Source organism: Pieris brassicae, chromosome 2, assembly GCF_905147105.1.
Source record: "Pieris brassicae chromosome 2, ilPieBrab1.1, whole genome shotgun sequence".
In the NCBI taxonomy this organism is placed as follows: Eukaryota; Metazoa; Arthropoda; class Insecta; order Lepidoptera; family Pieridae; genus Pieris; species Pieris brassicae.
Window position 1 is genome coordinate 11,356,573 of NC_059666.1, and position 67,360 is coordinate 11,423,932.

The 67,360-nt window shown below is 38.0% G+C and overlaps 6 protein-coding genes and 2 long non-coding RNA genes across 10 annotated transcripts; 4 read left to right on the forward strand and 4 right to left on the reverse strand.

Moving 5' to 3' along the window:
* Positions 1 to 12,758: 12,758 nt before the first annotated feature.
* LOC123720798 (probable galactose-1-phosphate uridylyltransferase) lies at positions 12,759 to 16,169 on the reverse strand. The gene is made up of 8 exons (XM_045677559.1): positions 16,008 to 16,169; positions 14,863 to 15,029; positions 14,653 to 14,780; positions 14,396 to 14,473; positions 13,961 to 14,113; positions 13,777 to 13,852; positions 13,488 to 13,707; positions 12,759 to 13,417 (listed from the first exon to the last, which is right to left on the reverse strand). Exons 1-8 carry the CDS (start codon positions 16,024 to 16,026, stop codon positions 13,173 to 13,175), a joined length of 1,086 nt encoding a protein of 361 aa, XP_045533515.1. The 5' UTR covers positions 16,027 to 16,169; the 3' UTR covers positions 12,759 to 13,172.
* A 127-nt stretch (positions 16,170 to 16,296) lies between these two features.
* On the reverse strand, positions 16,297 to 20,022 carry LOC123720400 (protein IWS1 homolog). The gene is made up of 6 exons (XM_045676992.1): positions 19,683 to 20,022; positions 19,079 to 19,110; positions 18,484 to 18,970; positions 18,346 to 18,405; positions 17,771 to 18,230; positions 16,297 to 17,578 (listed from the first exon to the last, which is right to left on the reverse strand). Exons 1-6 carry the CDS (start codon positions 19,696 to 19,698, stop codon positions 16,468 to 16,470), a joined length of 2,166 nt encoding a protein of 721 aa, XP_045532948.1. The 5' UTR covers positions 19,699 to 20,022; the 3' UTR covers positions 16,297 to 16,467.
* A 2,156-nt stretch (positions 20,023 to 22,178) lies between these two features.
* LOC123720575 lies at positions 22,179 to 25,541 on the forward strand. Of its 3 annotated transcripts, none has more exons than XM_045677246.1 (4): positions 22,179 to 22,515; positions 23,313 to 23,508; positions 24,078 to 24,140; positions 24,397 to 25,541. In XM_045677246.1, the coding sequence occupies exons 1-4, from the start codon at positions 22,396 to 22,398 to the stop codon at positions 24,930 to 24,932; spliced, it is 915 nt and encodes a 304-aa protein (XP_045533202.1). In that variant the 5' UTR covers positions 22,179 to 22,395; the 3' UTR covers positions 24,933 to 25,541. The 3 variants fall into 3 exon arrangements, with proteins under 3 accessions (XP_045533202.1, XP_045533203.1, XP_045533204.1); XM_045677248.1 differs by having other exon boundaries at positions 22,378 to 22,515; positions 23,326 to 23,508; XM_045677247.1 differs by lacking the exon at positions 24,078 to 24,140 and having other exon boundaries at positions 22,182 to 22,515.
* A 2,759-nt stretch (positions 25,542 to 28,300) lies between these two features.
* Positions 28,301 to 39,120, forward strand: LOC123720822 (RNA-binding protein 25). The gene is made up of 15 exons (XM_045677597.1): positions 28,301 to 28,632; positions 31,976 to 32,513; positions 32,585 to 32,691; positions 34,534 to 34,778; positions 34,861 to 34,953; positions 35,126 to 35,197; positions 35,756 to 35,953; positions 36,021 to 36,182; positions 36,269 to 36,649; positions 36,719 to 36,935; positions 37,123 to 37,185; positions 37,263 to 38,145; positions 38,451 to 38,617; positions 38,828 to 38,854; positions 39,047 to 39,120. Exons 1-12 carry the CDS (start codon positions 28,555 to 28,557, stop codon positions 37,890 to 37,892), a joined length of 2,784 nt encoding a protein of 927 aa, XP_045533553.1. The 5' UTR covers positions 28,301 to 28,554; the 3' UTR covers positions 37,893 to 38,145; positions 38,451 to 38,617; positions 38,828 to 38,854; positions 39,047 to 39,120.
* An 87-nt stretch (positions 39,121 to 39,207) lies between these two features.
* LOC123720823 lies at positions 39,208 to 40,719 on the reverse strand. The gene is made up of 4 exons (XM_045677598.1): positions 40,701 to 40,719; positions 40,480 to 40,568; positions 39,568 to 40,214; positions 39,208 to 39,476 (listed from the first exon to the last, which is right to left on the reverse strand). The coding sequence occupies exons 2-4, from the start codon at positions 40,562 to 40,564 to the stop codon at positions 39,294 to 39,296; spliced, it is 915 nt and encodes a 304-aa protein (XP_045533554.1). The 5' UTR covers positions 40,565 to 40,568; positions 40,701 to 40,719; the 3' UTR covers positions 39,208 to 39,293.
* A 379-nt stretch (positions 40,720 to 41,098) lies between these two features.
* Positions 41,099 to 54,424, reverse strand: LOC123720824. The gene is made up of 5 exons (XM_045677599.1): positions 54,317 to 54,424; positions 42,187 to 42,338; positions 41,950 to 42,122; positions 41,727 to 41,867; positions 41,099 to 41,399 (listed from the first exon to the last, which is right to left on the reverse strand). Exons 2-5 carry the CDS (start codon positions 42,260 to 42,262, stop codon positions 41,148 to 41,150), a joined length of 642 nt encoding a protein of 213 aa, XP_045533555.1. The 5' UTR covers positions 42,263 to 42,338; positions 54,317 to 54,424; the 3' UTR covers positions 41,099 to 41,147.
* LOC123720825 lies at positions 53,118 to 53,945 on the forward strand. Its single transcript, XR_006756094.1, has 3 exons — positions 53,118 to 53,281; positions 53,546 to 53,617; positions 53,707 to 53,945. It is a non-coding gene; the product is annotated as an uncharacterized LOC123720825 (long non-coding RNA).
* Positions 54,425 to 60,996: 6,572 nt separating the features above from the next.
* On the forward strand, positions 60,997 to 63,071 carry LOC123720783. Its single transcript, XR_006756085.1, has 2 exons — positions 60,997 to 62,598; positions 62,810 to 63,071. It is a non-coding gene; the product is annotated as an uncharacterized LOC123720783 (long non-coding RNA).
* Positions 63,072 to 67,360: the final 4,289 nt, after the last annotated feature.

The following is a 67,360-nucleotide window of genomic DNA, read 5'->3' on the forward strand; positions in this document are numbered from 1 at the left end:
TGTTATATTTTACGACATTTTTTTATTTGCTCTGGTGTAAATTATCTTATAAAAAACAAATGTAATTATAGAAATATTTGCTTCAATAGGACCTGAGGCCTGCCTAATATTTTCTCGAACAATAATCTTGCACTCAAAGGAAAATGTACGTTACATTACCTTCAAATATTCTCCGAACGCATTATTCCATTACGATACATCGCAAATGCCTTCCAGCCATTCAGTGATTAGGAGAATATTATCAGATCACGTGTGGGTTAGGCTAGAGCTTCAATGGTACATTCAAATTATAGGTTTTAAACTTAAGCGATTGCAATACAATTAAGGACTGACTTTGTAAGGCATAACAGTCGTGCCCAATCCTAATTAGTTCATAATTTTACTTTACTGGACGTAGCTGATCAAAATATGTATAATATTATTTATATAGTAAATTGTAGCTTCGTAACATATGTGTCGTTACATATGTCATTTATATTGAACATCGTAATATCAACATTTGAAGAACACTCGACGCTTTAATTAAAAATATTAATATAGTTTCGCTGGATGAGTTTATTAAAAATGAGAAAAGTGGTTTGTTTTTATGGAATGCACTGAAGTAGGTATGTTGTCATCACTAGCTCTTTCCTAGTAAAAATAATTTGGCTCTAAGGGAACCCTTTCGATAATTCTAGTGTCTTTCCTTTAAAGGGTTCAAAAGTTTTCGATTGAGTCTAGTACATAAGTATTCTTTTGAATTTAAGTAAAATAATACAAAATAATAAAAAAAACAAATGTATGGTGAGGCCATATTTAAAATATTTCATGTAAGCAAATATATTTTTATCAAAAGCTTTATCGGTGATTTGGTTAATATTATTCAACGACGCTTGAAGATAAGTGAAAGTGTACCTCAATAACTAAATATTTGTAGGGTTATTATAAACAGTGAAGCATACGTAGTCAATTTACGGAATGAGTAGACGAGAGGAAAAATCTTGTTTTAATAGGAAATAGGTAAAAGCGCTAAATCACGTCTAAACAATTTATTAGTAAATAAGTATAATATATGAAATATATTGGTATGTATTGTACTATGTGCAATCCTAAATACTGTGGGAATTATTGTTATAAAACTCTTTAAACTTCTTGTAAAGATTGTATTACTCTTTGTATGACCTTTCACTGGTCAAGTACAATTAAAAGTGGTGGCACCTTACAATAATATTTGCGCCTGGTATAAAACTTTCGCAATGTCGCAACAATTCCCTTATATAATTATTTATAAGATAAAACTGTAAGTTAATTATTTCATGACATGTAGTATAGTGATATATCTGCTGTTGTTCGTCGTCGATTCATCTCAACAGTAACTCAATTGAGTTACTGTTGATATGAGTTGCGATAATTATCGCCGAGATATGGGGAAGGTTCAGTGACAAACTTGGATAAGATGACTCGATTCACTTATAGATAGGGATAGATCCACTTAGCTCTACTACCGTGCTACTATTTCATAATAACCGCACTAAATTTAATAAGGAGAAAAAGTGAGTCATGTGCCCTTTCCATGACTGAATATGTTATAATTGCTTTGTTTTTTCCATTCTTTATAGCTTAAGTAATTGCTCTCACCTTAAATAATAATTATATTAATCCTTACGGTGGTTGCCTGGAAGTGATCGCTCGAATCAGGCCGCCAGTTGCCCTCTTATTTATTAAATTGTATTAATAGTACAGTATGTCTTGCAACTACAATTCAATAAATAATATTTACAGATTGTATATAAACTCTATAACGTAGTTTCCACTTTTTTAAGCTTTGACTCGTTCTACGTTTCACTCGATAGCTGACGTCAATATTTTGTGTGTATTTTAAATATAATGTGCATAAATATAATAAAATAACAATATTATAACAAAGAGTGTATATATAGATATTCAGTCTATATGTATACAGATCCCGATGTTTTTGCACACAAAAAATCTAATCTAATATTATGTTTAAAATATTGGACATTTTTACATTCAGAAAAAGTTACTCATCTACTAATGTGATTGGCCGAAAGTTACTTTAGCACTAAAGTGTTTTTGTTGTCTAACAAAACTCAATTTAACTTCAGAGGTCATATGCATATAATATAAAGAATAGCCAATAGTATTACCATACGCACAGCACCGACACAACGCGGAGGGTCACACGTCATCAGGTAAACTGCCGATACTTGGGGTAGAATAATCTGCCATTATAAGCTCTAGGTATGTTTGGTCAATAATGTTTTATTAACCGTTTACTTAAATAATCAAAGGCATAAAATTAAAAAAAAAACAATTAAGTAAGGTTGGCGAAAATGTTTCTTCGCATTTTTTAAGTAAATTCACTACATTTTTCAATATAGTTTATTGACATTTAACTAAAGTATGTAAATACCATTTTGTTCGATAACTTTTTGCCATCTTCTAGGTAGGAAGATGATTTTGCCATAGATGATGATGCCTTTCCAATCCCACCATACACACAGCATCACCTTGTGGCGAGTTAACCCGGGTTTCGCCACAGTCTGTGAAGCCTGACCAGTCTTTGACCACCTTTTTTGCAAGTACTTGTCGTACATGAATTATGTATTTCATCACCAGTTATCAGCTTCTTCAAAAATGGTTCGGTTTCATTACGTCGTATCTTCTCTTCTTATTCGAATTTCTTCATTAGATTCACTCATCTTGACAGTACGAAAAATACCAGCCAGATAGTATAGTAGTATACGAATAGTATAGCCAAAGAAATTTTATTACGGGTTCATACATACTATAATGCAAAAACACTTATTCGCACAAATGTGCGATAATATTGTATAGGTTTGTGCAAGCTTTCCTAAATCCATAATTACTCTACATCCCGTAGTAAACCGTATACGTATAATATATAGAAACATTTCAAATTAAAAAATATAAATCAGCTGAAGAATTTCAAACGGTCGTCAAAGCTTCTTACTCTCAATTGCAATACTAACGAGAAATATACAAATAAATTGAGACGAGAAAACCTACACAGCTTTCCAAAGAAAATTGTTTTGAATATAAACGTTTTGAAACCTAATAATACCTGTAGGTTTACAATATTGTCTATTATATTTTTAATGTTGCTATTGATTCCTACTTTATTACATTAATTAAATTTATTACCTATTTATGAGAGAAAAACAAATAATTATTGTCTTACCAAGATAACCTTATGATATTGTATACTTGCGTTATAAGTATTATTATAAATAACGTTTCATAATATTTTAAATACACTTTTATTGGATCTACAATCTTAAACAAAAATGCAGTTTCGTTGATACATTCTTAGGGTTCGACGATCTTGAAAGATCTGTAAAATTTTATTTGTTATTTTAATTTAAAATTTTCAAGCCATTTATTTTGTAATAAACTATCTTCTTAGTCTGGCCATAAATACTGTTACAATTAAAAAAAAATTTTTACATTTGAATTTAGAATTTGTCATTTTTATATTATTGTTCATTGGGTTTTCTTATTTTGGCGCCAATATATTGTACAATATTTTGCGATGTTAAAATGGAGTGTGGTGATAAAGAGAACCGAATCGCTGTGATTGTATTACATTAAGTAGGTATGGAGCCAAATGCAATTGTTAAAACTCTCCATACTATTATTATTTATTACTTCGTATTAGTAAAATGTTTGCGTACCGGGCTATGAACAGGTCAAAGCAGTAAGGGAAAGAATTCGATGAAATCCTGTCCGAAAGCAAAACATTTTATCTCGGGAGATGAAGTTAACACCTAGAACCATGTCGCGTATTTTAAAAGATCACTTAGGACTTGTAGCCAATAAGAGACATACTATTCATTTCTTAACTGATATTTTATAAAGGAATAGGGTGGTAAAAGCGAAACAACTACTGAAGTGGTACGCAAAGGGAGGCCACAGAAAATATTACCGTATTTATGCTCTAAGCTCGAAGGAAGCTTTCCAATTAGTCGACAGAGTGCAACGTGGGCACTATCCGACTTCAGTGATGGTTTGTTGGGGTATTAGCTATGAAGGAGTGACTGGACCATACTTTTATGACAAAGGTATCAAAACCTCGGCACAAGTAAGAATATTCCCATGGAAAGAGTGCGTGCTTCCATTGATATCTGGCCTCAAAGTTAAAAGAACTGTATTGCAGCCAATGGAGACCACTTCGAATAAGCTTTTTATATTTTAAATAGTTTTATATTTATGTATTAAACTAATATACTGTAAAAGTAATAAATGTTATTTAATAAATAATTAATAAATAATAATAAAGTAATAAAATATATATTTTTTTTCAGTGAAAAATATTAAAAGTAATATAAAATATGTTTATTATGGACTTTAGGATACAGGTATCACTTATCATTAAATTTTAATAGGTAGGTATCCCTACTCATCGGCAAAGAAGACGAAGAGGGTGTAGGCCGAGAGAAAAAGCCAGCGTGAAAAACTCTCGGTACTCTTTAAAAATAGAAAATAATCAAACAACACTTATTTTATAACAAATATCGCAAATTAATTAAAAATAGCCTGTCTAGCACTAGCCCCAGGCCCTTTTATCAACTAGATAATTGTTAACTTTGTAGGGAGCCTTTTTACACAGCTTTTCTTTAATACATTTCTTAAATTTATTAAAAGGCAGAGATAAAAGAGCCTCTGGGATTTTATTAAAGAAGAGTATCCCTTTTTCCAAAAAAAGAATTACTTTACTTCTTATAGAAACTTTAGATAATCTAGTACGGGGAAGTCGCAGCCTGCGTTTGTTCCGAGTATTAATATTATGCGTATGTTCTATTCTAGTAAACTTATCGCTATTTTGTACACATACATAATATTTTTATAAATATTTTGCGAGGGACAGGTAAGTAAGTATATTAATTTCCTTGAATATCTCTCCCTACATTTTAAATTTTAGATTTCACGAATAGCCTTCTTCTGCAGGATGAAAATAGTTTCGACATAAAAGTAACTAAAATAAACATGTCTAGCTGTATCGACATCCGTTAGTGAGCGTTTTTTTAACCACGTAAGCTGTATAATTAAGTCTCTTCGCCAATCCATTAATATCAGGGGATCACTGAAGTTTTCCATTGTGATTTCAAGAAATTCAGGTGTATCATCCAGATTCAATTCCTCATCATTTGTAATTGGTCTAGTACCCATAACCTTGCATTTTTTTGCAAAATTCCATGCATTTCGTTATTTTTTGCATTAAGTAGAAGATTATTCATACTAACCCAATTGACAATCGAAGAGAGAGCATTGTTCAAATCGTCAAAATTTGTTATTTGTCGTTTGATTTAAAAAATCGAAGACGTATCATCAGCCAACAAAACTATCTGATTCTTTTTCTCTACCATTAAAGGTAGATCATTTATATAAACAAGAAAGAGGAAAGGGCCAAGAATTAAGTCCTATGGGGTACCCCCATATCTATTGACGACCCAGAGGACCTCTTACCATTCACATCAACCTTCTTAGTTCTACCGTGTAAATAGGAAATCAGAAGTCTCAGTGAGGTATCGTTGATGCCATAATGGAGGAGTTTCCCGATTAAGGTCTCGTGATAAGTCCCAGAAAACACCTCAAGCGTCTTGCAACTCCTCCCAAGCCTTAACGATATATCTATAGAACTCAACACCGGCATCCGCTGTCGAGAGACCGTTGGTAAAACCGAACTGATTATTATGTAATAATTTGTTTACGTTAAAAAGACTTATCAACTAGTGATTTAATATAGTTTTTTCAAATATTTTACTTCAAGTAAGTAGTACGGAAATTGGTCTAAAGTTACTGGGGTCGGACATACTACCTGTTTAAAATAATGGAATTACTTTATTATGTTTCATTAGATCGGGAAACTCGCCACTTTCGATACAATTATTGAAAATTATAGCTAGATAGATGGGGAGCAATTACCTCAATTATACTACTAGTTATTTTTACATAAATACGCCAAAGCTCGGTTGTGTTCTTAATGTCTATGGTTCTAGATATCCTTACTATATCGTCGGCACCAATGGGTTGGAATTTAAAACTAACCTTGCACTCGTTTACATTATCTTTGAGCAGCGATTCAGCGTGGGCGGGAGATGATTGAAGATACTAAGTAGTCGAAAGTAGTCGAAATTGGAATGTTAGAGAAGTACTTATATAAAAACAATCAATATCATTTCGTTAGATTTGATTGTAGTGTTATCGACACGAAGTTCAATGTCTTGATTGCGATCTTTGAATCTACCAGTTTCATTATCAGTTATCAATTTTTCTATCTTGTTTTTGATATTTAAGGACTTGGCCGCGTAACAAACTTTCTTAAATAATTTTAAAGATAAAGAGTAAATTCTTCATTATGATTGATTGATTGTATGACTTTTCAGCGTAAAAGTCATACAATCGTTGTCTACTTTTATAAATTCCCGCTGTCGCCCAATCACTTAACGATATACACTGCGAATGAGAGAATTTCTTTTGAGTAAAGATGGCGTTGAGCTCCTTATTAATACAATCACTTTGTATTAATAAGGAGCTAATTGTTGTATTGTGTGCAACGGCAATGACTACCGGTAATAAAGGTAGGTGTTTACCTGTATTATGTCTAAATCTCACAATCCGCTTTTTATCTACTGGAACAAACACATTGCTCATTTTTACTTGTTTCACGACTTTACATTTTAGCGCCACTAAGTGTCCACAATGATCTGAGCTAATATTAGTTGTAATTGAGGTTTGCATTGTCACTGCATCTGTAAATACATTATTATCTATACTCAAACTCTAGGCTCTAGGCTCAAGAAACAATCTTAAGATTATAAAAACAGAATGATTTCTATTACTAATGGAGGTATTTTCTAATAAATTTATATTGAATATAATATTGTTACGAAGACGGGTCGACTGCAATGTTTCTAGATTTTTCCACTAGTTAGAGAACTTTTCAGCAGGCTGTAATATGATTTCTGACCGTTTCAGGAGAGGGTCAATCACATATTAGAAAATTGTAATTTCCATAATGTTACCCTAGTTTTCAGGAAGCTGAAACCTTTTTTCAGTCGGTTTCAGAACATGTGTAGTAGAGTGGTGCAGTTTTCAGGGGACCCGTTTTCAGGCGTTTTCAGGCCTAGGTATACCCCTTTGATGAAGGAATATTCTAGACCGAACTTTCTAGGTGTGAGACAAGGATGAAATGATACGAGAGAGAGAGAGAGAGAAGATCAGAACTTTCTTGAAACTAGACTGAGCACTCTAGAACGCCGTACGACAAGGACGGAGCAACGTGCGAAAGAGACAAAGAGTGCGGACGTTCTAGAATTGTGCAATCGCTACTCAGTAGCAAGCCCGCCTAGAAAGTTCTCGAATATTGTTTAGAATTATTCCCAGGGATATATAAGCGAGCCGAAACGCGACTAGTCGCCTTTAGTTTGGAATGCGATAACAGGAGAGAAACACCGAAGCGATAAAGTGAATTCAAGTGATAAAGTACTGTGTGAAGTGTGCATAAGTGAAGTAATTAGTGACTGTGTTTTTGTGTGTTATTAGTGCATCTCTGCAATTAATTTGTGCCCATAAATTCCTCATTGATTTATCAAGAAATAAACCTTTGAAGATATCTACGGCATTTTCTATCCGATCCCCTAACTCGTAACAATATACTTATTATTACATTACATTACACATATAATATACTTATAGTTCTTAAAATTTATCATAAAATTTCCTCCATTTTTTCTTCAAAAAATTCGTGAGATGCACTTTCACTTTTTATGAATCGCTGAGAATCTGCAAAACGAACTTGCGACTTGGTGCTGATCAAATTTAAAGATGATTTAGCATTCTCTAAGCCAATGTTCGGTAATGCATAGGACATAAATGTTACTTGATTTTAAAAATAGCTCCAATTCTAGTTAGTAACTGACTAAAATATGAGCCGTGGAAGAGGAAGAAACAGTCTGCCGCGTCCATATAAACAGCATTTACCCAAAAACTAGGCGATGGATTTAGATAAAAGTACACCATTTACATGACGCATTTAAAAAGATACAAATCAGGAAGAGTGTTCATTTATTGACTGAAATATGAGCAGTTGAAGCAAGAAATCGTCTGCCGAAAACACCGTTAGATAAAGGAATAAATGGCAATTCTAAAAACATATGAATCATGAAGATTGGTTAATAGATGACTGAAATATGACCCGTTGAAGAAAGAAATCGTCTGCCGTATATCTATATTTACATCAATAACTCAAAAACTGGTTTATTCATTTTAAAAAAAAATACACTAATTGACGGCACTACGATACGCGACTAGCCACTTAAATGAAAATAAGCGTAACGCTAAAATATACAGTGACTCTAGGTCAGCACTAGATGCTATTGTGAGTGGACGATCTCTCGATCCCCAGGTAGCCGAGATCCGCCGGAGCCTGGAAGAGTGTCGCAAAAGAGGAACTGAAGCCTCTTCTGGATAAAGGCGTACGTTGGTACGTTAGGGAACGAGAGGGCGGACACGTTAGCAAAAGAAGCGGCGAAAAAACTCAGATTAAAACTAGAATACGCCGCATGCCCCCTGTCATATATAAAACATCAGATAAGTCAGAGGACTCTAGAAGTATGGAACGAGCGCTACCTGGGAGGTGAAACAGCTGGAACTACAAAATTATTTATCGGCAATGTAAGAACATCGTATAAGTTAATAAAAAAGAAGCGTTTCACTCCCCAGGTGGCGCAAATTCTTACAAGGGCACGGAGCCTTTGCACATTACCTGCATAGGTTTAAAATTAGGACAAGCCCTACATATGCCTGCAGTAATGAAGAACAAAATGTGTAGACTGTAGACCGTGACGGCCTACAGGACATGTTAATAAAGCACAGACCGTGCCTGGAACGGTTCTGCGAAAAAATTATTAAATATTTAAAGGAGGCAAACAAAAGCGAAAGAGCGGGTCTCGAGAGGAATTGCGCCCCGGCTCGCCCATGAATATTGTAAATAAGAATATTACCGATGCAGAAAAAATGTGGTTTAAAAAATCCCTGGCAGGGGAGTAGAGTGTTATAAATTAATAATAAAAAATAAAAACAGGACAAATTCTTACAATTATTTGCTTTTTATATTATATTATCAATCCAATAGTAAATAAAATATGGGATAAAATATTTTTTTACAATTAATTAATAAGCTTGTAAAAGTATTTGTTTTGAAAACTTAAGAAAGAATAATAATTCTATTAACTTATACTAAAAATATTTAGTAAATAATATTATTATATATTATATATATAATAATAATATTATTAAATAATAAATATTTTTAAGCCTAAATATAAAATTATTATATTCAAAGAAATAGGTAAATAAACCTTTCAACATAAATACATTAACTTATCATAACGAAAATGAGGTAATGTCCCCCGAACTCAAATAAATAAATAAAAAATATTACCTTAAAATAAAAAATAAACTTACTGTATAATGTAAAGTAAAACAAATATTATTCTTATAAATAAAATTCTTGAATATTCAACCAAAAAAGCTAATCCCCCCCCTTCTATACTCAATATTAAACCCTGAAACTAACTCTCTTTCTCCTTCCTTCCTCCTTTAAAGGATAAATATTTTCTTGAAATTGTTTTAAACTTAATATAATATATAATCCATAATTAAAATTAAAGAAGACCCAAAAATTAAAGCTAATCTAACTTCATAAGAAATTGTTTGAGCAACCGCACGTAAACTTCCTAATATCGAATAATTAGAGTTTGAAGATCAACCCGCTATCAATAAAATATATACACCAACTCTTGTACAAAAAAAATAAAGCCCCTTAATTAAATATAATAATATTAAAAGAATAAGGAATTATTATTCAAATAATTAAAGATAAAAAATCCAATAACAGGAGAATAATAATAATATAAATAGAATAATTTAAATAAATTTGTTCTTTTCTAAATAACTTAATTCCATCTGGTAATGTTAAAAAAAGCTTCCCCTACTAAAACCCCAACAAATAAAACAATAAAACCTAAAAAAATATTAAATATTTCCATCAATATCACTACTACTTATATAAATAACTATATATTTATGATTTCTAAAACCATTACATTTTTCTGCCAAAATAGCATGAATTAATAATATTCTTTATTAAAAAATATTTTTAATAACTGATCCTTTCGTACTAAATTATTATTTTTTTATAAAGATAGAAACCAACCAGGCACACCGGTTTGAACTCAGATCATGTAAAAGATCTTGAAAAATGTTTATGAGAAATTAATATAGATATTGATATGCCGTAGACACCGTTTCTTGCTTTTCAACGGCTCATATTTCAGTAAATAATTGATCAATATTCATGATTTGTATATTTTTAAATTCGCCATTTATCACTCTATCTAGTGTTCTTTTTTTTCAAAATCTATTGGCTAGTTTTTAGGAAATGCCATTGCTATGCCAGATATGACGCGGCAGACGGTTTCTTGCTTTTCACCGGCTCATATTTCAGTCAATTAATGTATAATCTTCAATAATATATTTTTAAATTTTTCATTTATTACTCTTCCTAATGGTATAAATTTTATTAAAATTCATTTGCTAGTTTTTGAGAAATTTATATAGATATAGACGCGTTAGACGGTTTCTTGCTTTTCAACGGCTCATATTTCATTCAATTATTGTATAATCTTCAATAATATAGGTCCTTACATATGAAATTGGCGTTTTGTCATACTGACCACTTTGACCTCAAATACCTCCTCTTTGGTTAGGAATTTCAAATTCAAATTTGTACAGCTATTTACTCATGTATTTGTGCTTTGCTGACCGTCATTCATTTGTTTTTTTCTTCTGTTTTTTTTCGGTTTGCGTCACTCATTGTACAAAATGGAAAACTTAAAGTATCGCATTATTTACGAGTACGAGTTCCGCCGTGGCACAAGTGCTGAGGAAACGACTCGAAGGGTGAATGATGTGTATTGCGGTCATTTTGCAAAAGAAAACACAGCTCATTTTTGGTTCCAACGTTTTCGTTCTGGAAATTTCGACCTGCAGAACAAGCCCCGTGGACGGCCTGAGACCCAAGTTGATAATGAAGTATTGAAGGCTAATGTGGAAGCGGATACATCGCAAACCACGTCCAAGTTAGTTGCAGGCTACGGTATTAGTGATAAAACTGTTTTAATTCACTTGAAGCAAATTGGGAAGATTAAAAAGCTTGAAAGGTCCGAAACCTCACGAATTGACTGAAGCAAACTGGCAAACGCGCGTCGACTGCTGCGTTACATTACTGAACCGGTACAATAATGACGGTATTTTAAACCGAATCATTACCTGTGATGAAAAATGGATTCTTTACGATAATCGGAAGCGCTCAGCGCAATGGTTGGATCCTGGCCAGCCATCCAAATCCTGCCCCAAGCGAAAATTAACCCCAAAAAAGTTACTTGTAAGCGTTTGGTGGACTAGTGCCGGTATTGTTCATTGCAGTTTTCTCAAGTCTGGCCAGGCTATTACGGCTAATGTCTATTGTCAGCAATTGCAAACCATGATGGAAAAGCTAAACAACCTAGGCTGGTCAATCGCTCCACGCCACTGCTACTTCATGACAACGCTAGACCACACACTGCACAACAGACGGCTGCAAAATTAGAAGAGCTTCAATTGGAATGTCTAAGACATCCTCCATACTCCCCGGACCTTGCTCCAACAGATTACCATTTTTTCGAAATTTGGACAACTTCTTGCAAGGGAAAAAATTTAACTCTGATGGGGCAGTCCAAATCGCCTTCACAGATTTTATTGATTGACGCGACAGACGGTTTCTTTCTCTTCAACGGCTCATATTTCAGTCAATTAATGTATAATCTTCAAGAATATATTTTTAAATTTGTCATTTACTACTCTACCTATTGGTTTAAATTTTATTAAAATCCATTTGCTAGATTTTGAGTAAATGCCATTGATATAGATATAGACGCGACAGACGGTTTCTTCCTCTTCAACGGCTCATATTTCAGTCAATTAATGTATAATCTTCAAGAATTATATATTTTTACACGATATTTGCATTGTTTAGTTATGTAATTAAAATGTAGATTGCAACCAATTTTAGTTTTTATAGGTCGCTACTCGGCACATATTAGGTGTAGTGCTTGCTAGGTAGGACTGTGAAATGTGTGCTTAAACTTTAAACTTTTTATGTATTAAATGTCACGAATATCGGTTCATGTAATGTATGTATGAGCAAGGTGCACTAGATAACTAAATATATGAGAGGGTAAATATATAGACGTAACCGTAATATACAAATAAGTATGGGATGTCTACACCAAAATAACTAAGGTAACAGACGGAGCCCTACGGGTAGGATCAAAGGTTCGAGGTGGTGGGATTATCTCAAAGCTATCAGGCAGGCTCACCACGATAATTAAGGTCTTTGAGAGGAAGCGATAAATTAATACGACAGAGCAATATTACTATTCTATTTACGCATATTCACACATACATGGTATTATTTTAGTGAGCTGTTGGTGTATTGAGCTCATTCAGCTATTAACATTTTGGAACAAACGTGAGTCCTGTCAGCAATTAATCAATATTCGAATATAATATTATTAAAATTCCTCTTCAGCTGATAAGATTTGGAACACACGGGAGCTATGTCAGCAGTTGGTAAATGTTCAAATGAAATCTGAACATTGGGTAATGGGTATAGTTGAAATTAAACAATCGTATCGTATTAATCTGAATTTATTATGAGTGATATAAGCGATATTATGAGTAGTGTTACGGACAACAAACAATATAGTTTAAAGAGCTGGTAAATGAAGCTGGATTTTTGTCCTGGAAACGGTCGGTGAGTGAGCAGTTAGCAGTATATTAGGTTAGGCTAGGTCGGAACTACCAGGGTGTAGTTTTAGGTCTCAGTTTAAGATATTAATTGTATTCTTTAGTATATAGATTTAAGCAGCCGTGCCAGACAGGCATTCGACACACGAATTTATACATTTTATAATTATTAATTGGTACTATGTAATATTGCGAATAAGCTGAGTTTTAATATTTAAATTAGAATTCCTGCGATAGGGACACGTACGGAACTATGAAAAAGAAAATGAAAAAAATTATTCGTCGCACTTAAAGACAATTTAGTCAATTGACACAAGCATGTTTCCCTTGCCCGGGAAACTCGTATAGTGGCGGTCGTGCGGGCAACTCGCCAGCGCCGTGGCGGCCTGCTCCGGTGTGAGGTCCCGCTGCGTTTGCGCCAGGAGCTCGTAGCCCACCATGAACTTGCGGACGGTGGCAGATCGCAGCAAAGGGGGTAAGTACACGGCGTGCACGAGCCAGTGGGGGCTGTCACCGTCTTTCGACGCCGCGCCCGTCGGCGCTCCTGTCGAATCATATTATGTCTTACGTCACAAATATTACAGCAGATAATATTTTAACATCACAATACCGACCGTGCCATCCCATACTGTAAGGAAAGCTGCACCGGAACAAGTTATCGTACTTGGTGTTAAGGTATTTCATTATTTCGGCTAGGGCAAGCTTTTGGTTCGGTGTGAGGTCAGTGAGTCGTTGCGGTTGGCCGTTGAGAGGTAGCAACAGAGTCTCGTAAGGCCAAGCCGCCCAATACGGGACTACGACCACCCATTCCAAGTTCCGTAGTACTATACGCTCCTGAAATATAAAAAAGATTTTTAGGGAAATTAAATTTCCTCACTAACTAATAATTTATACCAATTTTACCTTCTTAATTAATTCTTGTTCAACATAGTCTACGAGCATGGGTCTACCATATTTCTCAAAATATTGTTTTTGCGACCTAAAAGTGAATCAGAAAATTATTTTTTTTACATAAACGGATATTTTGGACTGACAGACGTGAATGCGTTATATCCTTTTTTATGTAAACTATATATTAAATTTATACCTGTCTTTAACGGCGGGCTCATTGGGAAGGAAGGATGAAGCCCATATCTGGCAGTGCGGGTGAGGGTTGGAACATCCCATAACCGCGCCTTTGTTTTCGAATATTTGCACCCACCGGTAACGATCGCCGAGGTCACGTAGCTGTGATACCCACCTCAGAGAAATTAAGAAAAAGATAGCTACAAAAAAACTTAATGGTATTAGTGATTAAAAGAGCTTTTAAGGTGTCAATAAAGCTTTTCAAAAGTAGCCATGAAGCAAAATCTGATAATAGATAGGTAAATTATATGGATATCATCACGAAGTCATGAAGTACGTTTGTTAACCTTATGTATTAATATCGTATTTGTTGCGTGGCGTATTAGTTTAAACATTGTATGTTCCTACAAAATAAGAGTAGACTTCGTTATTGACTTCGAATAATAAGCACACTTACTCTTCAATAACGGCAAGTATTTCTTGTACTGACATCAACGAGATAGTCATTGCTGAGTCCGGATGGAAACACATTACCCTGGAATAAATATTAATTTATTAAACTTCTAAAATTTAAGTTAAAAATGCCATTTTAAGATAGTTTCTACCATTCGACAAACTAAGTGCTACTAAGTTCTACTAAGCACAATTTATAACCGACCAAGTAGATTAGTAATTGTTGTATCCAGTAAGAAAAGAAAGTATACATTTATATACCTGCATGTCCCTTTGGCCTGCGTAGAGACGAAGAGCGGGTGATCGGGTGCCGGTGGCTCCGGAACCGTCTCCAGTAATGCCGGGAAATCATTCGGAAACACGTAAGTAGAAGTATAATTTGGATTTTTCTGAAATATTATCCGAGACTTCGTTGAAAAAACTACCTTTTAATGCTATAAATATCTGATTTTTTAATAACTTTGGTCTGACCAGTCCATTAGCCCTGGTGGCTCCTGCTTTTAAAGGATTGTCAGGATCAGGATCTGATCGGTGTTCAGGAGGAGGTTCGGTCTGTCCGCTCCAAGGCCTCTTGCACCGATGCGGAGACACCAGTATCCACTCATCTTTTAAGGGATTGTAGCGGACATGTTGGTGGTCTAAAATGTGTGGGTGTGAATAACGTTAATAAATGTTGATAATCGCAAGTTAAGAGGAATTATTAAAATAATAGAGACGAGATGTTATGAAGTGTTATGTTCAAGAAATAGCTAGTCCTGTGTGATGTTAACTATTCAGACCTTCACATGTTGTGACTTGTGGATTAAAAAAGATACTAATCTATCCACAACGCTGAATTTCTGACTGGCGCATGGGTAAAAACCTACCTCACGATTAACTAGAAATTTGGAATACAGAACGTTTTATATGAGGAAAAATACATATTTTAAGACGAGCCCGTTTTCCGCTAAAGAACTTAGCGCCTCCAAAAATATAATAGCAAAAACGTTTAACGTTTACTGCCAAGATAAAATAGATTCTATTGCGAAATACAGCCCTTGCCAAGGCCTTCATTAGCAGGCTCTACCGGGTTTGCACGGTTGGACTTTTTTATGCATGTTTAAAATCTGATTGAATGTGATAAACAGCTGAAATGTTCTCAGGAGTTTATTGCTTACGAACATAGAAACATTTTAATGTTTATTTATTATTTGAGTATAGATATGGATTTATTTTATGTATCACAGTTACGTTATAGAACCTGGCAAAAATGAATGATAAAACTGGGTCCATTTCTCTTTCGGAGTACATTATCTATGCGTGTTAATCAAAATATGGTGAAAAAAACATATATTATAAACTTCCGGTCGCCACCAAAAGTTAATATAATAGTTTGGGTTCAGTTCAGAAGACACAGTTGATTTACATACAACAATCATTCAACGTCAATAATGAATACTTTTTGCATTCGTACTTTGTATAAGTAAAAAATAGTGCATCATAAATTCATAAAGTAAATATGTATACACTAGTGTAGTAAATATAATATATTAAGTATACCAGATGAAATGAGTGTTAAGTCAGATGTTCACATTTTAATAATATTTTTAGGTTAAAGTATGGTATTTTGTACATACCGGAAGCGTCGAATTGCATTTTAAGTTCGTTATAGCTTCACCGTTCAATGCTAAAACAAAACTGAGTTACATTAGGTTAACACTTGACAGCGTAGTCAATTCAGATAACAGCAATCAGGAATTCAGGTTCCACAGACGTGAGAGATAACGAGCAAAAGTATCGTGTATTTAAAACGGCTCTATCGAGTGAGCAATAAATTTGGACTATATAAAACTTATAGATAACGAGATCAGAAAAGTTATCACGTAACCTAAGCGTTCTCACGAAACTCAAATAAAACAACACGCGTGCAATTCATCATCAGTCATTTATTATCAGAATTTTAATTACAAATTATCACTTATACACAGATCACAATCGTCATAGTCATATCTCCGAAGCCCGGAGAGATGAATACTTAAAGGTTAATATTTACAGCGACGCTACGACGTCGCGCCGTCGGAGGTTATCCCGAGACGCTCACAGCGCCATCTTGCGGCCCTCGATGGAGATCTCGACGGCGCGCTTGGAGCCGCCTCGCAGGCGCTTCTGGTCCATGAACTTTTTCATCTGCTTCTCGTAGCGCGTCATCTTCTTCTTGGAGAGGCGCGACATGTCGGCCTCGCAGGTGGACTTGGGGCGCACCACGTAGTCTTTGTTGGAGGGCAGCGGCACCCGCGCGCGCGCCACCCAGCCCGCCTCGCCCGGCCGCACAGCGCGCTCCGCCTCGTCCAGCGCCCGAGCGCGCTTGTCGGGCGGCCCGGCCTCGTCGCGGCGCCGGGTCCCCGCCATGGCTTCGTCGCGCGCCTGCCGCTCCTCGCGCGTCATCGCCTTGAAGTCGGTCGACAGGTTGAAGATCGGCCGCGCCCACTCCGAGATGAGCCTCCCGGCTCGCTCCTTGTTCGCCTTGGTCTCCTTCGGGTGCTTGTACAGGTACATCACCGCCTTGCCCACGCCCGACTGCTTCAGCAGCGACTTGTCGATCGGCGGGAAGTCCGCCAGCAGCTTGAGCAGCGAGTCGCGGATGAGCAGGCACGGCAGTGCGCGGTTCGGCATCGGCGCGAGCCACGAGCAGAGCACGTTGAGCACGTTGTGCTCGAGAAACGCGAGTTGCAGGTCCCGCTTGATGAGCTGCGAGAGCGCCTCCTTCAACATGGACACCTTGCGAACGGCGGGCAGATTGCGCTTGTTGAGCTCGCGGTCCTCGTCGGCGGCGGCGCGCATGCGCTGCAGTAGCGCCGCGATGAGGTCGTCGTTGTCGTTGATGATGTCGATGTCGCGCCGGCGCCGGCGACCGCGTCGCTCGTCGCGCTTGCGCGCCAGCATTAGCTCGAAGTCCGACATGCCCCCGGTGGCCTCCAAGCTTGAGGCGCCGGCGGGGACGTCGTCGTCGGACGAGTCGTCGGGCGCCACGACGGCGGGCACCGCGGGCCCTTCGCCTCCCTCGGCCGGCGCCGCCTCGGTCGCGGCGCTCCCCTCGCCGCCGTCGCCCTCGTCGTCCGACTGCAGCCGCACGGTGCGCCGTTTGCCCTCTCTCCTCGAAGGGGACTCTGAGCCGGAGCGAGATCCCGACCTCGAGCGGGACCGAGACCTGACAAAAAACAATATTAATTCGATGCGAAACGTTCCGGTGAGTTGTGTGTGAATGTTACTAATTATTTTTTCAAGTTCAGTAAAGGGCTCTTATTATGATGTCTTCTTGGGCATTCTTTCGCTGCACGATTGGCGTCTACTATCTTATTTATTTAATTAAAGCGTTACCATTTACATTACATGACATTACCTGGATACTGATTTAGCAGAACCGGATCGCGACCGAGACTTGGAGCGAGATCTCGAACGTGACTTGGATCGGGATTTGGAGCGAGATCGTGAACGAGAGCGCGATACCGACTTTGAGCCGGACCTGGATCGCGATTTCGAACGAGACCTGGATCTAGACTTGGATCGGGAACCGGATTTCGATCTGGCCCTGGACCTGCGCGACCCGGATCTAGATCGTGATTTAGATTTGCGCGATATCGATCGTGACCGAGATCGCGACTTTGATCTTGGGGAACCGGATCTCGAACGAGACTTCCTGGACCCAGACCTGGAACGAGTCTTTCTGGATCCAGATCTAGAGCGAGACTTAGATTTATGGGAACCTGATCGGGAGCGAGAAATTGACTTGTGGGAGCTGGATCTCGATCGAGATTTACGCTTGCGAGAGCCGGATCTCGACCTCCGCATTCTATCACCGGCTGGAAAACAAAGAGAGATAGTTCATCTTAGATTTCTTAAAGCGCTCACCAAAAATTAACAGGCATTGTTACATAATATCATTTGGCTATCAGGAGTACATAGTAAAATTCTCACCGGCAGATTCCGATTTCAACTTTGATGCAGAGCGTGACCGAGACCGAGATCGGCGTGTACCTACACGAAACAAAAAAACATTATGATATGTCTAGATGTCACGTCGTGGACCTCTTTTGGTGTAGTTTGTCCACTTACTGGGCGAAACAGGTGAAGCGGGCGCGGCATCTACGTCCACCTCCATGAGGTCCGCCGACTTGCTTCGTGATCGTGACCTCCGAGAGCCACTTCGGGATCTACTCTTTGACTTCCGCGACCCACTGTTAGAGCGGGATTTAGCCGGAGAGACGCTCCGGGACGGCACCGATCCGTTTTTTGATTTCGGGCTCTTTTTCGATGCTGGCGATGGACTCCTGGAGCGATTTCTAGATGCGGGAGACCCGCTTTTAGATTTGGCTACGCTTTTGCGGCGCGAGCGAGACGCTGATCCGTTGGACTTGGGAGAACCACTTCTTGATCTCAGAGATTTGGGCGAGCCGCTTCGGGATCTGTTAGATCTCACTGAACCACTTCTGGAGCGAGGCGATTTAGGCGAAACAGAGCGTGAAGACCCATGGGATGTTGAATTTGAATTAGATCTTGATTTTGAGTTTGGTGATCCATCTTGAGACATTTTAGACTCTGCCTGAAATATTACAGGTAAATAAATCACAAAACATAGATAGTTACAGATAAAGGAACATATTTATGGATAAGTAAGTTTTTCTAAAAGCCTATATAATAAAATACTTACTGATTTGCTCCGGGATCTTGATTTCCTTCCATCTAGAACAAACAATTTAATTTTCATACTATTTACTGACTTATTTTATTAATTTAAAAAATTGAGAATAGGTAAGATCTTGGGTATGAATCCTGGTAAAACGTTACCAACTTTGGTTGAAGGCATAGATGATTTTGAAATAGTCCACCTAACTACTACCAAATTATATAAATTGAAAAATAACTAGACATAAAAAATGACAACAGCTTCAAAAAGCACCCACTGTTGATAGAGACTAAACAAACAATTATTTTCATTATAAAGATGAATTCCACACAAGCTGTAAAAAAGAGTAGCGGAGTGTTACTTGCCAGTCCTCATACATTCAATGCAATTGATTTGAGTAACTGGCAGTAAATGTTGATATAAATCCTGTGTTCAACTTTCATATGTAATATAATTTTTACTTTATTTAAATGACGAAAATATAATTATGTATATCTTTTAGAATTAGTTCAAATAAATAAACATTTCATTAGGTAATGCTTAATAGGGGACGTCGGTAAAACAACGTCAAATCTATGAGTATCGACTCTTTCATTGATAACTAGCAATAGGTTATAAAAAGACATACCAGTATCCACATCCATTTCGCGGCGACCACTTTATATCCAGTCTTACGAACAAATGTTCTATAACCACACCGTCAGATGGAACTAAGTGGTATTTAAAGAATCCTTTTGAGACAAATCAAATAAAGATTTGAAACACCGTAATACTAAATTTCGTCCCGTTAATCGTATACAATTTAGAGTTTTGTCTGCTGCCAAATAACACTCGAAGATAAATATTATTACACTTTTATTAATGAAAATGCTCTAAATCTTTTATCTTAGTCTTAAATAAAAACGCCTAATGCCCTATAAGCTATATTTAATTTTTAAACATGAATGCTGGACACTGAATGGGTAAGTGTTCTGTGCACCGAATAATCAATTTATATGACAATTTGACAACACTACATTTAATTTTAATTTTATCTGTGGTAATCTTGATAGTGAAGCATAACGGTTTCAGAACGAGGTTCTTCGGGACATTGTCAAATAAGTCAATGCACCATGGTATATTAAAAGTCACGTGACCAAATAAAGTTTCGTAATTTGTTATATTAGTTCTACTACCTACCCTTTATCTACAAATACATTATATAGGTTTTGATGTCGTTTAGTGATTTTTATTTAGCACCAATAAACGATCAATAATTCTGGAATTTTAAAAATAATTCACTTTTATCGTTTAAGAACGTCAATACTACAAAAAGGATTTTCATGTGCTATAATGCTCTTCCAGTAGAGATTTATCCTACGATACAATGCTATAAACTAAGTAATAGTAGTAGTAGGAAAGTATAAGTTCTGAGTTAAAGCGTATAGTTTTTAAAGGCCTTCCCCAAGGTTCGGTACTTAGTCCACTTTTATATAACATTTATACATATGATTTGGAATCATCTATAAATTCCCATAAAAATCTGCTACAATATGCAGATGAGCTTCTTTTTAATTCCGTAGATAAATCTATGGATAAGGCTTACAATTCCATGTCTAGTTCACTTAATTGTCCTGGTTGCTTAAAAATGACAGATCTATCAGTGTCCAAAAGTTCAACAGTCGTATTTTCCAAAAAAACGTACAACGCCTGTCATAAATGTGACCTTCAATGGTCAACCTTTGCCACTTCAAATAAAAATTAAAATTTTAGAAGATATATAAGATTCAAAATTGTCAGGATTTGCCCATTATGAACATGTTTTTATGAAATGTGCACAGCTGATTAATATCATGAAATGCTTCTCTGGTGTATGGTGGGGTGCTCCGTTTTGTATGAAACTTTTGTCTAACGCTCTTGTACGATCTGTTCTAGATTGTGACACATTTCTATTAGATGATGTAAGTAAAAAACTTGATGTCATTGAGTCAAAAGCTTTGAGAATTGTGACAGGAGTGATGAAATCTAGCCCAACCAATGCTTTATAAGTAGAATTCTGCGAACCACCTTTAAAATTATGAGGGCAATTTGTAAGTGATCGATTATTGTTCAAATCTAAGCAGTTTTCTAATCATTCTCTACATAGAAAACTGCATGAATTGAACAATATTATTCATACATCCCGTTACTGGCGACACAAATCATTACCAAGTCTAATAATATATATATAGCTTTCCTATGTTTTTAACAATACACAGCCGCATTCATCGATCTCCATCATTACCCATATTTATGACAAGTTAATTCTTTAACTTTAGATCCGGATATAAGATATGATATAGGCGTCAATAAGCAAGATATTCTGGTGACAAATATTCGTTTATTGTATAGCGTTGAGGAACGAAATTGGGATGGTTGGGATTATATATTTACAGATGCCTCTATTGATGATTGTGTTGGAGTTGGTCTAGTTCATTGGCAATATAAAAGATTAAACTTGCTCCTGAATCCTCGTTTTGTACTGGAGGCTACAAAGGCTACAAAGGCTGCTCTTCCCAAAACCCATCTTTGGGTTATGGAATGATGTTTGGTTGAGAAGCAGCGAGTTCAAAGGCAAACATAATATTAAAATTTAATCCAGGATGAAAGAAAACCATGGTTCTTTGAGATCAAAAGTTCTAAAATTGTCACTTCTATCATTTCTAGAATGAGTTGTATGCACGCCTCATCATTCAGCAAGGCTTCGTATTATTGATAATTGTGAGCGTGGAGAAGATATTGGTGACCTCGACCATATTTTTTTTTCTTGTTCCCAATATGACCGCACCTCATTTCTATATTCAGTTTCCGACTAAAATCTCCTTTTGCTTAAGATGTAATATGTCTGTGTACACATTTTGTTTTACTAGCTTATCCCTTTGTTTCCTGTATATGTTTTTTTTTCTCGCGAGTAGATTCCCAACCTTTTACTAACAAACTGACTGACCCAACCAGCTGGCATAAAATTAAAACTATTGCCATAATATAAAAAAGTGGTAATTGATGTTATCGTATTCAAGAGTTGTTGACTACTAGAGTATATTTCGATATTAGAATATTGGTTATCTATGCTTGTTGCTGTAACGCTTTACTGGTATGTATTTTTTATGATCTAGATTCTAATTCATCTGTGGCAAATGGCTCCGGACTTTGTGCGTTAATCTTGAACAACAATAATATTATGTTCAATTATTAATTTATGCATTAATCTGTATTGTTTGTTAAACAACTGCTAGCTATTTACAAAAAAAACAATCACACTACAATATTGAGTGGCATGAACATTTCTTGTTAGTTCTTCGATTTCTCAATTTCTGAAAGAAATGGATGAGGAAGGAAAACTACCATTAAAACGAGTTGAGTTATCATTATCTAAGTTCAATGAAGTTGCAATCCCTCACCATTTAGACCTGTTGCGACAACACAAAGCCAACATTCTAAAGGTAGGTACAATTTTTGATGGCTTATTCAGTATTCTTTGTTTTTAAGCTTAAAGTTTGAATATTATGTAAAATGTGCGTAGTAAATTGACGTCACATTGTATTAAAAATATAGTGTAAACGGTCAAGAGTATTATAAATTAAAGTTTATAGAGTAGTGTCAAATCTCTGAATTTTTTTTGCTAGTTTGTATAATATACAGCTGTTGTATCTGTAAATGCTTATTTGTTTAACTTTTTAAAGCAAAAGCATCAATTGAGTGAGAATTATTATTGACAAAGGTTTTCCTTAGTATTTGTCTGGTGGGCTGTAACCCAAAAATGGTTTTATTATATAAGTGCCTAGATAGAGTGTCCATGCATACACACACAAATATGTCTACCCCATTTTATTAGTTGTGTGTTAGTTATCATTAGTGAGTCTGCCCGATAGCTTTCAGATAATCCCACCACCTCAAACAATTGATCCTACCCATAGGGCTCCGTCTGTTACCTTAGGTCTCTTGGTGCAGACATCCCGTTCTTATTATATATAATATTTAGATCTGTAAGGATCTAACCTAACCTAACCTAACAAAGGTTCTTACATCTCACCCTCTCATATATTTATTTATCTAGTGCAGCTTGTTCATACATTTCATATACAATACAGATACTCCTGACATACAATACATATAAAGTTAATCTTTTCACAGTCAACTAACTAGCAAGCTGTACAATACCTATATCTTTGCATAATGGGCGACACTCAGTAATAATGTTTTGTATACAAATTTCTAAATTCCTTTGTCAATTATTTAGTATGAGGAAACAGGTGACTACAGTCGTGTCCGATGTGAACAAGTACATGCGCGTCGTGTGTCGTCGCAACTGCGAGCATTGCTTGGCGAGATGGAGGCTCTTAGAAGGCAGGTGTGCTGTGCCGATCGAGCTCGTTTCGACAAACTCACTCAACACTCTAGAGACCTGACCTTGAAAGCAATAATGGACTATCTAGGTATAAAGTCATTTAAAATATCTTGCATAGAGATTATTGTTGTATTAAAATTTGCTGTATACATGATTACAAAATTATATTATACTTAAAATTCTATTTAAAATTATAGTTGGGACTTTTTTGTATGTTGTACTTTTTGGCCAAGCTTTTCTAATTTTTGTTTATTAGTAAATGATGTGTTAGGTATAGCTTTATTATTAGCAGGTAAACAAAATGAAGATGTACAACTAAAATAAAATAAATCAATGGTGCTACAACCTTTTTAGGTCCTGGCCTCAGATTTCTGTATCTGTTTCATGATCATTTGTTAAACTAATAGGCAAGTAGGTGATCAGCCTTCTGTGTCCGCCGGACGCCGTCGGTTGTTTTGGGTCTAAGGCAAGCCGGTTTCCTCACGATGTTTTCCTTCACCCTTCGAGCTAATGTTAAATGCTCACATAGAAAGAAAATCAATTGGTGTACAGCCGAGAATCGAACCTACGACCTCAGGGATGAGAGTCGCACGCTGAAGCCACTAGGCCAACGCTGCTCGAGACGTACAACTATTCTAAGCGAATATATCTTTCTAGGTGTTATAGAGAGGAGTTGCATTGCTATAGTAGAGTCGAACCAAACACGAGCATCTGCCTGCGGTGAGGCTAGAGTGCTGTTGCTTTTGTGTTCTCATAATTCACCCATAATCACGGCCATTATACATTTTTAACAAAACTCGTAAAGCTTTGAAAGCAAACAAAGCCAAAGTTTGAAAAGACTCAGGAGAGATCTCAACCGCTTTCCTTTACATCTAATATTACTTTTCTTGTTGAGTTTTTAAAAGTTTAACTGGGCTTTTAAGCACTTCAGGGAAAAATGACTACAAGTGATACGAGTGAAACGTGGCGTTTGCAGAGACGAGTCCCTTGTCCGTAAATCGTACGTCGGCCTCGGCGATGGATGACGCCGTAGAGTCCAGCAGCCTGGCGTCCACGGACTCCGTCGGCATAGTCCCGGAGCAAGTGCAGCTGCGAGTGGAGCCCGACGCAAGCATGTCGCTACGGGAACGCGAAGCCGTGTTGGCGGGTTGGAGCGCGCTGCAGAGCGAGGTGAGGGCTCTGCACGAGGCCTGGCAGAGCGTGCAGGCCGCGGCCCTGCGCCAGAGGCGGCCTGTAGAAGCCGCCGCCGTCGGCGTCGAGGTTACGGCCGACGCCACGAGCGACGCGCGCACGCACCTAGCGCTCGCCGAGAGGCTCCGGGCGTGCATGTACGGAGCGGGCGGCGCGGTGGCCGGCGCCGTCATATTCGGCCCCGCGGGGCTACTGCTGGGGGCGAAGGCCGGCGCCGCGGCGCTCGTGGCTGGCTCCGCGGTCGGCTACCTCGCCGCCGGAGTATTGGGGCGCCGCCGCCGGGCGCAGATCGACGAGCGGCCGCCCGATAAGTGCCAATAGACGTCGCGTAGCGTACCATAAAACCATATCTTACGTAATAAAAAGACAAGTTTCTATGTTGATCGATTCAAGATTTTTGGTTTATTCGAAATGATAGACGTGACGTCTCTAGTGATGGTTCTCCTGGCTTAAAAAATATTACTACGCACAAAAAGAAGAGTATTGCCACATATGGCTCGCCCTGTAACTGCTCTTTTGTCTGTTATTTGTATGTACATAATATATATATAAAGATTGAAAGTATTTTTCTAGTATATTGTATTATTAAATTTTTACTTTGAAGGTAAAATCTGATTTTTTTCTAGTCAAGAGTAGGTGACTAAGCAACTACTGTGCACGTAGTGAAGCTGCCCATTGCACTTCAAATGTTTATATGAAATTGAATGATATAAATATAAAATTTTATTGAGAAATTCATTGTTGGCTAGTAAAACTACTAAGAGCTGCCAAACTTTGTCTATTATAATTTTTATTTACTCTTTAATTATAAGTAAAATGTAATTGTGTTTATGAAAGATCGAGACTCGCATAAATTGCTGATCCCTAGGAACTTTGTTAATTGCCGAGGTTAACTATTTAAAATGTAAATATTATATTTTTCTATATCCATTACATTGTTCTTTATTTCCTAGGGTACCCATATTTATGCAAAAAGGGATTCTGTTAATATTTTATTCGCAATTTGCAATCATAGCGAGGCTGCGCGGGTCGCGACCTCTGGCAGCTTAACATCAGTACCTACACGATTGACGATTACAAAATCTAAAAACAAAGCACAACCAGATTCGTGCGACAGGTGGGAAATTCGGTGATGCCAACACTAGCAATTTTAAATGAGCCGAAGATAACGATTAAAAGCAAAGCCCTCCAGCCAATATACATACAAGTGGAACTTTGACAGCTATCCGTGTGAAAATTTTTATAGCAATACTAGAGCAAGTAATTAGTTATAAAAAATGTTTTCATACAACGCAGTCCAAAGTCACTTTTGAAGGGATATCGGGGTAAAAACGGTTTCATCATTAACTGCTCACTGCCCTGAATGACCATTTACCTCGACACTTCACATGGATACCATAGTATAAAGCCAATAAGTAAGTGGTAATGTAGATTTACAAATGTATATAGAGAAAGACATTCACTCATAAAATATGCCTGTTAAAGATGATAAATATTAAAGGTAGAGTGAAAGAGAGTTAACGCGTAACATTCATCAGACGAGGATAGCGGTTGCCGGCTGCGCGACGCTCTTAAGCCATTGCACATGCCTCGAATGTTAGTTTCTAACCTTTAACAGCTAGCAACTCTTTTTTGCCATCAGATTTAATTAGGCAGTCATATATGAAAATTAATAGAAAAAAATAGGATCAATTTGATATATAATTGATAAATGTACGTTATAAACGTATAAATGTAGCGAAATCGTACTTGTTTACACCTGGCTGCGAAGAGGTGCGCAACGGCAACCGTCATTTATTAAAATCTTTATGTAAATTGCAAACCGTAATGCAGACGATATTTTATTGAAAAAACAAGAGAACTAATTTTTTTCCCGAAAATCAATTAAAAATACTATCGGTCAAATGTTTATAGGCAACTTGGTAGATATATATTCTCCTAATTATAATTATATTAGGTCCTTACATATGAAATTGGCGTTTTGTATGGGAGGAACAAAAAGTCGAATATTTTTAAATATAATATATTTAATTTATCAAAGTATGAACCATTGTTTTCTATGCACTTTTGCCATCTCAAAGGTAGTTCATTGATCCCTTTACTAAAAAAAACCAGTCGGACGGGAATCAATAAAATCTGTGAAGGCGATTTGGACTGCCCCATCAGAGTTAAATTTTTTCCCTTGCAAGAAGTTGTCCAAATTTCTAAAAAAATGGTAATCTGTTGGAGCAAGATCCGGGGAGTACGGAGGATGTCTTAGACATTCCAATTGAAGCTCTTTTAATTTGGTAGCCGTCTGTTGTGCAATGTGTGGTCTAGCGTTGTCGTAAAGTAGCAGTGGCGTGGAGTGATTGACCAGCCTAGGTTGTTTAGCCGCTAGCTTTTCCATCATGGTTTGCAATTGCTGACAATAGACATCAGCCATAATAGTCTGGCCAGATTTGAGAAAACTGAAATGAACAATACCGGCACTAGTCCACCAAACGCTTACAAGTAACTTTTTTGGGGTTAAGTTTCGCTTGGGGCATGATTTGGCTGGCTGGCCAGGATCCAACCATTGCGCTGAGCGCTTCCGATTATCGTAAAGGATTCATTTTTCATCACAGGTAATGATTCGGTTTAAAATACCGTCATTATTGTGCCGGTTCAGTAATGTAACGCAGAAGTCGACGCGCGTTTGCCGGTTTGCTTCAGTCAATTCGTGAGGTACCCACCTTTCAAGCTTTTTAACCTTCCCAATTTACTTCAAGTGAATTAAAACAGTTTTATCACTTACACCGCAGCCTGCAGCTAACTCGGACGTGGTTTGCAATGGATCCGCTTCCACAATAGCCTTCAATACTTCATTATCAACTTGGGTCTCAGGCCGTCCACGGGGCTTGTTCTGCAGGTCGAAATTTCCAGAACGAAAACGTTGGAACCAAAACCGAACTGTGTTTTCTTTTGCAACATGACCGCCATACACATCATTCACCCTTCGAGTCGTTTCCGCAGCACAAGTGCCACGGCGGAACTCGTACTCGTAAATAATGCGATACTTTAAGTTTTCCATTTTGTACAATGAGTGACGCAAACCGAAAAAAAAACAAGAAAAAAACAAATGAATGACGGTCATCGAAGCACAAATACATGAGTAAATAGTTGTACAAATTTGAATTTGGAATTCCTTACCAAAGAGGAGGTATTTGAGGTCAAAGTGGCCAGTACGACAAAACGCCAATTTCATATGTAAGGACCTAATACATAAAATTTGGTTTTAAGTAAATAACAGAAGATCGCACTGATCCTGCAGCTCGTATCAATGCATCATTTCAATATCTGTTTCACTTATTCGGAGTTATAATGTCTTACACAAAATAGTATGTCTTTTGTTAACATAGCTTTTACACATTACACTTTGAAATTGAAAACACTTTTTAAACGGATTGAAGCTATGTATAATTATTAAAAACCTATAATTATTTACATAATCATGTCTTTCCCTCTTGTTGTGTTGTGAAAATTGCCCTTGGACATAAATTCATGACCTACATGTGTGGTAAATCCTCAAGTTGGCATCACTGGTTCATTTGTTCGTTAACCATTGAGTAAATTAATACACACTTGTTTGGTTTTATAATATCTAGAAATGTAACTTACAATGCAAGACATTGACAGATACCTTTTTGATTAATTTTTATCTGTGAGAGTTCTTTGAAGCTTTTGCAAAACAAAGATGGCTGACGTTTTTGTGTTTAATAGGAGTAAAACTGAACGGTTTTAAGTTTTGTGTTAAAGTGTAAAACTAGCTTATTTTTAAAATATTTATAACAAATTTTATTTTAATAGCCAAAACAATTAAGATTGAAAAGACAATGTTGGACTAAGTTCTTGCACGTCATAAGGTTCGTTAGGGAGTGAGGAGTCAATTGATGAATGTGCGGTTAGCCTTAGGTCGTGAGAGATGTCTTTTCCACCTCGGCCGCCGATGGTACCATATGGAATTGCCCCAGGGGTAGTTACAATGCAGATGCCTACACATGTAAGTTTACCAGGTTTGCCTTACCAATACCAAAAGGCATCAGATATAACCTAAAAACAAATTCAACCTATTTTATAATAATAATGATACAATATTCTTATGACTATTATTATAAAACTGCAAGTGTTTTTAAACATTGTTCATTTACCCATTATAATTTTTCAAATGTGTGCCTGTTGTATGATTGTTTTGGTTTGTTGTTTGGTTGGTTTTCCATTTTTAAAATAAGGTAAGTATGCCTACCATAATACATATGATGTATTATTGAGAGTCAGAATCGATGATTAATAAATATCAGAAAACAGTAGTCTATCTAGAGCTTATCCTTTGACAAAATACACGTTTAGGCACTCTTTTTAGTGGAGTGAATCCGCATTGGATACTATCTTTTTTAAACTATCTAAACAAGGCAATCATCTTTTCATTCAGCATTTTTTCCTTGACTTCTTCCTTCCTTTACCTTAGTTGGTCGATCCTCGAAAGGAAACACCCACTGAGCTGATTGTTTTTTGGTTTCGGGTTCGTAGGAATATATCCAGCTTTCATCACCTGTGACGTACATTTGGCTCACCGCCGTTGAACTTATCTAACATTTAGCGACACCAGTCCATGCGAAGGTGTTTCTGGTCTGGTACGTCGGTTAAAGTATGGGGAATCCATCTGGTACAAAGCTTCCTGACGCCTAAATGTTCGTGTAATATTTTTTTAACTTGACCCATACCAATTGGACTAGGCTTGCCCATATCTGTTGATAGGCCACTCTCTTATCTTTCTCTATCATGCGTCGCACACTACTGATGTTATGTTCAGTAGTCGCAGTAAAAGGACGTCCCTCATTCACGACGATCATCATTGAGAATACGTCTAAGCTTAAACTCGTTAAACCAATTGCAAATAGTGGCACCAGATGGGGCTTCATAAAGAAATGCAAATTGCAGCCTATCATAGATTTGTTGTTGAGTACGCCCACAACGAAAGTCATAATAAATCATTGACCGAAAATTTTCTCGCGTTAGGTTCATCTTCACCTGTAATGAGTTTTAGATTTGCTGCCAATTCATAAAAACAAATGACCAACGAATCCAATATACTGAATGTAGTTTATTGGATTCATTGGTCATAACCTGGTGAGGTTACTAAAGAGTTCTAATTGAAATTTAAAAAAAAGTTTTCACTAGCAATGTCTAACTGGCCAGTTCTAAACATTTTCAGTGTTACCCACATATTAGGGTAAATAAAAATTACTTTGAAAACAGTGGTATAGCCTAATCAAATAGGCACTCAACAATGCTTTTTTGAAGTGACAGCCTACTATATTTTAAGCATAAGTAGTGCTTAATCCGTTATGTTAACTAATAATTCGAAAGAGAGGCCTTAACTCCTAGGTTGGTTTTTGCAGATTGAATTTAGAAAATTCTGCTGATTTTAAAATCAGAGATTGAACCAGTTCTGTAAGAGGTCTGTGTGACTGTTTAAATTTTGGAAAAGAATGTTACATCAGCTAGAGATCTCCGATCATACAGTGACATCATTTTTATGTTGAAATCATCACATACAAAAACAAGATACATGCATGTGCATAAATGACAAGTGTGCACAACATTTAGAGGGAAACATTACAATGGTAAAGAGAAAATAACTTAAACATTAAAAGTAAAAGTCAAACTAGACCAAAAAATACAAATGTGCAATTTCAAAATTTTAATATATTTCTACTTTCCAAGAGTCACTATTGGTCGCATATCAACAGTGGCTGCAGCATCTTAGGCCTGAAGACATGGAGACTGTCATTAAATCTGCTTCGCATGCATTCAGAGTGTGGTTTACTGATTTAAGAGATCTGTTTCCTCTCTTGCGTTCCTCTTTAAGAGGAATCTTTAAATCTACCAAGTCATTGAAAATTTTTGTAAACAAATATAATGTCGATCAGGTGGCGTCGATCGAGTAGTGATCGGAGGTGAAAGAAAGCAAGTTTTTTGCTGGCTAATCTTATCATTTAATTGGAATAGATGTTTGGAGAAATGACGGTTAATTCGTTCGATTCGTCAACATGGACAGAATATTGAGGGTTCCAAATAACACTAACATATTCCAAAATGCTACGGACCAGATAATTGAATAGTATGATTTTAGGCTTTACATTTTTAAAACACTTAGTCGACCGCTTCTAGAAGTTTTCTATTGCATTATAATGAGGGATGAACGATAAATAACTATCTATATGTATAACTCCTAAATCCCTAATTTCTTGTACTCTGTCGATAGTGTATTTAGAGGGGACTGGTTACCAATCTTTCCTTTTAATAAGGGCGAATCCTCTACGAAACTGAGATTAAGGTCCCCCAAAATGAAAACATCATCGAGGGAGGCAATTGCATCACTAGCTTCATTAAAAAAGCACTGAGCTTCTTTTTTGTCTACTGGAGGAGGAAGGTATACCACACAAATACCTAAAGTTTGTCGTCGATATGTCGTCTTTTGCAATGTCATAGATAATCCATAAGTCCTCAGATACAGATTCTAGGTGCGTCAAACGTTTACTTCCAATACTCTTTTTTTTATTGCTATCAGGACTCCGCTGCCTCTCAACTTAGTAGTAGAATTGCCATCTTTGCGAAACAAACGCGAGACAGTGTATCTAGAGTCAAATAGTTCTCCGTTACCGGCAGAACACAATAGCGTCATAGTCGTCATTTACGTAGCTGGCATAAAATCGTTGGTTTTTTGTTCCTAAGCTACGCACGTTTTAGTAGTAAATATTAATAGAAGAAATCTTGGAGACTGATGTGACTGGTATGATTGAAGATTAATCACACCTAAATAACCGAAGGTTGTTTACCGTACCGTGTGTTCCACCGAGATGATACGTTTGGCTGGTTCACCCTCACCTTTACGGATATAGATTTTTCCGTTTCTGATCCATGTGAACTTGAAGCCCAATTTTCTACACTTTAATCTGTTAACAGCTTGAAAACTTTCCCTCTCAGGACTCAAATGTTCAGAGACATCTATAGGTGCGGCTTTCCCTCCAATCCCAATCAGACTGGTATTTAATTTCCCATCAGGATTATTTTTGTTGAAACTAATGGCTGCTAATAAAATGTGTGAAAGATGGCTGCTAATAAAATGTCACGGCAAAGACTACTACGTTGCTACACTACCGGCCTTGGACGTCCATTATTAGGGTTTATCTTTGCCACTCTAAAGCATGACAATACATCACTGTCTTCAATGTTACCGGAGACTACTTCACTCATTCTTTCGACTGTTTTGACCAGATTTCATCATCATTTTTGAATTCTGGTAGGCCATGAATTTATATATACGTTATCAATCTTTCAAGGTAATGGTGGGGGCGTACGGCAGCGGGACAGTGGCAGGTCGCGGCGCGCTCCTGCCTGCGCCGGCGGCGGGCGCGGCCGGCGCCAAAGCCGCTCGCGGGGCTCGCACGCACAACGGGCAGAGCGAAGGGCCGCCCGTCACGGTGTTCATCGGTAACATCTCCTCGCGGGCGCCAGATGCGATGATGCGCGCCTTGCTGAGTGCGTGTGGCGCCGTCTGCAGCTGGAAGCGCGTGAGCACGTTCGGCTTCTGCGAGTTCGCGGGCCCCGCGGCCGCGCTGCGCTGCGTGCGGCTGTTGCACGATCGGCCTCTCGCCGAGCGCGCGCTCCTCGCCCGCGTGGACGGCAAGATGCAGGCGCTCGTCGACACGTACAAGACGGAGCAGCGCTCGCGCCTCGTCGAAGGCGGCGCTGAGGGTGGCGCCGACGAGTACCTCGACGCCAAGCAGCGCGGCCTGGATGACGCGGTCGAGAGGAAGATCGCGCAGATTTATCGCGACTACCAGGACGAGATTAACAACTACGAGATCCTGCAGAAAGGTGCCACCTCTCGACAGCCGTCTTTCGAGCTCGATTTGCCCCGTGTCCTAACGTTCGTATGTGTCCTATAGAGGAGCAGATCTCGAAGACGGCGCGCGTGCTCGAGGAGGCGGACATCTCGGAAGAGAAGCGGGACGTCATCCATCGGGAGATCGGCAAGTTCCGCGAGAGCATGAAGGTGAGTCCCCTCACGTTCTCACCCGGCCCCTCTCGCTTGCACACGCACACACGCGCAAAACATGTATAGGTTTGCGGGGACTGCGACGTTTATCATGTCAAAAATGATTGAGAAGTGAATACAGAGAAGGAAGGAATTTCCTGGTTCATCACTTGTCACAAATAATGATTTCTCTTTTGTTCGACTAAACGTAGTGATCGAATTATAATTATGTGTATATTAAACGGCTAGAATGCATGTAGGAGGTAGCGCGAATGTGTGCGTGTGCGCCGTCATCGCGTGTCGCCGGACGCCGAGACTCGCGGTGAGTTGTATCACTCAGATCCACCTTCACTCGCTCTCACTCACTATCAGTCACTCATCGACTCACACTCACCGACTCACACTCGCACCGCACTCTGAGCGCGCGGGACTGTAGTCGATCTCCATCGGTATTCAGGAAACGACCTTCGTAAGCCAGAGTGAGGTGTGGCTGACAAAATGCTAAGACACTGTGGTATCAGTTTATATGTTGTCAAATCGAAACATAAAATATATTAAACGAGGAACATGGTTTGCTTAATTGATTTTTGAGAACTTCTTATTAGGACTTTTTGAGATGTGTAAAAGTTAAATTCTCAATCTGCGGAAAAATCATATTTCTCGAGATTTTATTATTTCATACCTACACTCATTATTTAGCATGGTCGTTTTCTCAGTTGAACCTATATGCTCTATGTAATACAATTATAATTTTTTACACGCCACACTCAAGGAAACTAATACCAAAATGAGAATGACCGAACGACCGAATTCTTTCGTCGCATGGACAATAAACTAACTGTAAGAAATATTCTATTTGCCGAACGACACGGAGCACTGCCGCTAAAGCACCATCACAGACGACACTGACTGGCATTTCTAGCCAGACATTCCTTAGAAATTGTATGCTCCCGCTTGCAAATAGACAGCGGTAGGCACCGGGATCCGTGATCTTCGAACCCGAGTTACGTTTGCAATGCGACCGTTTTCAATAGACGGTCATTCTCCTTTTTTGAAATAATTTAAGTTTCGACGTCGGTGGGTTTACGGTGATCTCTTGTTGTGAGTTATTAAAAGAAAAAGCCGTAGACCGATCCGTCGAGGGTCGCGGCTCGCATTCGTAAGTTGCGAAGCCGCGCCCGCCGCGGCGAACTCCGTCTCCGTCGCTCGTGGGCCGAGGCGGAGACGGAGAGCGCCGCGGCCCGTCCGCAAGAGCAGCGCGACCAGCGAGGACCCGCCGCCCGCCGCTACGCCTCGCGCCGCCGCGCGTAAGTTGCATTGCTCCCTTGTCCCGTCCGACCGGCGTCGAACGCGTTCTCTTTTAGTCACACTAAAATTAAAGAGAGATATGGATCAGACCTTTCGAGGAGAAAGATCTGACTCGGCCTGTACGCACGTCGGCGACCGGCGTGCGCGTGTGCGATTGTGCCGTAAAAGAACTCGAGAGATCGCCGGCTCGATCTTGGGGCTTAGTTTAGTAGTTTTGCAATTCGGCTGTAGAGCGTTGAAATGTCGTACGTAGGCGTACGTAGCGTTAACCGTACCGTTGACACTGTGACAGCGTTGCGTTCATTTGATTGTAGCCGTTGTGGGCCCGTGACGAGCACCGCCCCGACCGCTTCGCCGCGCGCACGTAAGTCACTTTACCTTACCTTACGTTTCGTCAGTTCACTGGCTCCCCCGGCTAACCCGGCTTCCCTTCCTCGCTCGGTGTGCGGCCTCCGAGCGCCGCTCCAGGTGGCGCACACCGAGGAGGGAGGTGTGCGGTGTGCGATCGTCGAGTGCGGCTCTCGCGGCGATTATAAGATCCGTCTTGTGCAGGAGGAGGCCGACGTCGTGGTGCGGCGAAAGAGGGACAAGGATGACAAACCTGAAAAGGACAAGGAGAGGGACCGCGACAAAGACAGGGATAGGGACCGGGATCGAGAACGCGACAGGGACAGGGAGCGGGAGCGAGAGCGAGAGCGAGAGCGAGAGCGAGAGCGAGAGCGAGACCGCGAGCGGGACAAAGATAGAGAGCGGGACCGGGACCGCGACAAGGACAGGCGGAAGAGGAGCGTTTCCAGGTATTGTCGAGTATTTGACGCCCTTTGTACGACGATTGATTACGTTTCTTCCGTTATTATGATTTTCACTCTTTTCTTACAGAGGTAAGGAACGGGACCGAGAACGGGAGGAGCGAGAGAGAGAGCGCGAGCGCGAGCGGGAGAGGGAAAGAGAACGAGAAAGGGAGAGAGAAAGGTACTTGTCACCGAAGCGTTTAAGGTGTCTCACGAACTGGCTCATTCTCATTATTTTCGCAGGATTTGCCCGATTTCGAAGTAAACGCGAAAGAAAGAACGCTCAGTTAGCAAATTAACTTTTAGCATATTTATGGAATGTTTTCGTATACTAAAAGGATTTTATTTTCCAGAGAGGTTCGCGAGCGTGAAAGAGAGCGGGAACAGAGGGAAAGAGAGAGAGAACGCGAGCGAGAAAGAGAACGGTGAGACAATTGTACTCAATAATTAACGACGCTCATAGTTGATTTTAAATTTAGTACAAACTTATTTTTCAGAGGCAATCTGTGGAGTAAAATAACTTAATCTGTACGCGATATGAATGTTTCTGATCTAAATTTGAAGGTGCAACGGTCTGGGGAAGTAAACACTAGAGCGAGAGGGCGCGAGATAAAGGCAACGAATGTGTAGGCTCAGATCGTAAACGTCGGAAAACTAATAAAAATTTAATCTTGACGCAGTTTGAACACTATCGCTGCGCGTGCGCTACGCCCTTCATTTGTGATTTTAACCTAATCAATCGAATCGGGCGGAGTACTGTTTACTGTTTACTAAGGAAGCTTTTATATTCAACTACTTAACAGTTTCCAAATTGAGATTGAGATGTCGCCGGCGGTGACCTTCATCCACCCCTACATCCGCACTCGCCACGAGATTCGGGCGGCTCTGCGAGGGTACGACTCCTCTTTCACCGACGCGTGTCTCTCGTCGACGATGGCAAACGATTTCATCCGCTCGCACTAATTGTTTCCTTGAAATTTCAGCGAACAACGGGAGCGAGAGAGGGAACGAGAGCGCGAACGGGAGCGCGAGAGGTCGCGGGACAGAGATCGAGACAGGGAGAGGGAGAGGGGTCGGGGGGAGGGGGACTCACGACGGGACAAGGAACTGGAGGACGAGGCCCGCGACAAGAAGAGGCTGGAGAAGAAGGCGCGCGAGAAGGAAGCCGCCTATCAGGAACGGTGAGTGGACGACGGACTCCGTCGTCGGAGGCGCGAGCGGCGACATGACCGGCTCTTTCTATCGCAGGCTCCGGAACTGGGAAGGTCGCGAGCGCCGCAAGGCGAAGGAGTACGAGCGAGACAAAGAGCGGGAGAGGTGTCGGGAGGAGGAGAGGGAGCGAGAGGCCAAGAGGCTCAAGCAATTCCTCGAGGACTACGACGACGAGCGGGACGACCACAAGTACTACAAGTGAGTCGGCGGATCGGCCGTCGGACCGGTTCCCGCGCCCCAAGCCGCCTCTAACCGTGTACGCTTCGGCGGTCCCTCCTCCGCAGGGGCAAGGAGCTGCAGCGGCGTCTGGGCGCGCGCGTGCGCGAGGCCGAGAGCGACGGGCGCGAGAGGCAGCGCGAGCAGGAGGAGCTGAGCGCGCTGCGGGCCGAGATCTTCGGCGCCGCGCCGCCCGACGACCCAGTCGCGGGCGCGGCCTTCGAGCGCGCTAAGAGGGCGCACGAGGAGCGCTACCGGCCGCGGCCGCTGCTCGACGTCACGCTGCACCACGAGCTGCAGCAGGAGAGGGAGCGCCAGCGCGCTGTGCGCCGCGAGAGGGCGCGCCTCGAGGCCCGCGAGAGGCTCGCCCGGGAGCGGGATCGCTACCTTCGCGCGCAGGCCTCCCGGCAGCTGCCCACCGAGGCCGAGCCCATCGACTCCGACTCGGAGTGAGTAGCGACCGAACGCCGAACGCCTTTGCGGACTTCGTCTCTCTGACCGCGCGTTATCCTTTCCAGCGGCGGAGTCCCGTCGGGCGCGTCGGAGTGCGGAGAGCGCGGGGCGGGCGAGGTCGGCGCCGAGGCGACGGAGGACGCGGACGGCGGGGAGGCGGGTGAGGGGCGAGAGGGCGAGGGCAGGACGTCGGCGGACGAGGCCAGCGGGTCCCTGACGCCCCCGCGACCCCCCGCCGCACACCCCCGAAGACATCGCCATCGCAGGCATCGCCGAGACACGGTCGGCCCCGACTCTATATATTCCCTCGCTGTCCCGGTCTGCGTTCGTCGTTCGGAACGAAAGAACTCAAAAACTATTGAACGATTTTTTAAAATCGTTTATCGCCCATGGGCGAATCGAGGCCTCTGTATAATCTGAATCTGAATCGTAATCAAACCTCTCCTAATAACGCAACGTCCGATTGCAGCAAAACGGAGGCAGCACCCCTCCATCCCCTGAGCCCGCTCCTTCGCATCGACACCACGCCCACGTGAGTACCAGGCCTCTTTGATGCGGAGCCGTTTCCCCTATGCTTTCTTTGTCGTAATCGCGCGACTGTCTCGTCAGGGCGGCGGTGGCGGCGTCTCGGTGGGCGGCTCGCCCATCTCCATCAGCTTCAAGGGTAAATCGCCGGGCCTCACCCCGGCCGCGCTCACGCCAGCGGCCGACATGGGGCGCGTGCACGCGGCCTTCGCCGACGAGGACGAGCCCTCGCCGGACGCGCCTCGCCACCACCCCCACCGCCGGCACTCGTCGAGCAAAGACAGGCGCGACCGAGAGAAGCGCAAGCGAGAGAACAGCGAGAGCGAGAAGGCGGACGGGGGCGAAGGGGGCGAGGAGGGCAAGAGCGCCGAGGAGAAGAGGGCGCAGGTGAAGAGCCTCATCGACAAGATCCCCACGCAGAAGGAGGCGCTGTTCCGGTACGAGCTCGACACGGAGCAGATCGACGCGGCGCTCATGGACAAGAAGATCCGGCCCTGGATCAACAAGAAGATCATCGAGTACATCGGCGAGCCGGAGCCGACGCTCGTCGACTTCATCTGCAGCAAAGTGCTGGCCGGCTCCGCGCCCCACACCATCCTCGACGACGTGCAGATGGTGCTGGACGAGGAGGCCGAGGTGTTCGTCGTCAAGATGTGGCGCCTGCTCATCTATGAGCTCGAGGCCAAGAAGGCCGGCTTGCATAAGGCCGCGTAGACGCGAGTCCGCGCGACCCTCGCCGGCCCTCGATGTGAAATAAATATTATTACTTTATCGCTCGCCTCGTTTCTGTCTTATCTCCCTCGGTGTCCCATCCCTGTAATCGCTAAGATTAACGACATAGCAGCAGCCGTCGCTTGGAGCGTAAAGCGAATCGATTATTACCGTTCGTCTCGAAACCAATTATTCCTCGGCGATGGCTCCTCGAGCGATATCGTCGTCGTTGCTGCCGTTTCTCTTTATTCTGACGGTAAGTCGATTGTTTAGCTTATTAAAAACCTAATAGGTTAAATAATACATGCACTTGATCTTCGTCTGGGACCGTTTTTACAATCATTTATAAATAATCGTTAGGCATACCTACGTAAAAATAAATTAATGCCCCGTGTTCAGTATAATGAATCGTTCAAAGCCGTTGTAACCGAATGATATAATATTAAAGGTGATTTTGAGATGTGAGACGGCGAAAACCAGTTTGGAAACGGTTCGCGTAACGCAGGACTGCCTCGTAATTCGTTATTTTTCTTTACCTCATGAAATTCTGTGTCCTCGTAGAGTGCTGGCTTTTTATTCCGTGCCCCGTCGCGCTTAAAAGAAGAGCGGCACGCGCCGGAGTCGCTGCCGTCGCTGCGCCGGTGGGCGAGTAATAAACCACTACGAGGAAAAGGAAAACCGGAACGAGCTCTCGATTGGCTCATCGTAAACGGAAACGTTTCTAATTCGTAACTATCTCTTATTTCACATTTAACTATTTAACTACACGCATACTGCCGGCACAGGTTCGCGATAATGTACAATTTTTTTTCAACTTTATTTTTCAGAATATAAATCCATCGGTAACGTTAATAACAACAATTTCTACGTGCATGGCTCGTTATAACGTTATCTTTTTTTATTTTTTTTATGTAGATCTGTTTATTTTTATTTTTCAGATTAAAATTTTATGTCAACGCTAACAAGTAAGTTTTCGATCCTTTCAAATACTGAAATAACAAAGAACACGTTTCATAGTTAGAAATTACATAGGTTCATGCTTATTCGACATAAATGTATGGTTTTTTCGACTTCGTAAGAGGTTTTTTAAAAAAAGGAGAAGAAACGTGATACATTTATTTCACTCCTATTTCATAAAGTATTTTTTACAATTTCAGCGGGCCGCTTATTGTCATATAAGTGAACTCTTCAATGAAAGATTTGTGTTGACATTAATGAAGTTGATTTCTGATTATCGTCTTTTATTTACACATCTAACACGTATCACACAATAATCGGATAATGAATAGATGTAGTTGATATAAAAACATTTTCAAACTGAAAATAAAGTAAGTATTTATTATAAAAGCTCGATAAACACTCGACACGCAGCTATGTTTTGTTGACAATGTGATGTGTCGGTGGTCACTCGCAGCCGAGAACGGACTTTTTGCAGCAGTTGCAGCATTTGGGCAGCAGTAGGTGGGGGCGGCGCGTGACTTTGAAAGGTCGGTGCACGTGGTCGGTGTGGGCGGGAAGGTACACGCGCCCTTTGCTGTCGTACTTAGGCCCTTCCGGCATCAATACGTGTCGGTGACATAGACGGCCCTGGTAGACAATGATACAAACTGAAATGAACTGAACTCTAACTACACAATAGGGCTTTGTATTGTGGTGTTATATGAAACAAATGACAAACCCGTATTCTCCAGTAGTGTACGCGGCCACCGACTGCGGGCAGCATGTCTAGCCGATCCGGGTCCAAGGGCTCGGTGGTGCTACCACTCTCGTCTCCGTCCAGCCATCCTCTCTTGTGCGCAGTTTTCCTATTCTTTTCCACTCTTATCCCTTTCATATTTGGTGTCGGCCCTCCCCTTGTGAAGTATCCCGAAACCTGTGTTCTCGCAGCTATTTTACTGCTTATAAATTCTTTAAACAGGTCCTTATTTTTCTCAAAAAAAATCTGAAATTTTTCTATTTTACTTGGATTAGATTTTAAAATCGCTCGCTTTTGTGTTGTGATTTTTGGCTGGCTTTGCATGGGCAATCTATTTAAGTTTTTTTGACCTCCGATTAAAGGTGTTATTTTCCAATTTCCCAATTTGCTTTTTCGATAGTTTTTCGTAAAATTGTGTCCAATAACGTTTTGTTCTAATTCATACATCAGATTCTCATCGAACAGTTCACTTATACCCTCTTTATTAGCCCTTCTCAATCCCTTCAGTTTATTTATTTCAATATAAGAAGGGAACGTCGTAGTTTCAAATTTGGTAGCCGGGGCGTCGGTGTAATCATCATTATTTGTACGAAGATTCAATTTGACAAGATCCACCAAATCCCTGTTACCTGTTTAAAGTTAACCAGCGACCATCAATTATATGAAACGAAATTCCAACAAGATATCAGTATGAATACAAAAAGTCATATTTTCCATAGAACAGGAGGAAAATAGGCATGAGGACCAGAAATCCTTTAAAATCCCGAAGCCGAGCCACCACGACGGAAGCCTAATCGGTTGGTGGCCCTCTAAATACCGCTCACTCGGCCTCACTGACCGTTAATAATAGGCATTCCGTCTGAAAAGTATTTTATCTATATTGTGAAAACAAACCTGCGCCTTGGTTTTCGGGGACGAATACAGCCTGCCGGCGGCCGATGGCGACGCACAACAACAATAAAGTGTCGATCGGTTTCATGTTTCTGTCAGAATTTACAGAAACATTTAATAACGGAAAATGTTTAAATCAAAAGTGTGTTTTATGAGTTTGTATTAAGCTTGACGTAGTGCGTTGCAGTGTCGCAATATTCGCTAAACAATAAATGCCCACCCACCGCCTGTTTCGCAGCTCAATATATTTATTGGTGAATTTATCAGCTCACAGCATTCATGACATACTATCTATTTCATTCCTTTTTATTTTCACTGCAAATTTGCGAGTTTATTTGGTGATAAAGTTTAATACAATGATCATATTACTCTTTTAAAATACGCTCGTGGTGACTCACTGTTTAAATCAAATATTGAGCGCCATCTCTTTGTTATTTACGATATATCAATTGCAAATTTAATTCTTATTTTGTTCTAATATATTTTATATAAAATTAAATAGATAAAAAGTACGCCTGTCTGTTAACATAACAAGTACGTATTTTATACTTTTTTATAGAAATAGTCCCATAAAGTAGTTCAGTGCATTTACGTCTCTTTCCTTGCTCAGTAAATGATTCTAGACAATAATAAAATAATTTAATAATGAATTCTCTTTGTTACACGAATACTTAGATACTATGAAGCTTTTCATTTCTCGGTGCTTCTGGATCTCCGAAATGCGGCGAAGAGTCATTAACGTGAGGAAGTAGGTCATCCTCGTCACTGATCAATTCTCCTAAGTCGTGCATGTATTGCCGCCGAGAGCGTGGTAGCCGGAATTCGGGAAACAGTCCACCTCCGAGGTTGATGATGGCTACGCCATCCTTACTCTCCTCTTGGATTAGCCGCTCTCCGCCACTTCGCCGTGACTTGTGTTTTACCTAGCAGAAATATGTATCAAAAGCCATAGAGGCATTGTCATTGCTTTGGTGATAAAGACTTTCATTGGCATCTCAATATTGAGGAAATCGCAAGTATAATTAATTAAATCACGAACTCAGAAATTAATGAAATAAAGCTGTTTAAAATTAGTCAAGTTGTTCAAGTAGTACGTGACGTTTCACGTCCTAAATATGTCTTTACTGAATTAAAAATTTCTAGAGAATGGATAATCTTTTCGTCACAGCTAAGTTTGAAAAGATTACTGATAGCACTCACCTTTTAATTATGTAATAATTAACAGGAATCTGAATACATTTATATTATACCTTCAAAACCTTGTACTTGACGGCTGGTTCTTGTGGTAGCAGATGTCGGTCATCCACGTAGTATAACAGATCATTCTGAGACACATGCGGCTCTCCCTCTTTTACAGTGCTCATTGTATCTTTCAAGTACAGTGTCTTTGTCTAAAAACAATAATTCCTCATTACATGTTTTGTATGTAAATAGAAACTACTACTTACCCTCCGTACCAAACGTTATACTTGCATTTTGTTTGTTAAAAATGGGGGTATGTGTGGTGAGAGCGGTGGCGGTCTCACGTGATTCCGCTCGCCGGTGTATCTCCATGCTCTCGGCCGACGAGTAGTCGTAGTTGTTCTCAGTCAATTTCTTTCTCAATGTGACTATTAGAGCTTTAGATTTTTCATCTGAAAACTTATCTAGAACAAACGATTGAAAAGTATCAAATTGTTTACCAGACTCGCTGTTGACTTCCTTCATTACCTTCACACGTAGTACTAATAAGCGTATATGCTAATAGCAAAAAAAAGAGCATCTTGTCATCGCGCCAAACACACATCAACAGATAAATCCAGCATTTTTCCTGGCACACATAAGCAGCTGCTCCCGGAGACGCAGGGTAGGTAGACGGGGGTCTATGAAAAATCACGTTTTAATTACGTCTCTAGAGGGTGCTGAAGGTCGGCGCTGCTTGTCGTGTCATTTAGTGTGGAGTCGTTCTAATCAGCGCATGTTCCCCTGCGAGTTACTCATCAATAACATCGGTTCGTAGCGTAATATTTATTTGAATAATTCTCTATGAAAATAGCAAAGCCGTATAAAAGCGCGTAGTTGTGAAATTGCATTTGGGTGTAAAATTATACACTCGGCAATAAAATACGAAATACTATTATTCCCTGACAACAGTTATAGATATACAAATATTGTATAGTATATCTTTAAAAACGCTTCACCCGGTGTACAAGTAGAGGTATAAATAGTGAACTTGTCATCAACTACATTCAATTATGTAAATCGTTCGCATGTAAGGTGTAACTCGTTTAATTTATGTATTACCTACCACCACACACATGAGCTAACAATAACAATAAATAGTTTTTTTTTTATAAAAGTCTGATTACGCAGCAATGTTGACTCAAAGAGGCGATAGACAATGCGGTGGCACTCTCATTACATCCTTCGCGGAGATCTCACTGGAGTGAGCTGTCCGATTGTGTTGCGGAGTTTTTAAATACAATCTATTGTTATTGAGAAGTCCGAGAAACCTGACTAACTCGTTGACTTCGTGGCTATTCCTAAAACTGTGAATGCCGTATTTATGAAGTACAATTAATAATTGATTTGAGTCAAACAAGTCATAAATCATTTATTCATGTAGATAGCACAATGTAAAAAAAATATACATTAAATGATCATTGAATTAAACTGAATAATATTGAATTATTTGTATCGCAGTAGTTTAATGTACACCGCTATATTCTGATAAGAAAATGGCATCAAAGTGAAGTTATAAGAGTTGAAACGATGTCGGCAAAGCAGTGCATTTACGAATTGTGATTTGTGAACACTGACAATTTGTATAATATATTACTCGATCTTCTCTCTAAGTCGTTCTGTGATGTCAGCCCGAAAACCTTTTATTGATACTCAACTACACTACACTTAAGATCCAATGTTAAATACGATAAAATGACAATAATATAAATTATTACTTCGACATATCTTCGATGCAATTATATATAGGAAACATTTCGGATTTCTTTTACGTATCATCTAATTAATAGTTAATACATTTTCTTTGTAAGGCAATACTTATCCTAGGTATTCATTGTTTTTCGTAACGTAATGATGCGCTATGCGATATATCAGAGATTAAATAATCTCTATGTTCGCGCAGCGAATTGAAATCTCATGAAATTTGGAATGATTGATTGGTAATATTCAGTATCTTATGCATTCCTAGAATTATGTACATATGAACAATTAATATACCTATAAGTAAATACGTTTCTGGATATTTAATTTTTATTTCTTAATTTTTATAAATACCCTATTGTACTATTTCAAGTATCGACACATACTATTATGGAGGAAGGAAGATGGCGCTCTTCCTCCTCCGAGTATAGACGAAATTTGTTAAAGGTCGATTAATGGTTGTTTTTGTGGCCGCACGTTGTAGGTGCCGCTACAGCCTATCAGAAATCGCTTCGGTACGTTTGATGTTATACTAAAATCTCAGGCATCTATCTGTAAAGCTTAATACTTCACTAAAAGAGAGCATTATTAATTCATATACCCTTGGGCTCGCGAGTGTACTACCTTTCCATTTTAGTATTATTTCTGCGAGCATGTAATTTCCATAATACAACATACGTCTGTTTTTTCACTCGGAGTTGATTTGATTTGATTAAAAACATCGTCTCGCGTTATGAATATTACAATTTGAACTAGATCCATGCCAGAATATGTACAATATATGTGTATACAATTATAGATATAGTTTAAGAGCGACTTTTTCATTATGTTACGAACACACTTTTGCACGTTCAATTGACAAAATATGATATATTTTAATAAAATATTTATCATGATCAGGAATGACTGTAGAACCTCCCGAGGATCTCTTCCAGTTTTATCATATAAAACAAACAATGCTTACTGCTGGTGTGGCAGTGGGTGTTCGTGAATAAGTAAGACAAGATATAGATGGACTTATGGAAACGAACCTTCGAGAGTTTCCTACATAGAATTTTTACAGTGTAAAAGCCAAACTCAGTTTTAAAACATTCAAGTAACTCAGTCAGAATAAACAAGTGATTGATGTCTTTAGCCGCGGTCTTTAATGATAACGGGTAACAACCAGAAATGAAGGAGCGACCCTCGCGGGCAGTGGGCGGCACTCGTCCTACACAAGTACTACCAGCGCTTATGTATAGAAAACACTTAGACAATAAAACAAGACACTTAGACAATACAGAAAGCCAAAATAGATAAATGATATATATATGAAACAGAAAACAAGTACCTAAGTACATTAATGGACAAAAATGTATGTTCGAAATACATAATTTCGATTTCTTTTTTATGTAATAGCAGGCAAACGGGCAAGAGGCTCACCTGATGTGAAGCGATACCGCCGCCCATGGACACTCACATTGCCAGAAGGCACACAAGTGCGTTGCCGGCCTTTCCAGAATTGGTACGCTCTTTTCTTGAAGGACCCTAAGTCGAATTGGTTCGGAAATATTTCAGTGGGCAGCTGGTTCCACATAGTGGTGGTGCGCGGCAAAAACTGCCTTAGAAAATGCTCAGTTGTGGAACGACGGACGTCGAGGTGATACGGATGGTATTTTGTATTTTGCCTTGACGTCCGATAATGAAACTCAGCTGCGGGTATTAGACCGAACAACTCTCCTGAACACTCCCCATGGTAAATGCTGTAGAAGATGCAGAGAGACCCAACATCTCTACGCAACGCCAAGGGATCAAGCCGCACGGAAAGTGATTGGTTTGGGATTGGTGATTGATTCGAACCGCTCTTCGTTTAATACGGTCAAGTGGAAGGAGCTGGTACTGGGGAGCTCCCGCCCAGAGGTGAGAACAGTATTCCATGTGGGGCCTTGCGAATGGGAAGTGGGGTGAAGTGGGAATTTGCGCTTTATTGAGTTGCAAGCGGTGGGCCGGAGTGAAGTACCGTCTCGCCTTGCTGAGCACACCAAGCTTCTTGGAGGCTAATTTAGCCTTAGTATTGTCTTTTGTTAAAATAGCTTTTACACATTAAGAAAAACACTTTTTGAACGGATTAAAGCTATGTATTATTTTTAAAACTTATAGTTATTTACATAATTTTAATTTACGTTTCGCGTACTTTTCAGTGTGCGTGGTCACGGTGACTGAAGACGAAAGGTGTTAAATGTCTTGACTTGTGTCTTCTTGGGGTTAAATTGGACTAGATTTAGTCTACCCCAGTCCGAGACTCCACGTAAAAGAGTTTCGACTTCAGACACAAGTTTGTTCCGGCACTCATCGACAACAGCCCGAGAAATACCTGCCCGGCTCGTGTAAAAAGTATCCCCAGTGCTGTCGTCCGCATAGCAATGAAGGTTGCTAAGTTGCAACATATCATTAATATGCAGAATAAACAGGGTCGGGAACAGGACACAGGCCTTGTGGGACACCAGCATTGACGGGTTTAAGGTCGGAGCATGCTCCGTCGATGACGACCTTAATGCAGCGAGAAAGCTGGATATCCAGTTGCATAATTTCTCGGGGAGCCCATAGGCTGGAAGCTTCGAGAGCAGTGCTCTGTGCCACACCCGATCGAAGGCTTTCGCTATGTCCAAACTTACCGCTAGCGCCTCCCCCTTGGACTCAATTGCCTCTGCCCACCTATGTGTAAGGTATACAAGGAGGTCACCAGCTGAGCGACCACGTCGAAAGCCGTACTGAGAATCGCTAATCCGCTGGTTGCCCTCTAGATACCTCAAGAGCTGGCCGTTAATAATGGTTTCCATTATTTTGGAGAACAAGGAGGTTATTGCGATTGGGCGATAGTTGGACGGATCAGAGCGATCGCCTTTTTTAGGGATCGGATGTATCAAAGCTGTCTTCCAGCACTTTGGAACAGTGTTGAGGGAGTACAGGTACCGGAAAAGGTGCGTTAAGACCGAAGCCAACTCAGGAGCACAAGTAAGCAGCACTTGAATTGGAGGGATGCCATCATGCCCGCTCGACTTATGGATGTCCAGAGAAAATAAATGTTTACGGATAGCACGTTTGGACAGCTTTGGCAAGAGACCAGAAGGCTCGAGTTCCCGAAGGAAGGTGGGCCAATTTCTCACTAAACCTGGCAATATGCTCTGACTTTGCCTTAGCGATTTCCCGTTTGAAGGACCTAGAGGCTGAATTGTATGCTTTTTTACGTTCGCTGATAGCCGCATCACAGGATGTCGCCGCTTCTGCCCAGGCTTTAAAACATTCACGCTTACGGCGCAAAGCCTCTTTGCACGAACGCCTAAACCAAGGCTGGGACTTGCCACCGACCGGCACCGCAGAGAATGGAATAAAAAGTTCCATGCACTGCAGGACCACATCAGCGACAGAGTCAGCGACGGCATCCGGAGTACTCAACGAAAAGCAAATGGGCCCCCAAGGGTAGGACACAAAAAAAAACCGCTTCCCATCCCAATCTGCTTGCTGACTTATAGTGCCACACACGGCGACAGACCGCAATGCTCCACAGAGACGGCCACCGAACCGTTCTTTGTGGTACAATATATATATTATTTTTTTTAAACTAAAGCAAACTGAAATTTAACATTTGAAACAACAATTAATACTTAATATTTCAGATTACTGCTTAAACAAAATCAGAGTCTTCCCGCCTCTACAAATACTTCCTCACATCTTCTTTGGTGAGGTGGAAAATATCAATATCCTCATAATTGGTGTCATAGTTATATAAAACCCGAAAAATTGGCGAATTATGCAGGTAATTCGATTTCGTACGAGGCACACGGCACAATTTTGTGTATCTTGTTGCATAAGGAGGAGGGATTTTAAGAGAAATTAACGACGGCGAATAGGGGCTATCTATCCGCCCATTAAGAATAGCAAGTCTTGTTGACTCCTCCAACATTCTAATAAGTCTAAATTAAAATATTTGCAAGAACCTGAATAACTATCGAAACATTGATCTTTTATAAAACTACTTTATGTAGACCAGATAATACTCGAATACCCGGCACGCTTCTGACATGAATGCAAAATTAATACTTTTTATGTAATTAATGTTTTTAAATGACTGGCATGACCGCTTGACAAACCCTAGTTGCTTATACGCTTTGCCTGTTATGTCATTGATATGTTCTGATAGGCCCATTTTTTCATCTAATTATATTTCAAGGTCTTTTACTAATTTTACTTGTTTTATAGGAGTGTTACCGATCTTGTAAATTAATTCAATATTTTTATTTGTACGCGAAAAAGTTATCGTATTACATTTGTTTATATTTATTGAAAGTTTATTTTGTTTGTAATATATTTCTAGCCTATTAGGATTTTGTTCAATTTGATTACAGATATCTATGGATTTTAGTCTTAAAAAAAATATCATCCGCGACCCGCTGTGGTTTGTGTTAATGTAACCATAGTAGTCTTGTTTAGGAGCGCCACAATTTCATATGTAGTTCTTTAATTCACCGTTTATGTTGGTTAGCGTTAGGCGATATCCGATTGGGAAGACCATTTATTAGCCGCGGTAGCAAATACCTCAACTTTCTCTCAATTTACAAAGCCGAATCTGCGTCACCGCTCGAGTCTTTACGTCAAGCTCCACTCGTTTTTTTATGTCATCTCGGAAAAAGTGCTCGACTAGAAGAAATTTATTTACTTTTTCTGTTATGGGCAATATTTTGCAGTTTAAAAATTCCTCTTTCTTCCTTGTTATATGAATCGAGCACATTTCTCGAGACAACATGTTTGAGGATTCGTGTTTTATTTTGTGAAATTACAGTTAATAATATACAATTTATGAAAATATAACCTAGGTAAGATAACTTTGACTTGTATTTCACTGCGACTAATAATTAAACTTCACTTCTACAACAGTAACGACGATTTAATGCACCTAGATCGAGTAACGCGAGACACAAAAACGAGCGATTTTGATAAAAGTTTTCATTCTCAATATTCATGTAACTAAATATATTTTTGTGATTTTTAAAGAACGATAACATACAATAATGAAGTAGTAGTTGCATTGCTACACACGATACAAATTAAAACTTTATTCCAAGTTGTACATCGGTTGTGTATTGTTAAAGAAAACTAAGAGAATATTATATCTCTATAAATTGTAATAGTTTATTAATTAGGTATATAATAAAATTTGTCGCTCTTATTTGTGCCTTTCTCCGCACACTATGATTCCAGGAACAATATACCGTTGTAATTACAGGTTTTTGCACATTTCACTCATTTCTGATATTTTTGTTCGATTTGCGTCCACTCGCAGCAAATAATATCTTTCTCAGTATTTTACAATTCAGCTGTTATGTAATCACTTACCGATATTTCACCACAGGAATTATTTTCATAACGCCTGCTTAAAATAAAGGGAGCTCATTTCACATGGACAATTATATTTATTTAATATTTACAGCAATATTTTGAAAAAAAATTGGTTTTGTATGGTCATAGCTATTTGGCGTTGGTATCAAATTACTTGCTTGTTAGTTTCGTATTATCTAAAATATTGAAATGATATCACGTGTTTGGTTGGCAATGGAGACATTGCGCGACACAGGATGGCAATATGTTTTGGGAAAACTATTAACAAATAATTGACATTATTTTATAAAACCAAATACAAACTATTTTATAAATTATATTTTAAGGAAAAATAAGAAGTAACATTTATTACTAACAAAACACACACATAAAATAACAATAATCAAAGATAAAGAAGAATGAGAGATAACAATTTTTTTAAAGAACAAGGCACGTTTTAATTGTGTAAGGCACATGTGCTGTGGTTGTAACAATGAGAATCATGATTTCCAGAATCTATTCCAGTTAGCTTAAAAAATCAAGCGAACGTCAACGTAAAATAGTATCAGTGAAGAAACTTTATAATGGGTAAATTTAAATTAATAAAAGAAAGGTGGCAGCACTAATTAAAACTCAAGATAAGGATCTCGTCAGATCTTATTCCGGCGGGAATGCACTCTGCTATCGTTGTCTTCATTCTAATGGAAATGTGCACTTAGTATATATTTATATTTATATCAAGGCAATAAATAAATATATCGCACACACTATATACTATAACCTACGGACTAGAGATATACTAATAAGACGAAAATGTGTATTTAGGCGGATTGAATTTGCAGTGAGTTTAGTGACGTGAGCGGAGGAATGTAGTGAGGCGAGAATGTTTTAATCACGTGACTGTCCCGCCGGCGGGGCATGGGGGGAGGCTAATTCACACAGAATGTATCTACCTAATGATTTGAGTGCATCTCCCGCCCGATTCCAGCCAGCCGATAGCTTAGGGTTGTCGAGTGAGTACAAGTAAACTCACGGGCTGAAGACAAACCCCCAGGAGGGTCATCTCATGTTTGAAAATACTTCATTGAGCTGGTTTCACACGGTCTCACTGCTAATCTTATTACAACCAATCTTTAAATAATATAATGGAAAATTTAACATAAACCAACCTGTGAAAATGGCGCAGGACCAGTACACGGAAGTTCCCCGTTTCAAAGGCCAAAACAGTTGGGCGCATAGCTTCTTTTTAAGTGTATTATTTTATCTTCACATTTCATAGCTGTTTGTTATTAACTACGGTTAAATAAATAATGTCACGTAAAAGTCGTCTATAAAGATCTACAAATCAATTTACGTCTCTGCGATGTACGATGAAAACACTACGCCGAACTCAATTATAAGTATGGCACCATCTTTTAGCAAGTAGCGTTTGACATTGCTGTGGCACTACAATTGCTGGTTTAATTATTACCGATAAATAGAAAATATATTTCATAATACGGATTCGGATTCTTTTGTGTCCATTACTGGAGGTTGACCGTCAGTCTCTTGTTCTTCCGCAGTCGCAATACCCGTCTACCTCCCTAACGTCATGTTTTTTTGCTCGTTTTTTTTACATTTATTTATAATTAAATATCAAAATCCGATTGACCTAGAATATCGATACTTTTATTTTTATACCAACTAGTGCGCAATGGACTAAACAAGAGAAGACGTCGCAATCTGAACGTATTTGCATTCCAGGTACAGGAATTATGATCAATTATATAGTTTCAGTAAGGCTATATGAACACAAATTACCAGTAACCTAATAAAGCAAATACCATGCCGGGCGAGGCGCATTAAATTATTTGTAAGGGTGAAAGATAATTTTTAAATCACCTCTACAAAAGCTTTTACCTTTATTCTACGTTGTAGGGAGATTAAAAATGGACCCTGTTTTTTTATGCAACGTTAAAAAACAGGGTCCATTTTTAAACCTAACTTTATCCCACGAGTAATTCATAATAATTGTTAGTTTAATGTAAAATAAATTACTAATAAATAAATGAAATAAAAACGTTCTTCTCGTTAACAGTTTCCCTAATAATGTTAAAATAACTAAATATATCTTGAAATTTAACAATAATAAGGCAATGAGATAGAATCATTTTTAACGCGAAAGGAAACTGCCAACCCTATCGCTCCGTAGAGAGCCCTCGGTAAAATCAGTCATTGTTATAGCAGATGTTTTAGCGCTCAAATTGTAATTTGCTAAATTGTCCCTTTCTACATCAGGAGAGAGGTTTTCAGGTGATCCAAGTGTAATTTCTAATTAGCTAAGTGCGGCTGACAACTTCAATATATCTACCTTGATTTTTTTTGAATTCTTTCATTTCTTGTAAATTTTTGTAACCAAATTCTTTGAAGATTCATTTTATTAATGGCAACAAAATTTGTTCGGACAGTAGGTAGTATTCATAGAATTTGACGGGACTTCGAGTTTATTTGAGATTGTCACTTTGGACTACAGAATGTACTGTATTTTTTGGTGCACGTAGTGGGTGTCTAGGCGAGTGTAGTAAGTAAATAGCGTTGCTTAGAGGAATAAAAACAAAACACTTCGATGTAACGAGCGTCGACCCGCTCCAGCAGAGAATTCTCCTTGTGCATATTGTATTGGAAATTTAACAGAGCATTAAAAATATAATAAGTATATCATGCATCAGTAGTAACACATATAATACAATTTCTTCTGTTGTTGTTTTCAAGTACAATTGTTTAATTAAATGGGTTAAATGGAAATCTGGAAATATGATTTTCGGATTTCCAGACAAACAAAAACACGTTGCTGCATAACTAAAAAGATTGTCGTAGATATGTTATGTGGTTTTTAATAAAACTGTCCCAAATACACTGAACACTTCCCAATCGTACACCTAACCAAATCTCGCTGAGAAAATGCACCGACCGATACAGTTTACAGATTTCACTTGACACGCCGCATCGTCTTGTATTCCTATGTCTTCGCTTTGTATGCACATTTTATAGAGAAACATTAAGGAAAAGGCATAAAAATGACATATTAATAATTTACGATTCTGGCAAACCGAAGTTTCGACTGAAGAGAGAACGAGTGTTGATATCCGGCATGTGTTTCGACGTGGTTTTTCTAGTTTCGTAATTAGAGTGTTTCGTATCGCTACAGAATTGATTTATACTTGACAATATACCTGCGTCGCTGGCAATATACACCAGGCTGTAGGTTGAAGAGCAATCGACACGCGTTTGACCGTTATTTGTAAACAAGTAGGTTTCATGTATTCAGGTCGACTAATACTTGCTGCAGTTTGTTGCAAATATAAATGTTCAAATGAATTCAAATAAAATAAATCACTCAACAAGTAAAAGTTGTGGAAGTAGTAGTAGTAGTAGTGTCACACCCGTTTCCTGTTCTTTATTTCGACTCGGTCTCTCGGGGACGTTCGCTACGAAGGTTTTTTAATAATAAAAGGATAAATCTCTAGTACTTGCTCGTTATTAGGAAAGTAATAAGGAGGCGTATTTTGCCATTATAGCAATCATCGCAACTTTGGACTTGTGCGCGGGGGCGTTATCTTATTGAAAGAATACCATGTTAAGCGAATTAGTACTACGTGTTGCTTGCGTATTTCTTCATGCAATTTTGTTATCTGGTCTACAAGGCCCCCGTAAAAGTCGCTGCATGATTATGGTTTTTCCATGGCTCACCCAAAAAAAATCGCCGTCTTGGACCGTTGTTTCTGTTCCGGGTCATAATGGTTATGTTATATCTATAGTTATAAATGGAGCCAAAATTTTTGAGAAATTTTCTCGTTTGTTTCTGTGCGTCAAAAAGCATTCTGGGCACCCAGCGCACCGACACTTTTTCACACCCAAATGTGAATAATATTATGGATATTCCAATCTTCATTACTTCTACTATAAAACAAACAGCAACATGACGATTGCCTAATGTTTTCAACTTTTCAAATCATTTGTTCAGTCGATGTAGCGACCCGTTTGGGGGACGTCGTTAATAGAATATATCATAATAGAAGTTCTTCTTCGCTTGAACTCAGCACAGCAACACGCAACCGTAGAATATGGCATTAAACCCCTACTTTAGCCACATCCGTTAAGAGAAAAATTCAAGCAGATATATTTTATTACCGCGTGAACGTTTATGTCGCAATCAAAGTAGTTCTATTTTAAAAAATAAAAGAGAATTAATTACTCTGCTCTGCTCTGCTCTACTCTACTTTACATACCACAACCCCAAAGATGCAGACAGTGAAATTCTTTTAGGTTGTGGTACGAGGTGGAAGTAAATGAAAACCAAATTAATTAATTAAAATTTTCTTTGCATTGGAAGAAGACTGCGGTGCATAGCTAGTTTTCAAAATGCACAGGAAGCTGATTATAAACTAGCATAAAACATGTAAACATAAAATTACCGATAAAGTCTGCATCGAGCGTCATGTACTTGACTATAACATGCGCGTTGTTCACGAGTGTACTACTTTATGTTGTGAGTTAAAACCGTTTCGTTCTTATATTTATGACTTTTATTGAGCGATTTTATTCGTAGCATTCAATATTAAAATATAAACATGTTGCACATAGTAAACGATAACATAAACTTGCTTTTATATTACTATGCAGCAAGCTCGACTGAGTCTACAATTACAGACATATTTTGAACTATAAATTTCAATTCTAGAAATAAAAAAGTGCCAATCTAATCCTTATAGATCGACACACATACTTTGTTTACTTTTTATTTATGTGACAGAATAGCACTCACATATTTACTTTGGACAAAGACTTTAACAAATTGAAGACAGATGAGGCGCTCGCGAAACACGTAAGTCTCTTTTGTTATTAGCGTTAAATAAATAATAATACTGTATAAATCAATATGTTGTAAACACGTTTGTACACTGTTTCTTTCAGGTAGGAGAGATTGTGAAGAAGCTAAAAACTTTCAAAGTGGCTGTGCATCCTCGGATTCGTTTGTTTTATCAGCTTCTAAAACGCGGCATGTCAGACTTCGCCCAAAGAAATTCGGACTCTCTGTATAACCCACGCGTGTACCAGATCGAGGATAACAAAGCCTAAGAGATGCCTCATCCTTTACATATCTAACGCGTAGAACTTTTCTACCATATTAAAGCATAACTTATTAATACATATCTCTGCCTTTCTCTGCCTCTAAAAACTGTTTGAATCATCCGGTTACAATGAATATAATAATAGTTTTTTTCATTTATTTTAAAAAGAACAAAAGAATTATATTTGTATTGGCAAATACTTGGACTGCATTGTGTCATTATGTATGCATCGGACGGACACAAGAATGTAAAATAATTGGTTGCATCGAGCGTCCAATTTGTGAGGAGTTGCCAATTATTGCCGAGCCACGGATTTACGGAACGCCGACATTGAAGTCCCCAAGATAATAATATTTATATTAAACCTAGCTTTAAAAGCATAATAGCAGAAGCATAACTAAAATTATTACTTATTATACTGTATGTCAGCTGTATATCAAGGCTCCACTTACCCCTCATACCTCAGCCCTGCACATCTCCTTGGGATTCGCCAGGACACCACCAGTTTCGACGTGCGAGTTACATTAACAAAAACCAATATTTATGAATAAAATCGCGTGCTAAAGCCAGTAATGTCATAATTGAATTCGTGGTCTGCAGGGGAGGGAGGAATTTGAGCAAAATTCAAATCTATTTTCAATTGAAATATTCAAATTTGCCCGTAATATTGGTATTTTGGACGTCGGTATGTGGTTTTCAGTAACTGCGGTTGCAGGTTCGATTTCCGCCATAATTGTCGAACAGAGGGATTAGAACGTTATTGGATTTTTAACGAGATTTCTCTTTAAGTAGATTTTTCTTTTGCAGGAAAAGGTTATTTAGCAAGTTTATAAAATAACACACAAACAAAAATAATGTATTGTATTTTTGCCTTAAATAAGCAATAGAGATCCTATTTGTTGATATTGGAAAATATTTATTTATCTTGTAGTTAATTTTGTCTCGAAACGAACGAAATACATTAACGGCCAATTCTTCCGAGTAATACTTGAAACTAACAATTTGTAAAACTAAGAAGTACTAAGTTCATTAACACCAACAGTCAACAGTCAGTCACAAACACTGCGTAAATTTGAAAAACTTACGGTAGTAAATGTAAAGATTGAATTAAACTTATTTTTGTGGTTTTTATAGTATAACGAGTTAATCTGTGTCAGCACTCACTGTACATAATGATTCAACTAAAATGTCAGGCACAGAATGTTTTTTCTTACTGCTACTCAGTTACAAAGTGTGGTATGTAAGAAAGGGAGGCGAAATTAATGCTCGGTCATTAAATTTAAATGAGTTATTAAAACGTTGACTTTCCGTCAATGTGTCGTAGCTGCTTAAATATATTGCGATTACTTATTAGTTATTATAATCATCACGATACCGTACACCGCAATTGTCGACCGAATTAGAGGCGCTTACCTCGCAATGCGTTGCCTTAACTTTGCACAATACAAGCCGATGCCGATATCCGATAATAGTTTTTCTCTATAACTTCCATTATCCACATATATTATTAAAAAATAAAATTAAGTGAATTAATTAAATGAAACAGCAATTATGACATCCGTTGACAACGTAGCATGTTGATAACGGCAAGCATCGGTTTGGTGTGTTATAAATGGCGGTAAAAAGTACAAACTTAGTTATAATTTGTAGAAGGTCCCTTCCCCTTCCATAGTGGCTTCGTAGCCCGTAGGCCCACAACTTACGCTAAGGTATCCAGCCTTGTAATTAAAGTTACATGTCCTTATTCATGTGGATGGAGATTAAATAAAGAAAACCAATATTTTGCAGTAATGTTTTATTGCTGAAGGAAACAAGAATGATCCCGGAACCCATGAGATTAAAAAGTTATGACATGAAACTATGACCAAGTAGACCAGTAAAAGTTATACATTACATACATATAGAATACAATTGTTTAATTAAAATTATGAAAAAGATGCCGAATGTTCTGTTCATAAGTTTAAAATGTATTCTATACTTGTCTTTACTGTCATATATTGTTAGTTACTTGAGAAAAATACATACATGGCGATCGTACCACGAGAATAGGTCTGCGATTGTTATTCAAGTGGCGCCCTCAAGCTTGTTCACGGAATAAATCAGAAAAGAGATACGGTTTAGGGTTTATTGTGATTAGTTTTATCTCATTTATTCTTTGTATAGTTTAGTCTAAGATCAGTTCATTAGTGACTTGGGCAACTACAAGTTGGTTTTGTTTTAATACAAATAACGTGGGTATTTGAGACTGGAAAATATTATAAAACGTTATGCTAGAATCATCTCGAAAGTTTATTAATTCACAAGCACCTAAGAAGTATTTTTAATGTTAGAGATTCCACGAAAACGTTTCCTTAAAGATATTTAATCAAAACTCGGTCTCCATTTGGCCCAACATCGGGAACAATAAGTTACAGTAGATCCATTTAAAGGGTAAACTCTAAATAATAGTCATAGATTGTAGAGGGCGAGGCACCCCGGGCCAAATCCTAAACGGCTTAACCTAAGACATGTTTACGACGCAACATGGCCGACACTTTATGGTTTTTCAACAAATTCCAATACATTGGATTTTCTTCGCGATAAAATTATAATGTTGCAAAGATGACTCATTTTTATAAGATAAGCATGATTTCCGAACTGCAATTCTGATGCCAACTATAGCTTAATTGTTATAATATAGTTGAGGCAATTCTTAGAAAACTCTGAATTTGCACCAAAAGAGAGAGAAATAAAGGTAGGAGTTATAAAAATGAAGGCGAAGTTTTGGGTTGGCTTATCTGCGTGACAGATGGCGCTATTAATGTAATGTTAAGTGATAAAATATAAATTGTTTTAATCTTTGCCGGCAAACTGGAGAGTTGAGACGTAAATTTAAAAGAAAAGGTCGTAACGTTGCGTCGCTTTGAAATAAGACGTCTTAATCATTCTATTATGAACTACCAAGGCCTTTTAAACATATGTTATTAATGAACAATACGTAAACTATGACTTAGGTATAATAATTAGTAAGAGTAACGGTTTTAATTGTTTCATTTCCAAGCCGGTACCGCTACCTCACTCACTAAACACTTCATAGTAAGTGATACAGTACAGTTAGGTTACATTCTGGCAAAGACTTTTTTTATGAAACACAACCATGGTTTTTGTAGAAGTAAGATTTTTTCAAATTTTTGGCCCCTATCGTTATACATTGTAATTGCGCTTAAGCTTAATATAGGCGAATACTTTTATGTTGAATTTTATAGTATATATGGATTTACTTAGTCTGGCCATAAATACTGTTACAATTAAAAATAAACAAAATATTACATTTGAATTTGGAATCTGTCATTTTTATATGATTGTTCATTGCATGAACTGACTACTACTGAAGCAAAGGTCCGTTCCGTTATTGTAACAAAGGGAGGTCACAGAAAATTTTGTTTCGGCGCAAGTGTATCAAGATACCATTCTTGAGAAGGTAGTGAAGTTCCTTAAGAACACCATGTGCAATAACCAAGAATACCTACTCCTTCCAGCAAGTCTCGGCGCCGGGTCATAAAGCTCTGTCTACGCAGTCTTGGTTGGAAATAAACGTTTCGGACATCATCAGAGCTGAAGAATGGCCGTCGTTTAGTCCCGTAAATCTTAATCCGCTGGATTATAATTTATGGTCAGTTTTAGGGAGTAGCTAAAACGCCATGATAATTTCGAGTCCCTTAAACAATCCGTACGTTTGGCAGTGAAGAATTTTCCCATCGAAAAAGTCAATGCTTCTATTGATAACTGGCCTCAACGGACTGTATTGCAGCCAATGGAAACCACTTCCAATAAGCTTTTTATATTTTCAAATTGTTTTATATTTATGTATTAAACTAACATACTGTAAAAGAAATAAAAGATATTTGCAATAGATATTTTTTTTTCTTTGTTCCAATATTTATGGCAAGACTAGGTATTATGTTTATTAAAATCGTTAGTTATCGATATCTGACATATAAGATGATATAAGCAAATCGCTAGTGAACATTTGTCCCGGTTCCGTTTCCCATCACATCCACTGAGTTACAGTTCTCTACTATTTAATTATTATGTTATTTTTACAATTTGTTTGGGGTATTATTAGAAATTGCCAATTAAGTTACTGGTATAAATATATATTATTTTTAAATATATAGTCCGTATAATTTCATAGCCTACAAAGGAATAATAAAAAATAAAAATTATTAAATAGAACATTAAAACAAATTTTAAGGTTGGTTTGGTTGTGTAGCTTTAACGCTGGCAGCATTTCTTCGCTGTATTGCGATATTTATTCATTGAGTCAGGAAAGTACCAGCTCTGGGGTCACCAGTACTATCTACCAGCGCCTATGCACTTTAACCCCACGGCCCAAGAGTTTCCACTCCAAAGGGAACAAAATCTAAGTTTCAGGAAATATGTACTCTTATAATTGGACCATTTATTATTTTCTGCCTGCTCAAACTCAAACTAACTTTATTCATATAGGTAAACAAGTACACTTATGAACGTCAGAAAAGAAATTAAATTAATTGTAAATTTACATTTACTACCAGTTCGAAAGTCAAGGGCGTAGAGCGGGCAAGAAACTTTCCGCCACTCTTTTTAAGCGCTTAGTTTTGAATCTTACTAATTGTTTTAACTGGAGCAAATCAATCATAAGGATTAGGATCATTAAAATATTCGTCAAATTTATAAAAAGCTTTATTTATTAATTTACGGGGCTTAGAATATGTTTAGTGATGATTCTCCAATTTCGCTTGGGGGTTTGTTGTAAAACGAATACAATTTTCATATAAGGAGTGGTTTATCTTCTGGTGCCTGGTTGGTCGAATACTCAGATTGGTTCTATTTCGAATATTATACTAATATTTACCATTTGTTTTAAAATCGTTTATATTTTTTTGTATATACAACAAGGCTCCAATATATTGCCCAGATAGTATCATAATATATAATTCTTTAAACTTATTCCGTACCGACTCCCTTGGGAAAACAGAACAAATACCGCGAACAGCCCGCTTCTGCAGCACAAATATGGATTGTACCGTACCGTGAAAGTGGCACATGATACACAATTTTAGCCGTGTCCTTATCATTAAACTGTGAGATTTTCTTTACTGCATATGCTGCAGAGCTCAGCCTATGCGAAAGAGTCTCCATGAGTGGGCACCACTGGAGTTTACTATCTATTGTAATGCCTAGAAAAACAGTTTTGTCAACAAAGTTTAGTTCACTGTCCTTAACTTTCTCGCATTATGCTAATAGTTGTAAATGTTTAAAAAATTATTTACATTAAACTCATACAAAACAACAAAATTAATAAGTAATGTTATAGACGGCTACAAAGTTATTAGACAAAAAAGACCTAGCCCACAAATGATGCAGATCTTAACAGGAAATGTGGCGTTTGTCACACACATAGTAAGTAAGTATACCCGTAATATTAAGAAACTTCAGATCGCAACTGGGAGATTTCTGTAGTAAGGTAGTGAGATGTGTCACTCATTCCAACAAGAGAGTAGCAAAGGTGAGGCCCCCCACCAGCCCATGAATATAAAATATAAATATGTAGTAATATATATATATATATGGATGAGCTCTGGTAATCTCTCTCACCGCACGAAACGCGAGTACAATAAGAACCTATTGAATCACTTCATGCCGGTTATATTATGCACATTGGCACTGATAGTCTTTAAATGGAAAAAAACCTAATTAAGGTTTAAAACAAAAAGTTTAACCTGCATTTAAAGCATAAGTCCAAGCAATCGAATTATAGCGAATCAATGAAACGTGACTTATGTTACGTAAATTAGTGAAGGAAAAAATAGTTCCGTTAGTAACTCGAACTTTTATTCTCCTGTTTATGTTGATGCCAATACTTACGATATATAAATTGCTATTTTATAAAACCTCTATTCAATTGCACTACATACGCAATGCATGCCCTGAAATGTTGTGTAAAAGCGAGGCATTCGGGTTCAAAACGTTATACGTTAATAATCCTCATTTTTCTATTGAATTTATTAAAGTAAATCTGTTATTCACAATGCAGCAATGGAGTTTACTATGTACTATATTAAAAAATTTACATCCAAGTTTAATCCACCTAATGGCGCTTTCCATCGAAACCAATTACGTCACTAACGTAATCGAGTGACGCCACTCTTACATGTGACGTTCAATTTTATCATTGAGAAGTCTTTAAAAAAATGCTTTTGTTATATAAAAACAATAATTTATCTGAAAAATAAATTTTATTGTTAGTAGGAATCGATTTGTTATTTCATTTTATTGGAGTTTTCGCTAACTTGTTACTTTATATAGCGTTGAGTTTAAGGAAAGGTTTCAGAGAGTATATTATAAATTTAAAACGAATTTTATTCTCAAGATAAATATGCTAAAAATATGTATAAATGCAATTCTTTTTGTGGTGATTGTAGCTTGTAGTAAAACAAGTAAAATACAACAAAAAATTAAGGAATTGGAAAGAGAAGAAGATAATCTTTTCAAGGAATTGAACGTTATCATAAATAAAAACGTGGACTTTTTAGAGAAAGTAAACGATTCGGAGACCGTACTTGCTGTTCATTACTTGAGAGATCTTCAAAAGCAAATAAAAGATCTTAATGGTTCCGATATTAGGGACATCGAAATGAATCATTCTGAGAAATTCAATGACACGAGTAATATTTTTCGCCGCAAAGCAAAAAAAAAACCTGAACATGACTTTATATTAGACTTAGAAAAAGTTCTTAAACCGAAACATGTGTCAGAGAAAAAACTAAAACAAATGCTCGAAAACCGTGACGTAATAAAAAAGAAGTTAGACGATTGGATCTTAGAAAGAGAAAAAGAGAAAGAGCGGATAAGGAAGTATAGGTTGCAGAATAAGTATCTTCTACGTGCAGGCAGAGTGGAGAAATGTCCCAGGTTCGGCTTTTCCGGGAAGAAGAAAAAGCGAGATGACGACTATACCAGTTGCAAAAAGAAGTATAAAGACAGGTATGACAAGCACTGCAACCCGAATAGGGAAAAGGTGCCGAAGCTTCCGAAGACGCCTTCAAGCGGCAGAAAAATGTATCCGTGCTGTAGGAAGTGCTGCAAAAAGTCATATATGGGGTGTCTTTAAATAATTTCGAATTATTTCCTTTTTTCTTCTAGAAACTACAAAATAGATATATTTGAACATGAATAGGACAAGCACATTTCCAAAATCATATAATTTCTGCTTTGTAAATTCTATTAAATCATATCCCAATCGTAGTATAAGCCAGAGACGCCGGCTAATTTTATCTCGAGATTTTGTTTGGCGTCGCAGGGATTGCACGCGCGTTGGTCAGTACATATGCATTTATAAGCAGGCACATCTATATTATGTTTTGAACTATGTGCCAGTAAAACTCACGGATTTAATCTTTATTAAGAAAAGTAAAGATATAAATAACGTAAAGCCCGCCAGCGGCTTACCATAAATAATTCAAGGGGAATCTTTGCTTATCTCTTCAATGGTGCGGTATTGTCTCTACTGGGCCACTGGCATCGGACCACTATTACTAGCACAATGAAAAAATGGGGATTCGGGCGAGTCACTGAGCCCGATAAGATAGCGTGGCTCTAACCCATTTGTATTATTGCCTGCCTCCACTACTACGAGTCCTACGACTCGTCTTATAGGGCAATAAATAAGTTGCCATTCGTCAATTTAATTAAAATGATAAACTTAATATTGTTTAGAAGTAAAGATACTTGAAAAATTTTGTACTACGTGTTACTTAATGTCTATCTGACAAACATAGCCTTTTGTGATTGTATTCGTGATTGGTGCATGCAATTGTTTCTTTAATTTTAACAAAATAAGCTACTATTATATAACTCCTTTGCGGTTATAGATTACTCCTACTATTTACATTATAATGTATACGGAAGAAAACATACATAGAAAAAAACAACACAACATTAAACAGTAATATTTACAAATGTTACAAAAAGACGAACTATATCTACCGTATAGGAACTGACATGAAGCAGACTTTTTGACAGTTCACTCAATGGAAAGTTAAAAACGTTTGTTAATCAGTTATAATATAACAATAATAATATTTTCTCTTAGTCTCCATTAAGCAGTGATTTAAAATGCTTATCTGTCCCTCTATTCGCCGAATAACACGTCTCAATTGAATCGTGAGTAGTGGCAGAAGAAATATCACACGAGTACGGAAGGTCCGCGGTTAAGACATTACTCAGATTAATTTGGGTCCGTAATGAACCGACCGTAAGTGCCACATGCTACGTTTACTTATATTCGATTTTATTGGACTTAATATTTTTTTTATGCACCTATATTGAATAGAAAGTATAAACATAGTTAAAATCATTTTAAATCTATTTGACTTTTAACGTTTATTACAGTGTGTTATTTTTTCTACAAGAAATGCAGTCGTAGCAGAGCGATGAATGAATAGATATGAGGCGTAGAACACACTTGTGCAAAAATCATTGAGAACGTAAATGAGTTAAAGACATTTCAAGAACAATACGTCAATCTCGTTATACAAGCGGAGGTTAAAGGGGGTGGAGAGGAGGGGAGGGGTGTCGTGAGGAAATATTCGATTGGGAAGTTGTTTCCCGACGAATTGTGAAAACTCGGAAATTGAGTAATAGGGCGGCGTTGTTTTGTTTACCACCGTTTGCTTAATAATGTGCTTTTTATTACATTGGAAGACCTCGCGTGAGTGCAGTCCTTCTGTCTTGTCATGTAATACGATGAATAATTCAACTTCTAGACGTTTCAAAAGTACTTTATATTATTTAAAATATCAGATTTTATTTTATATATACCATATTGATGAGTTATTTTTCCGAGGGTATAATAAACATCCATCGAATCTTTTATGTTCCTTATTAAGCTGTATAACATCGAAATTAAAATTCCATTTCAGGCAGAAACTTATTTGGTGACCAATTAAGATGTCGGATTGTTGCCACGTTTGGATTCAATAACATATTATATTTAACTACGTATATCTTTTTTATGTAACAGGAGGCAAACTGGCAGGTGACTCATCTGATGTAAAGTGATACCGCCGTTCATGAATACTAACATTGCCAGAAGGCTCGCAAATACGTTACCGGCCTTTAGAGAATTGGTATACTATTTTCTTGCTAGAACGAATTGGTTCGGAAATACATCAGTATGTCATAGATGCTTCACGTTATATATTTTTTTAATTCATGAAAAATGCTACAATTTTATTACCAAACTGTGAATATTTTTAACGAACCACAGTTCTCTGTAATTAAATAACAATTTTCATATTGGCTCCGTTAGTTCGATCTGTAAAACGAGAATTTTAGAATTTAAACATTTGAATACTAGGGACCTACGTGCTAAATTATTTTATTGTGTTGTTGCCTTTGTAATTGTATGTTGGTACATTTAGAAATTGTTAGAAGGTTTTTTAAGATTGGCAGTTTTCGGTATTTAAACTGGTAAATCTAACGTATAAATTATAGCTATTTTTCTGTCTATGATAGGGCTCGTGTATTGGTTTGCTATTAATTACGTCGCATGCTCACCGCAAATCAGACTGATACAAAATGTAGCTCAAACAAGCTACATTACAAATAAAGTGTTTAAACAGCGAGCCGCTCGTCAAACTGATGCTTGCTGTGGGCAGGGTGAGTGTGTCTGTTTGTGGCCAAGCCAAGCCAACATCTTCCCGCGAGCTGATTATTAAGAGACCGCATTGCGTTATATTTATTTGTCGCAAAGTAACAGTGGTTCGTTTATACCTAAGTATTTAGAGAGACGCGCCATTGTTTTATCTAAGTTTTTTAAAATTAAGAAACACACTAAGGCTAACCTTTTGCTACAAATATCTGAATTGTGAAGAAATATAGTAAATCATAGATATTTCATCAACCTACAATAGGTGCACACACCCTTCCACGCTCATAACACTGCGGTACAGTCGTGCACATTAATTGTTTAACGTTAATTTTGATTCACCGACACATGTATTAGCTGCTCCGCTATTACCGATGTGTTTCATTGTCGTTATTTAAATACCACTAATTTACTTGCAGTTCTGTCAATTGCAGTGGTTAGGGCGATTGATTAGTGATTACTGACTAAATGACGACTAGCAAACATGTTGGGTAATGCTAATTTTTGACAATTCTGATGTTGGTCTCTATGAATATTTTACTAAATTACAGATTATAGAAGAAAATCAGGATTGATATAAATATTACAATGTAGACCTCTGGTGACAATTAAACTTAGTTCGACAATGGTCTATACGATTAGTATTTTTCATGTTTCATAGTAGCTTCTAATATTAATTTAATTAAATTCTAAACATTTTTATGAAACATATTCTTAATAATCTTGCTACAAGTGCGCATGTGCAATAGTTACTCATTTGACTCGTTCGGTTGTTTACGAGTTGTTACGAATTGACTCGACCATTTTCCCGAAGCCGGATGGTCGAGTCGGAGGAGGGAGTTGTGATTATAAAAGAGGTTGTGATACATGCGCACGGGCCTTTTCTTCGTACAAGTTTGAAGTTATACAGTTCACGTAAAATCAGTGAATTAAGTCATCATTGAAGTGTTTAATTTCCTACCCTAAGAACTAAATCAACTACCGCTAACAATTCAGAAGAACGGGATGCAGCGAAGAAACTGATACGGTATATTATATCCTTGTTGTAAAGGATTTACGCCCACGAGGTATGCGAAATTTTTTTTTTCCATTTTTGTAACCTAAAGGTGTAGGTACTAGTTTTTGCTATAATATTCAAAATCGTTCGTCATTTGATTAAATTAAGTGTGGTTAGACAAGTTTTACAGCGTTTTATGCACGTAAATTTGTTATTTAATGCAAAATTGCATCTTTTTTTATCTACCCGTAAGTATAAAAAGTGAACAAAGAAATTAACTTTTAGCTATTTATCGCAATATTATCTAAATTAATACATAAATCATTCAATTGTATGACTTCACTATTCCGTAAAATAGGTCAATGGAAGTTGTTCGAAATACATAATTTAAATTTAATAATTTTTGATGGTGATCCCAAATATTTTTTCTCGGCCGACCGTCACATTTGTTAGTTGAGTCATTGTTGAGATTTACTCGGGCAACGTTAGACGGATTTTTATTTTGATATATCTTTTTGTTAATTATAATTGATAATAGCTACGTCCACTATTTAGAATTGTATAGTGAGTGTTTAGTGCGTTTTTGAGAACTATCGTGAGGCAAGGTATTAGCATCAGTCTAACCTCTCTTTGTTCCGAAATTAATAGAATTTCTCCTAATCCTTACGTCTGATAATATTGTGTGCCTTTCTTCCTGGGAAGAAGATATTGTAACGAGGTATGTAGTCAGGACTTATTATTCTAGTATAATATTGTGTAGCGGCGGCCACAGAACCGTTCTTTGTGTGGTAAATTATTTTACGAAGTAACGTTGGTTTCGTATTTTAGGTTTTCTCTATACATTTGTTATGCTATCAAAAGTAGCTTACTAGTATAAAGTTCTGTTCCTTTATTAACGGACACACAAGACTGTGCTATTGCGTAGGAAGCGTGGAACTGTGCTATGTTTTAGGATTTCTAAACCTTTTCCAATTATAAGCTCTCGGCCCTGTCTTGTCGTATTAGTTATATCGATAAAAATCAAAGCTTCCCAACTGCAGGCCTTGATACCTACCTAACATATATGAAAGAAAAGAAGTCGTATACTAGTACAATTTCTTGTTTAATTGTAGATATGATCTTGAATTGTCCGATTTCCTTCTAACGCTCTAGAACGCAAAGAACATTTTACGTAATTTTTTTATTTTTAAGAGCTGTTACATTATATATTTTTATAATACTTACCATTTGTATGAAGTCGAAATAAATTTAATAAGTATATAGGAAAGTTTATAATCTTTATTTATAAGAGGTTACTAGGGTAGTGAAGCGTTTATTTAGCTAGTTATAAAGGCGTTATGTGAACTAATATATAGTATTTTTCACGCCTTGGGTGTGAACTGAATGCCATAGTAATTTGTAAAAATATTATTTAGCCCATGTTCATCCGAGATAATGGAGGGTTCTAATTCTAATTGATCCTGTGAATCCATCCAGTTTCGGGGCCTATTCAAAAAGCAAACAATCAAATCTTGTTTTATAGTATTCGTATCTTTTTATAATTTTCACAATTTTTAGAGATTCTTAGGTGAATTCATTTATAAAAAGTTTTTTTTATTTTTCAGAAATAATGGATTTTAATTTTTTTATTAATTTTAACCATTATTTTAAAATTTAGCTTAATTAAATCTATAATATTTTTATTATTTTAGAAGTCCTAAGTCAGTTTAATATTATAATAAGGTTCTTACAGGACTTATTTCTTTTAATTTTTTTATAATAATAATTTTACCATTTTTAGAACTTCTTAGGTGAGTTGAATATTTTTATAAAGTTTTTTTCTACAGAAATAATTGATTAATGTTTTTGACGATTCTTTTAAACTGACTTTAATTAAATGTATAATAATTTTATTATTTTTAGAAGTCCTAAGTCAGTTTAATATTATAATAAGGTTCTTACAGGACTTATTTTTTTTTAAATAATAATTTTACCATTTTAGAGCCTCTTAGGTGAGTTAAATATTGTTATAAAGTTTATTTTTTTTACAGAATTAATTGATTTTAATTTATCATTAATTTTAACCATTATTTTATAATTTAGGTTAATTAAATCTATAATATTTTTATTATTTTAGAAGTCCTAAGTCAGTTTAATATTATAATAAGGTTACTTATAGGACTTATTGTTTTTAATAATAATTTTACCATTTTAGAGCCTCTTAGGTGAGTTAAATATTTTTATGAAGTTTATTTTTTTACAGAATTAATTTATTATTAATTTTAACCATATTTTTGTGTATAATAATAATTTTACCATTTTTAGAGGTTTTTAGGCGAGGTGAATATTTTTATAGTTTTTTTTAAAATATTAATTGTTATAATTTTTTTTTTACAAATTTTATAAAATCTTAGGATAATAAACTACTTTAAACAGTAAGAAGATTTCACCATTTTTAGGATTTCAAGGTCAGATTAATATCAAATTATGACTATGTTAGACGAAAATTACATTGAAAGATAATACAGTATTGTTTCAAGTATATATATATATGAATATAAATTAAGCTTTTTGATTTAAATAGAAAATATCTTTGTTAGAATCGATGCCAATCATTTTAAGATTCAGATGGCGGGAGTAGTAATGTACAATGCTTTTCTTATGTGTAACGTTTGTTTCCAGTAGTATGACTAGACGCGAAAAGAATCTAGGGTTTTAGTCCTGAGTTACGAAAGTTTTAAGGAAGAGACATATAGGAGTCGAACCTCATGGTTATTTCATTTGTGAGACTAAAGCAGCTCGCTTCCCAATGCAGTAGGAGCAAGACTATAGGGCAGTCGTAAGTTA

Excerpts from the sequence above, each read along its gene's own strand:
- LOC123720798 (XM_045677559.1), bottom strand. Across the intron at positions 14,781-14,862 it reads CCACCAGGGCTAATGGACTG|AAAAATCCAAATTATACTTC; the intron begins GTCAGACCAAAG and ends ATAATATTTCAG. Across the intron at positions 13,418-13,487 it reads TTACAGTATGGGATGGCACG|GAGCGCCGACGGGCGCGGCG; the intron begins GTCGGTATTGTG and ends ATGATTCGACAG.
- LOC123720400 (XM_045676992.1), bottom strand. Across the intron at positions 18,406-18,483 it reads CGCTTCACCTGTTTCGCCCA|GTACACGCCGATCTCGGTCT; the intron begins GTAAGTGGACAA and ends TGTTTCGTGTAG. Across the intron at positions 17,579-17,770 it reads TCTGCTAAATCAGTATCCAG|GTCTCGGTCCCGCTCGAGGT; the intron begins GTAATGTCATGT and ends GTTTTTTGTCAG.
- LOC123720575 (XM_045677246.1), top strand. The coding sequence starts at position 22,396 with ATGGATGAGGAAGGAAAACTACCATTAAAACGAGTTGAGTTATCATTA. Across the intron at positions 23,509-24,077 it reads AGCAATAATGGACTATCTAG|GTGTTATAGAGAGGAGTTGC; the intron begins GTATAAAGTCAT and ends ATATCTTTCTAG. Across the intron at positions 24,141-24,396 it reads AACACGAGCATCTGCCTGCG|AGACGAGTCCCTTGTCCGTA; the intron begins GTGAGGCTAGAG and ends TGGCGTTTGCAG.
- LOC123720822 (XM_045677597.1), top strand. The coding sequence starts at position 28,555 with ATGTCTTTTCCACCTCGGCCGCCGATGGTACCATATGGAATTGCCCCA. Across the intron at positions 32,514-32,584 it reads CTACGAGATCCTGCAGAAAG|AGGAGCAGATCTCGAAGACG; the intron begins GTGCCACCTCTC and ends TGTGTCCTATAG. Across the intron at positions 34,954-35,125 it reads CGAGAAAGGGAGAGAGAAAG|AGAGGTTCGCGAGCGTGAAA; the intron begins GTACTTGTCACC and ends TTTATTTTCCAG.
- LOC123720823 (XM_045677598.1), bottom strand. The coding sequence starts at position 40,564 with ATGAAACCGATCGACACTTTATTGTTGTTGTGCGTCGCCATCGGCCGC. Across the intron at positions 40,215-40,479 it reads CCCCGAAAACCAAGGCGCAG|GTAACAGGGATTTGGTGGAT; the intron begins GTTTGTTTTCAC and ends AACTTTAAACAG. Across the intron at positions 39,477-39,567 it reads TACACTACTGGAGAATACGG|GGCCGTCTATGTCACCGACA; the intron begins GTTTGTCATTTG and ends ATTGTCTACCAG.
- LOC123720824 (XM_045677599.1), bottom strand. The coding sequence starts at position 42,262 with ATGTGTGTTTGGCGCGATGACAAGATGCTCTTTTTTTTGCTATTAGCA. Across the intron at positions 42,123-42,186 it reads TATTAGTACTACGTGTGAAG|ATAAGTTTTCAGATGAAAAA; the intron begins GTAATGAAGGAA and ends CGTTTGTTCTAG. Across the intron at positions 41,400-41,726 it reads TCAAGTACAAGGTTTTGAAG|GTAAAACACAAGTCACGGCG; the intron begins GTATAATATAAA and ends TATTTCTGCTAG.